Source organism: Brassica napus, chromosome C7 (genome assembly GCF_020379485.1).
Source record: "Brassica napus cultivar Da-Ae chromosome C7, Da-Ae, whole genome shotgun sequence".
Taxonomy (NCBI): Eukaryota; Viridiplantae; Streptophyta; class Magnoliopsida; order Brassicales; family Brassicaceae; genus Brassica; species Brassica napus.
In genome coordinates, this window is record NC_063450.1 from 23,328,943 (window position 1) to 23,401,031 (window position 72,089).

The following is a 72,089-nucleotide window of genomic DNA, read 5'->3' on the forward strand; positions in this document are numbered from 1 at the left end:
AAAGACTTCAGCCAAGTTCATGAAGAAGGTGGCCGATGTCTTGACCAGAGGAGGAATAGCTGGATGTAGCTCAGCGGACTTCGTCTTCGCGAACACATCAGTACCCCAGCCCCCACCTCAGCCCACTGATCTTGGTTTCCCACTCACTGATAGACAGCTCCAGCGAAAATGGAGGAACCCACCCACTCAGCCTTCCACCTCTGGAAACAAGTCTCCATCCCTAGCCTCTTCAGAAAGTGAGGCCGAGATTGAAGAGGTTCAGAGCCAACAATGGTATGGAGACTACAACTCAGGACATGGAGGTTACTACACCACGTTCCCACCGGACGACGACGATGCTGGGGCATCTGCTCCCACTCACTATCCTTGAAGGTACTTCTCTACTTTCTCTTGTATATACCATTTCGTTTTTGCATATTAGTTTTCTCTTTTTGGGTATCTCTCTCTCCTTGACAACACAGAGACTGTGTCATTTAAGTTTGGGGGAGGTACCAAGTATTTGATCATGTTTGCTTTGATGTTGTTTCATTGAGTCATGCATTGCATACCTATTTGCATAAAAAAAAAATTTTGAAAAAATTTGAAAAACACAAAAAAAAAATCATTTAGTTTGCATCATTTGCATTTCTAGGAGAGTCTAGAGCATATAGGTTGCATTTACTTGCATTGGGAGCAATGATTTGAAATGCCTTGTAAAGAACATTACTTTGCACCTGAGTAGCTTATGCACCTCTCAAAAAGACTTGTATGCTTCGAGCCTTGAAAACTCTTCCTGAAACTTGTTGATTGCTGAAACTCAACCTTTGAAGCCAACTACAACCTTGTTTGAACTGAACGAACTTAATGCTTCTTGCTTATGGTCCCTTGTGTACTGAGTCATGGATATACACACTTGAGTTGTCACATCCTTTATGCCAATCTTTTTGACAAACTCGAGTGGTGCACCATTCCCAAAACCTTTCCCTCCTTTTGAGCTTTCATTATTTGATGAGTGAGGCATTTTTTGGAAAGCCTTACATGTGCATAATGTTGAGAGTATCGGGAACGACAATGCTTGGTCTTCATTCTTGCTAGATTAGGCACTCTATTGTCTAGCTATAGGTGGGGGTGAGTGTTGTGACTATGGTTTGGAAGCATGAAAAGTTCGAAGGAAAAGAATAGACTCTTTGTGTTTAAATGGATAATCTTATTGGAATTAATAGATAAACGTCTAGCTCGAGTTTATGAAAAGTCTTGGCCCCCGAAAAAAAAAGAATATAAAAGAGAAAAAGAAAAAAAAATATATATAAAAAAAAAAAGAAAAAGAAAGAAAGAAAAGGGGGCTAGCAAAGTTGTTTAGAGCTAAGATTTGTTTAGAAGTTGAGAAAATCCTTTATAGATTTCAAAGAAAAAGAGTTTTATGTGCAAAGTGTTCTTGGGATCTTTTGGTGAGAGATAGGAGTTGGGTTTGACATTGGGAAGTGATTGTGTAACTTGTATGTTTGGGAAAAGGGTAGAACAATGGAGATTGAGCATTGTATGCATGAGTTGGTCCCTTTCTTAGATATATTATGTGCAATGTCAAGGCTACTTGATTTGAGAGTAAACCACTTTAAAAGATCATGGATTTTGAACCTCTTGACCCACTTGAATAAAAGCCTTCCCTTACTCAACCAAATGATTTGGACCAATTGACCATTTGCAAGAATTCACTTAATGTTTTATGCTTAATGAATGTGAGAGTTGGTTGATTTGAATGTGTGGATGCTTGATGATGAGTATAATGGCAAAAGAAGTTGAGATAGGCCTAGAGAAGCTAGAGTGTAATAAGAGAGTGTGCTCATGGTGGATTAGATGTTGAATTGAGTGCTATTTGTATTTCTTTTGGCTATGAGCTCCCACCTTCAAACCTCTCTCCCTATGAGTTCTAGAAAGTTCACTTGTGGACAAGTAAAAGAACAAGTTTGGGGGAGTACCTTCTCTGTGTAGGTTAAGCACCGAAGAAACGGCTGATGGTTCGAAACATGATCGTTGGATGATGTCATGCGGGAATGTGGGAGACGCAGACTTCTTGGTTTGTAGCCGTTGTATGTTGTGTTTGCCTTTATTTGGACAGATTCATGGAGGTGAAGAAGATATGGTGGTGGGTCAGTGTTTTATAACTTTGTAGTTTTATTTTTGTAAAGTTATTATGTTATACATCACATATTTTTGATTGAAGCCGCTGATTGTTTTATTTGAAATTGCTCACTAAGTTTATTGCCTTTTCTAGTATTGATATGGCAAATATTTTGATTTTGAGTGGGTGATTGGAAGTTTGCCGTTCTGTAATTTATGTTGAAAATGTGAGGTGATTGGAATATATATATTTTTAGTGGTGTGTGTTTTACAGATGAGGGAAATGGACTTCATTACCGTAAATATAATAAGTCTTTCTTTAAGCGAAGGAGATGTAAATATGGTAAATAGATATTCTGATACTTTGGCAAAAAGAATAAATATATATTCTCATAATTATACTGATCTGGTCCACTCTTTTGGTACGTAATATTTGTCGTATATTGCGCACGTCAAAGGTGTATGAATATTGTAAGTTTGACTAAGGATTTTGACATTAATATCTCTAGCAAGGAACACGATTTGAGTAGTAACCATTCCAGGCTACTTATAAATAGCAAACACTCGGAAGTGGAGCCATTTATAATTGTTAATACCAAGTGATCGCTTTAAAAGATGATAATCATTACGTAATCCAAAAAAAGTCTTAACCAATATGTAAATTGTTTGCAGGGGAAAAGGAAAACCAAACACTGAAATAGTGAGTAAAAGGGTAGCTAAGTCTTGCTCAAAAGAAAAAGGGAAACTGAAACAGCAACGAAGACCTCTGAGATAAGTGGTGGAAGCTCTAATTGTCATGTTTTGGACGATTTGCTTTCTTTGGTTCTTCACTGTGACATGTACTTTTATTCTCCTCGCCTGCACGATCTCCATCTGCTTCGGACGTTAGAGCAACATGGTTTTCGACTGAGGCTGTTCCCGCTGGCAGAACTGCTGGAGAGATAATTTTTGTGACAGTTATAGTACGTGTCTTCCCTGTTAAGTTGTGGTCTGATACCTTGACACTGAATTTATGTGTTTTGACCAATGGTGTTGATTAAAACCAAACACTGAAATAGTGAGTTAAAGGGTAGCTAAGTCTTGCTCAAAAGAAAAAGGGAAACAGAAACTGCAACGAAGGCCTGAGACCTCTGAGATAAGTGGTGGAAGCTCTAATTGTCATGTTTTGGACGATTTTCTTTCTTTGGTTCTTCACTGTGACATATACTTTTATTCCCCTCGCCTGCACGATCTCCATCTGCTTCGGACGTTAGAGCAGCATGGTTTTCGACTGAGGCTGCTCCAGCTGGCAGAACTGCTGGAGAGAGAATCTTTGTGACAGTTATAGTATGTGTCATCCCTGTTAAGTTGTGCTCCGATACCTTGACACTGAATTTATGTGTTTGACCAATGGTGTTGATTAAAGCTTCAGGGACATGTATCTGATGGTCAGCTCCAAGGTTTTGATTAGCCTAACATTCGAGGGGAAAGAATGTGAGATTAAATAAATTGGGGTGATATATAGTGCGATGGCTAGTTACCTCAAAGTAGTTGTCAACTACTTCTGCTGCATGTTTTCCAGTCAACCCACGACCACCATCACCAAGTAGGATGAAAACAACTTGCTCGTTATTGTCGTACACAGAGATCTTCGCACGATACATGTTATTAAGAGAAATAAAACGTCAATTCCAGCCAAGGTTTAAGTGAGTATTGAGGATAGAGCTCGAATACCGGCTACGTTATCATTGCCACATTTATCTCACATCAAAGAAGTAGGACCTTTGATGGCCTTAGTATGGCAGCCACTGCAGGCAATATAATACCAAGCAGAGTCACGTACAACATCATCAATGGTGGATATGCACTCAAAAAAGCTACCTGCAGTTGTGTTAAAGCAAGTGATCAAAATAACTAAGCATTTCGTTATGACTGAAAAACATAGAGTAGCATTTTTTGTTGTCTGAGAAATATGGAGCTTTGATTTTACCTTCGCCTGCTTGATGTAGGCGTATATTTCCGCAATAGTCATTGTCTCAGCCTTAGTTACCACCTCCGCATTAACCAGCTCCTGAATCTCTGGTTTAGAACCCATCCTGTGAAAATTTAAAACTTTACTTTGTGAGACACTCCGAAGAAGGGCTACGTCTAAGTATCATTTGAATCTGACAAACGTATAACTGTTGACAAAACATAGACTAACCAGTTGAAGTAATCAATGGTTGGTTGGACATCATAGTAACTAGTCGAAGTAATCAACTTCTTGAGAGGAGGAGGATTTCGAGATTGAATGGAAGCCACTGAAGACGAAATGGTTTATAAAGAAGGAGAAATATAGGGAGATGAAACGAATTCATTAAGAGGATAGTGAAGAAGATTGATTGATAGCAGTTAAGGGTCAGTAATGGAGTTTTGAGGATGAGGAAACGGAAAAGACGAAGAAGAAAGTCGATCGACGCTGGGTATTAGGGTTTTATTTTGTGATAATGACTGGGCCACAAATGATGGAGGGTCCAATAGAGAAATTGTGAATTTTAAGCCCGATGGAAACAAAATGACACGGCGGTAGAAAGCAATTTTATTGGTTGATTTTTTAAACCAACGTGGATTTTTTAAACCAACGTGGAAACTCTCTATGCGTAGTTTATTTTCCTTTTGGTATAGTATATATAGATTGTTCAAAGATGTATGAAAAGACTTATTAAAAGAGAGGAGAGGACCATTAACATGTCATTTCAGTTTTCAGCCCACAAAGCCAGCCATGAGACACCCTTCTTCTAATATGAATTAAATTATTACAAAACTCCAAAATTACAATTTAATTTGGTGGGTCCAATTGCCGTTTCAATCTTTGTAAATCTGTCTATTGACTTGCTCCAAATAAGACACGATTCACAGCCTTTTTGTTTGTTGAGTTTCAGTTTTTTTGTTCGTATTCAGACAACGTAGACATGTAAGAAAAACATATCTCTCTATCTCTATCTCTCTCTTACATTTCTCTTGGCCGTAGTTTGTAATGTAGTAGATCTTATGGTTCATTCAATCAGTCGCAATAGCCAAGTGGGAACAGCATCTAGGGTTCTTTTTTTGTGTTTGTATTCGATACATTAATCAACTTGTAAGTTTAGTCTAAGAATGTCCACATTGCGATTCATTGGTATAATTTCAGTCTTTTATCTATTCTATTAAAACAGCAGCATGACCAATTAATAAAAGTAGGGTCCAACTAATTTTAAGAAACTGATTATTTTATAACTGCATCAATAATATTCATTTTTATTTAAAACAACTTACCGTAACTCCTTATATCTATTCTATTAAAACAGCAGCATGACCAATTAATAAAAGTAGGGTCCAACTAATTTTAAGAAACTGATTATTTTATAACTGCATCAATAATATTCATTTTTATTTAAAACACCTTACCGTAACTCCTTATATAACTCATAAGAATCAAACGAAAATGGTGTGCCCATTTCTCTCAACTACATTGATTAACCGACGTGTAAGATGTGAATAATTATACCATTTTTGTTGTTTCCAAATGTGGTTATGCCTATTTATATTACCTCAAATATAACCATCTTATATATTATGCACAATGTAATACCCTTTATAATCCCTAATATAAACGTTTAATATTTGACCTAACATCAGTTAATATAATATGTTCAAAAATATATAAATATTTAAATGTTTTTAAAATCTATTCTATTAAATTATGAATATGACCTATTAATAAAGGTTTAATCCAATTATTATTTTCTCCATATAACCTACTTAAAAAATAAATTAAATATTTTATAACTGCATTTTAAATAAAGCAAAATAAACAAATTATACAACACATAATTTGTAACTTCCATCCCAAAATTCTCGGTACCCACATATATATCACCGACAATTTTGTTTTTTGAAAAAATATATCACTAACAGTCTGACAGTTATATATATATATATATATATATATTAACAAATATTATTTTTTTTTTGGTTTATAGCTAACGTGAATTGTATATTACTGACAGTTATATATATATATAATAACAAATATCCTTCTTTTTTGAATTTATATCAAATGTGAATTGTTAACCTATATAATCTATTCTATTAAAACAACAGCATGACCAATTAATAAAAGTAGGGTCCAACTAATTTTAAGAAACTAATTATTTTATAACTGCATCAATAATATTCATTTTTATTTAAAACAACTTACCGTAACTCCTTATATAACTCATAAGAATCAAACGAAAATGGTGGGCTCATTTCTCTCAACTACATTGATTAACCGACGTGTAAGATGTGAATAATTATATCATTTTTTTTGTTTCCAAATGTGGTTATGCCTATTTATATTACCTCAAATATAACCATCTTATATATTATGCATAATGTAATACCCTTTATAATCCCTAATATAAACGTTTAATATTTGACCTAACATCAGTTAATATAATATGTTCAAAAATATATAAATATTTAAATGTTTCTAAAATCTATTCTATTAAATTATGAATATGACCTATTAATAAAGGTATAATCCAATTATTATTTTCTCCATATAACCTACTTAAAAAATAAATTAAATATTTTATAACTGCATTTTAAATAAATCAAAATAAACAAATTATACAACACATAATTTGTAACTTCCATCCCAAAATTCTCGGTACCCACATATATATCACCGACAATTTTGTTTTTTGAAAAAATATATCACTGACAGTCTGACAGTTATATATATATATATATATTAACAAATATTATTTTTTTTTGGTTTATATTAAACGTGAATTGTATATTACTGACAGTTATATATATATATATATATATATATAATAACAAATATCCTTCTTTTTTGAATTTATATCAAATGTGAATTGTTAACCTATATAATCTTAGATTAAAATTAACTTTGATATATTTTAAAAAATCATTTTTACACCACAATAACATAATTTACATCTCAACCCAAGAAGTTATGATTTATTCATCGAGACATTAATTTATTCAAATTCTGAATGTTTTACGGAATAGGTTTTAACGGGTTTAAACATATATAATCTTAGATTAAAATGATGTTAAAATAGGTTTTAACAGGCTTTAAATAAACTTTTAATAGAAATAAATATTCGTTTAAACTCATTTATTTTAACAGATTGCAAATAGGTTTTTCTGTTAAAAATCATTTATTAAATGTGAATTTACTAAAAATTAGTGAAGACTATAGTAACCATTTACGTAAATATATTTATCTGAATATATTAAATTCATGATTTTTGGTGTGGGTTGGGTTTGATATTAGTTTTCGGATATAACATTTTAAGAATCTTTCGAGTATATATGCCATGTCTAATAAAACATGAGACTTTAATTTTCAGGTCGATTCCAAATCGATTTTTTTTTGTACGATTATTCTTGACTAATTATGTTAGGTAACTACGAAAAAATATAATATGTCACAAATTTTAGGAATAAAATAAAAAAATAATTTCTGAAATGCATAAAGCACAAGTGTATAGTTATGCAACTTGACATACTTAGTATAGTTACCAACAATTAAATTAAATTAATATTAATTAAAAAAAAAACATAGAAATTAAAAATTTTTAAAAATATTTTAAAAAATTAAACAAAAAATATACCCGCCCTTTTAAGGGCGGGTCAATATCTAGTTAATTAATTAATGTGTTTGTATGGGTACATTTTTGGAGATACAACAGATTCATGAATTATGATCATATAAAAGATTTGATACATCTCTTAACGACACAGTGATCGTTGTACTTCCTTAAAACAGTTTTGTTTTAATTTAAAAAAAACTTCTAAACTTAAGAAGCCTTTTTAAGTTTTACCATAGTAGTTTTGAACGCTTGAAATATGATATTTTTGAAAATGTTCTTTTGTAAATATTCCTAGGCTCTTCAAATATGCGTTTCGTAAGTAACATACATTTTATCCACTGTCCAGTAACTGTCTGTAACAGAAGAAGCGGCAAAACGAAGGTTGAACACTTGAATGTGATATAACTTATAAGTTACAAAGGCAGTGCCCCTCTAAGTTTCTTCGTGGGGACCAAACTTTCAGCTAAACAACAACATCCTACTATGTGACTCCTATATCTTTTAGTTGTGTATTGTCTTTTTATGAACTAGACCTTCTTATCGTTTATAACAACAACAATAAAACAAGATTTCTCCTATCGTTGAAAGTTTCTTTAATGTATAACCCTTACTTTATTAATTAACCTGTTTTATGTAGCACCTCTATAGTTTACAAAAAAAAAAAAAATGTAGCACCTCTATATATCGTAATAGAGCACTTCCAAACAAAAAAAACATCTTTGAAATTTCTACCAATACTTTATTAACTTGTTTTGTAGTAGCTTAGATAATCATATTATAGCCACTTCCAAACAAAAAAAACGTCTTTGAAATTATCCATCTTACCAAAATGTTAAGCGCCACGAGTAGTAACATTTCTTATGTACCACAGATGTAAATCAATATTGGCTCGTTGATAATGACAGATTGTTGTTAGAAAGGGTTAGACAAAATGAATCTTAAGAAAAAAAATCCAGTTCTTAATGGAATTTGGTATGTTTGGTTTGGCTTCATTGCACTGAAATTGGTATCAGATCAGTTTTTCCCTTTGTTCCACAAGACTTTGTAAGTGCAACGGTGGTGATGTATTAATGGTTAAAGAAAATCGGCTCAGTTATGATTGTGAGTTACATTCGTTCGTTGATCAGTTTCGGTTTAAGAGATACTATATGTACAAACTATAGTATCTTCTAACAATAAAAATGACTTGTCACATTATTATTACCAGATAATATATACATCAGCTCTATCCAGACAAGAAAGTCACATTATTGGTTTTCCCAGAAAGCACAATTAAGTGCAAAAAACAAAACTTCTGTCGTTGCAGAAGAAAAAAACACTTACAAAAACTTCAGCTTCTTTAAAATAAAAAGCTAAAGTGAGATATAACAGGAATATTCAGTAATTCACACCTAATGGTGAGTTCATAGCAGAAGCAGCAAGGGAAGCTCTCTTAACGAATCTTCCTTTCATTCGAGGTCTTTTCTCTGCATTCAGTTTACGTACTTCGTACCTTATCTTCTTCGAAAACAATCTCGTCCTCCTCTTCTCCCTGTACCTCGAGACTCTAGCTTCTCTTCCTCCATCCCCAAACCCACTCGAGGGTAAACATCCACCAACGTGATGCTTCTGCTGACTTTCTCTAACATTCCCCCCCTTAAAACACACAAATTCAACTTTAGTTTGTTAGGATTAACTTGGACCTGAGTTAAATATATAAATATAGCTATTAGCGAAACTCACTTTAGATTAATAAATAATGAGTTTATATAACATACCATGGAAACAAATGGCCAACTGCTGATGTCTATGTCACGTTCTGGTGGCTCTCCTGATGTCCACGGTGGACCTTGGCCTCCCCAAGTTGATATCACCGAGTCATAGTTTAATCTCAGCATCAGAACATTCTTTTTCTCTTCCTCCTTCACCTTTACACATTCACCACTACCTTCAATATTCTTTATTACTTCTTCGTATGTGTTGTGTGACTCGTAATCAAAGCTCAGCTCAAACGGCGCCGTTGCATCTCGGTCATCATCGCATATTCCAATGTTCATATCTTTTGTTTCCTCCTCTTTTTCTATTTTAAACATTTCTGTTTTAGATAACCCTAGTTCCTCCATGGCATAAGACTCTGTGTCTAGCCCACGACCGAGTAGACTCTCCACGTCAGCAGCGTACTCTTCGAGCTCCATGTCGGTCGGGAAAAAACCATTTAAACAACTCTCGGCGTTGTCTTCGTCCTCCTGATCATCCATCATTACACCACTTCTCATAATTGGAAACTCGATCTTGGCCTCAGCGACATCGTGTAAGAGTTGCTCAGCCACCGTTGGATCAAGAACCGGCACTTGACAGATAAGCTGTTCTTCGAGCTCACAGCTCTCGGTCTGGTCCTCAACGCTAATCTCGGGGACCAAATCATGAAATATCGACAAATTATTCTTCTTACCAGAGCCACGTGGAGTACGAGGTTTACGACTGACCCCGTGATGCCACGTTGCAGCCTCATGCGGAGGAGAAGAAGGTGAGTGGTTGTGGTTGTGGTTGCTATGCTTTGAGGCAGACTTCAAAAGAACTCTCTCGTGCCGGCGAGCGAGAAGATTGGCTGAGTGGACCAAAGTGTCGCAAGATTGGCATAGGAAAGCATCGTCGGCGGCGCAGTACCACCGTGCCCGCCTCTTCACGCAGCTGTCGCAGGCCCTCGCTCTCTTAGCACCAACAGCACTCGCCAAACTTTTCATCTTTTCACAAGATCGAAAAAACAGCATCAACAGCGAGAGAGCACGAGGGGTTTGATTGGGAGCTTAACTTCAGTAGTTGAATATTTTCTCAAATGATTACTCTCTACAAAAAGTTATACTCCCGTGAAGTGCGCTCTACTTTGTCAGTTGATTTTTAAGTAATGAAAAAATTTATGTACTTTTTTGGGTGTTTATTGTAAGAGATCATATATCTCTGTTGATATTCTCACAATATTTCATTTACTCTGTTTTAGGAATGTCTGTTTAGAGTTAACCAAGTCTCTCTTGTATAAATACGTTCCCTTGTACTTTGTCAATAATATAACAAATACATTCCTTACATGGTATCAAAGCTATACCGATAATCCTAAATTTTTTATTTTTTTTCTCTAGCCGCCATCCTCGTCCCCACCTTTCTCTTCCTCTTCTTTCTCCATGACTATGGCTACTCCAGCAGAACGGATCGATGACACTCAACCTCTTCTTAACGTTAACATGGTCAATGTTAACAAAATAACCTCCACAAACTACATGACTTGGAGCCTTCAAGTTCATGCTCTCCTCGACGGGTACGACCTCGCCGGTTACGTCGACGGATCCAAACCAGCGCCTCCTTAGACTATCACCGTCGACAACGAAACCACCATCAACCCTGACTTCACCAAATGGAGACGATAAGATCGGCTCATTTACAATGGTCTCATCGGTACTCTGTCTCCCACCATCCAGGCGCTTGTCACCAACACCAAAACCTCTCAAGAAGTCTGGAAATCTCTCACTGCAACGTACGCTACACCAAGCCGAGGTCACATTCAGCAACTGCGTCTACAACTCAAGCACTACACCAAGGGAGATAAGACTATCAACGAGTACATGAGGGGCCTCACCAGTCGATTTGATCAGCTCGCGTTGCTAGGGAAACCGTTAGATCATGAAGACAAAATTGAATACGTGATTGACGGTCTCCCAGAAGAGTACAAATCAGTAACTGAACAAGTTGAAGGCAGAGACGTAAGCCCTTCTATCGTTGAGATCCACGAGAAGCTCATCAACAAGGAAGCGAAACTACTCGCGTCCTCCACACCTGCTGTGAACCCGATCCCGATGACTGCAAACATGGCCACATCCCGGCCTAAACAACACCAACAGAGAGGAAACAACTCGAACTGGAACAACAACCCGAGACCAAACCAGTTCAACTCGCAGAAGCAGGAGTACAAGACGTCAAAAGGATATCAAGGACGCTGTCAAATCTGCAGTGTCTTCGGTCATAGCGCTCGCCAGTGCCCTCAGATGCCTCAGCAATTCACTAATGTCAGTTCCTCACCATTCAGACCGTGGCAGCCCAGAGCCAATCTCGCTGTCTCAGCTCAGCACCCGTCAACTGTGTGGCTCATGGACTCTGGCGCAACACATCACTTAACAAGTGATCTTCAAAACATGTCTCTCCATCAACCATATCATGGTGATGACTCGGTCTTGATTGGTGATGGTTCTAGACTACCCATCACACACACTGGTTCCCTCTCACTTCCCTCAAACTCTCGAAACTTAACATTGAGCAATGTTTTGTGTGTGCCAAATATTCAGAAAAATCTTATTTCGGTTTATCGTTTATGTAATGCTAACAAAGTATCTGTTGAATTTTTTCCTGCTCACTTTCAGGTGAAGGATCTCAGCTCGGGGGTCCCGTTAATCCAAGGCAAGACCAAGGATGAGCTCTATGAGTGGCCAGCCAGAACCTCTACCCTTCAAGCTTTCTTCACAACCTCTACACCAAAAACTATCTTGTCTGATTGGCACTATCGCCTAGGACATCCATCTGCTTCTATTCTTAACGCTGTTGTTTCAAATTTTTCTTTACCTTTCTCTCAATCTGTAACCCAAGCCACTTTGTGCTCAGATTGTGCCATCAATAAAACTCACAAACTTCCTTTTCATCAAAACACTATACACTCAACTCACCCCCTACAATACATCTACACAGACCTATGGTCCTCTCCAATTACTTCTGTCGACAATTATAAGTACTATCTTGTACTTGTGAACCACTTCAGTTGCTACACCTGGCTCTACCCCCTAAAACTAAAGTCTCAAGTGAAAGATACGTTCAAGGCATTCAAGCTTCTCGTTGAGAACCAATTCTCCACAAAAATCGGCAGCTTATACTCTGATAATGGAGGAGAGTTTGTGGCTCTTCGTCATATACTCGCCGAAGCCGGCATCTCACACCTCACATCCCCACCCCATACCCCTGAACACAACGGCATCTCGGAACGGAAGCACCATCATGTCGTTGAAACCGGCCTCACCTTGCTCACTCACACCTCCATTCCCAAATCATACTGGACCTATGCATTCTCAGCTGCAACCTATCTTATAAATCGCCTACCAACTGCTGTCCTTGACATGGTCTCTCCCTTCTACAAGCTTTTTGGATCACGACCGAATTACTTGAAGCTGAAGGTATATGGCTGTCTCTGTTTCCCATGGTTAAGACCATATACATCTCACAAACTTGAGGACATGTCTACACCGTGTGCGTTCATTGGATACTCCACTTCACAAAGCGCCTACCTTTGTCTCCAAATTGCAACTGGTCGCATATACGTCTCGCGCCATGTTAAGTTTGATGAAACCGTCTTCCCCTTCCAGACCAAAACCACCACTAAAGCAACTTCTTCATCGACCACACCAACCCCGACTTACCCATCCTCACCGGCCACAACAATTCCTATCTCACCACAACCACCACCTACAAACCAAACCCCTCCTCAGCCACCACTCGTAGAGCAAACGGGCACCTCGAGCTCAGAACGTCACTCGTCAGCGCAGGTAAATTCCACAACACCTTTGTTCAGTGCTACTAACGATACGAGTGTGAATGCAGAGACATCAACAAACTCACTTTCTCCTGAGAGTCACAATAATCCTGAGGCCACATCGTCAACATCAGCGACACCTACGTCAAACAACACTCCACCAGTTCCGGCTCCATCGTCGACCTCAACGATACCGTCTCAAGACTCTGCAACTTCAACACCACTGCCACCCCCAGTTGAAAATCAACACTCGATGATCACTCGTCGTAAGAACCAGATCTCAAAACCGAACCCCAAATACAACTATGCAGCAGCTCTATTTTCAACATATCCTGCAGAACCTCACACGATCACTCAAGCGCTCAAAGACAACCGATGGAGAGCGTCAATGTCAACTGAAATGGACGCTTTCGCAAGGAATGACACGTTTGAGCTTGTTCCAAGAAAACCAGAGTACAATGTTGTGGGATGCAGGTGGTTACACAAAAACAAGTTCAATGCCGATGGAACACACCGCTGCTGCAAATCGAGACTGGTCGCGAAAGGCTACAATCAGGAGTATGGGCGCGACTACGTTGAAACCTTCTGCCCAGTAATCAAGTCGACTACTCTGCGACTGGTTCTTGACATAGCCGTGAGCAATGTGGCCAATAAAACAACTCAACGTCAACAACGCGTTTCTTCAGGGCACTCTAACAGAAGAAGTGTATATGGATCAGCCTCCGGGCTTCAAGAATACAGACACTCCAGACCATGTGTGTCGCCTCCGCAAAGCTGTTTATGGGCTCAAGCAAGCCCCAAGGGCTTCGTTTGTGGAGTTATGGACTTTTCTTCTCAGTCTTGGCTTTCAAAACTCGCTCGCTGACACGTCTTTCTTCATCGTGCACGAAGGAAATCTCCACATCTACCTCCTTATTTATGTAGATGATATTCTAGTGACCGGGAACACTGTGAACGGGATCCAGCGAATTCTCACTCTCCTTGCTGAACGCTTCTCTATCAAGGACCCGGAGGACTTAAATTATTTCTTGGGTATAGAAGCTCATCGAACTCCCAAGGGCCTTCATCTTTATCAAAGAAAGTACATCCTTGACCTTTTGCACCGGCATGATATGACAAATGCGAAGCCGGTGACTTCTCCGATGGCTTCCTCTCTAAAACTTCATCTCCGATCCGGTGTCTTGCTCTCAGACCCTACAAAGTATCGGCGACTGGTTGCTAGCCTGCAATATATTCAGTTCACTCGCCTTGACATTGCATTTTCTGTAAATAAACTCTCACAGTTTATGCACATGCCAACAGAAGATCATTGGCAGGCTGCAAAACGGATACTTCGCTACTTAGCTGGTACACCAACTCATGGGATCTTCTTCTCAGCTACAAATAAACTCGTCCTTAAGGCCTACTCGGATGCTGACTGGGCTGGTGACTCTGATGATTATATCTCCACCAACTCATACATCATCTATCTTGGCCAAAATCCGATCTCCTGGTCATCAAAGAAACAAAATGGTGTTGCAAGGTCCTCAACTGAAGCAGAATATAGAGTTGTCGCCAATGCAACAGCAGAAATAAACTGGATATGCAACATCCTTACTGAACTTGGTGTCTCATTACCCATCTCTCTGGTCATTCTCTGTGACAATGTTGGAGCCACGTTTCTGTGTGCAAACCCCGTCTTTCACTCACGCATGAAACACATCGCAATCGACTACCATTTTTTTCGGAACCAAGTTCAACAAGGAGCTCTGGTCGTTGCTCATGTTCATACTCGGGATCAACTGGCGGACGCATTAACTAAGCCACTCTGCAGGGCACGATTCTTGGAATTAAGGAACAAGATTGAAGTGCTTCCACCAGCTCCATCTTCAGGGGGCGTGTAAGAGATATCATATATCTCTGTTAATATTCTCACAATATTTATTTTACTCTGTTTTAGGAATGTCTGTTTAGAGTTAACCTAGGGAATGACTAGTAACCATGGATAGGAATGATTAGGAAAAGAATGAATATGAATAAAATTTTGGGAATGATGAGGAATGAGGATTCCTTATCAAAATTAACAAGGAACAAATTTGCATTATAATTCTCTACAAAAAAAGGAATGAGAAGGAATGAAGCGGAAAAAATATTTCTCATGAATGTTAACATTTTTGAGGAACGTTAAGGAATGTAGTGTTCCTCTTCATTCCCTTGGTTACCATTCAAATCCCTAGTCTATCTTGTATAAATACGTTCTCTTGTACCTTGTCAATAATATAACAAATACATTCCTTACATTTATGTCTTCAAATGAGACCCATCTAAATGCCTTATCTAGATTTTGATTGGTTGAGTTCTGAATATGATCCTTGTAATAGTGTTTTCATGGGTCAGCTTCTTTATCCAATGGATTTCTTGTGTGTCCTACTTGTTGCCTTATTTTTTTTCTTCTCTATTCTCTATTCCTTGCACAACCCTGAATGCATTTTTGGAATAAAATCTTCTTGAATGCTTAGTTCCTTTGCATTCCAAAAAATGTTCACCGGTTACAACGTAAAAATTGAAAGGTACTCCATTTTATTGTATGACATTCCATATCATTCCCCAAAAAGTTTTAACTTTCATATGTGAAAAGTCATTCCAAATCAAAGACGTGGAATGCTGATTATGTTCTTTAAATTCCATAAATAATAATTTCTACCATTCCATATATTCCTTTATATGTAGATTTTTGTGGTTTTTTGTTATTTATTTCTTTTTGTGTATATGTCTCTCTTATTTCTGCCGGTTTGTTTATATATTCAAACAAAAAATGAAAAATTTAAGTAGGGAACACTTAGAAAAGACTAATATGAAAATTAGACTTTTGCCGGGTTGTTTATATATTCAAACAAAAAATGAAAAATTTAAGTAGAGAACACTTAGAAAAGACTAATATGAAAATTAGACACTTCTTTGGAACACTTGCAAATTATAACTTTTTCATTAGGAAGAAAACAAAAAAAAAATATTTGCTATCTAACAAAAACTAATAACCATGTTTGGTTAGTAAAAAATAACTAGTTAAAGAGGCCAAATTCAAGATTAGTCACTAGCTTTAAGCACTAGTAAACTGATTTTACAGGGTTAATTTACAAATCTTTATATGTTGTTTCTTGCAAAACATATAAAATGGAGTTGTTAACATAGAAGTATACTTTTGGAAATATGTGTGGTATTTTTTTGACTCTTTGGGTATAACATCATCCCAAACAATTTACACTGAATTAGCCACGATCATGGCTACCAATTTTCTGTGACTAAGTATTTTAGATACGATCTACTCACTACTTAGCCACAGAAGAAAAAATCAAAATAGATAAAAAAAATCTTGGCCAGTCGATAAAAATGTTATTATTTACAAATATACAGCAATTTGACGGGATGAGTTAGCTCACTTGGTAAGAACCCTGTTGGCCAATTGTCATGCTCACGGGTTCGACGCCAGGCGGAGGCGAACTGCCCATTCTGTCACCAAATGCGGTACTGGGTGTTGGGCCTTGTCCCCAGCCCAGGTACAGCCCTCCCGGGTGAAGTGGACCGCTGCCTAACCGGGTCCAGGGGAATGATCCACGTAAGTGGGAAACCCCTGGATTACAAAAAAAAAAAAATATATACAGCAATTTAAGTGTTCGTACTAGACGAATATGGCTACAAGACTACTAGTGGCCTTGAATATCGCAAGACAGCCACGAAGCGTCAATTGTCCAATCATTCAACATGTTTACAAATGACCACGTATAATTCGTGGCTTTTATGTGACGAACCTATCATCGATAGATGCGTAAGTTAACGTAAGTAATACTCAAGTTGAATAGGAGTCTTGAAATAGCCATAGTTACACTGTGTTGCTACTTGTTGCCTTGGTTTTTCATTAAAGCCAACAAGTAATACTATAACTCTCTAAAAGTTGTACGAGTAAAATCTCATTTAACCGTAATATATTTTCCAAGAGCAATTGATGTAGAGTTTGAATATATATTGAATATATTTTTGGATTTTGAATTGAAAAGATTCATGGAAAACTATTATGTATGAAAATGTTGCGTAGAACATGTAAACTAGAGCTGATGATTCTTAGAAGAATTCTTGAAACCATACAGTCAGAGGATTTAAAGCATTTGGAATTGCATAAGGCGTATATAACTTGGGCCGACAATTCCATGTAACATATTTCTCATCGTTTCTCCGGCCATACAAGCCGTCGTCTGTACTATTCCATTCACTACAAGAAAAAATATTAATTACAAAGGCAGTTTTCCTTGTTATTTCGTCGTAATAGGAGAGTTACAACAAATTAACACAAATTAACAAGGATGTGTGTTTTGTTGTAAAACGCTCGTCGTAATGGAAGATTCGTCGTAACATAACAATAACGACCGAATTCGTCGTAAAAGCAAAGGAGACATATTCGTCGTAATATCGTAGTTATGATTCATCGTAAAAGATTCATACATTTTCCTCATAATGTCGTATTTAAGTGGTTGTACATTTTACAAAGAATTGACAAATAAGTCGTTGTAAAGTACTCGTAAATTTTTACGACGAATTTACAAGTCTTTCATGCAAAGTCCTTGTAAATATTACAAAGACTTTACAAGTACTTCCTTCTAGAGTCCTTGTAAATATTACGAGAAATTAACATCTCATTGATGTATTTAATTTATTTATAAAATTGAAAATATTTAAATTATAAAACAGAAATATTCTAAAATAAAATATTTTAAAATATGAAAATTATATATATAAATTTCATAAATAATATTTAATTTATAATACAAAATGAAAAAAGTATTAAAAACAAAAAAGTTAATGGAAGACGTCGTCGTCGAAGTAGTTGTTGGGGTGGCTCTTTTTCAGAGAGTCTCATACTTGATCTGAAGTAGATGATCGGGCCGAAGAAGATGTCCCAACACCGTCGACAAACGTCTCGGAATAAGTGAGTGGTCGTTTCTTAAAAGTCATCTAATTGTTTTAAAAAAAATTAATCAGTTTAAATACCGCAACATAATCTTTGAATATAGTTATGTTACCTAAACTGAGAGCATCATTATCGGGGTTGTTTAGGGGGTTTCTTAAATTAATTGTGATTTAAAAAAAAAAGAAAATTACCTTTTAGTAGAAGAACCGTCGCTTAATTAAGGGGAGGAAGAGACAGTCTCTTATGGGACACTCGTCCTTCTCTCTCTCATCTCTCCTCTGTTCTTCTTGGCCGGTGTGAATCATCGCCGGTATCATCAATCCTCAATTTCGTTTTACTATCTCTGTACTGAGCTTGCGTTCCTTTTGGTATAGATTTGAAACGCAAGAGAAGTTGATCATCGTCGGAACCATTCACCACAAGCCCAAACCAGACCATGTGAGTTGATTTCGTCTCTCCTTCCTCTGTAATTCTCAGATTTTGAATGATGAATCTGATTCTCTTCTGCAGCGATTAATTCTCAGATTTTGAATGATGAGATCTAACCAAAAGATCTCTTCTTTCTTCGTTATAATTAAGGCCCACATGCTACGTCTTGGTAACGCTTCTCTAGCTTCAGCTTCCCACTCCGGTCAGATTCAGCGAGGTGGAGCTTGTAACTCCCGACGGATATCCAGAAGATGGCCTCGTATGTTTTCAACAACAACTACTTGAAGAACGGACTCGCTGACGAGGCTTGTAGTTTCAACAACACCGCTCCTCTCACTTCCATCAATCCCAGTAAGTAAAGGTCTTTTTTTGGTTAAAATTTGAGACTTTGGAATCATCATTCAGTGTGTGTGTGTGTTTTCAGGTCAAGGAACTTGTAGATACCATTCAAGGTACGGCGTTTGAGTGATGTTTCATACTGCTTTGTAAATCAATAGGAATTTTCCTTTGTGTTGATTTGAATTCTTTGAAGTTTCCTTTTTTTTATTATGTTCATCGATTTCTTTAGAATGAGCAAATGTTGTTTTTAGTATGAGTGAAGTTAGTAACATGTTTGGTTCTTGGATTGTTTGATAAGATGATGAACATGATTGAAAGTATTTGGCTTTTACTTGTGTGTGCTGCTTTGTCTCAGATAATTCACATACTTGTTTTATTTGTTCTGTATTCTTGCGTAACTAACCAATATACTTTGTAAACACTCATGGATGTTGCAGTAAGAGAGTGAGCAATGGTCGAGTTGTGGATGACAACTTCAATGGGTGCAGGACAAGCAGATATGAGTCGTGGCTGACGGGTTTCCAGCAGCTGTATCTTGTTGGTCTTTTCACAAACTCAGAACCAAGAAGAGGTCAATTGGTAAGTGACAAACACATCTTGATGAGACCAAAGAAGCTTTCTTAATATTCATATTTTTTTTTGACAAGCATGAACTAGATAGGTGTTGTTTCATGGTAGAGCTTATCAATGTAGGTTGTTAAGGGATCCTAAAAGGGTTTTTGGGATAATGATGCTTTAAACTAAGTCTCTTAACTAAGTCTCTTAAACTCACTTTTCCTACTTAAAAGTATTAAAGAATAACTAAGAGCCTCTAAAATGGGTATATGGGATAATGATGCTCTAACCACCTAAACTAATTACCTAGAACTACCTAATCTAATATTTCAAAAAGAAAAAAGAAACATACCTTGAGAGGAGGAGGGGGACAGTGGGTAGAGAGGAATGGACGAGTCATTTTTCATTCATGTTGCGAGTTTATAAAAGGAAACTTCATTCCTCGTAAAGTCCTCGTAATTTTACGAGGAATCTGTCATGCATGCGTTTTAAGTTACGACGAAATTACTAGGCCCACGTTTTTAGTGTTACGAGGAATTTACCAGATCCGCGGTTTTAGAGTTACAACGAATTTACAAGGAAAACATTACAACGGATGTACAAGAAAAGCATTACAATGAATTTACAAGAAAATCATTACAACGAATTTACAAGGACACGTGTATTACGAGAAATCTACCAGGCAAATGTTTTTCTTTGCGACGAATTTACTAGGACTATATATGAATCCCTGAAAATCAAATCCTTAAACCCCAAAATCCCTTAACTATAACATCATATCCCTTTTACCCATCCTCCCCTTATCCCATTTTCCCTTATAACTTTAATTAGATTCCAAAACTAAACAAATGGGTTTGATTTCTAAATGGAACATATACAAACAAGATGAGTCTAAACAGGGTCCACCCAATTTAACATCATTTGAGTAAAGGCCTTCAAGGTTCATGTTCAATAAATCCGTCATTAGTGAGTTGCATAGACCACCTCCAGCATTTCCCTATTTTTGTTTCTATAATAAAGAAGTTTTTTTCCAATGTATTTCCTTATTTTTTCCTCTAAAAATAATATTCTTAAAATATTTTTATTTTATTTTATAGTGAACAGTTTTCATTTATAAAGTTGAAATTAACCTACTCATTATAACTTTTGAAATTTTTAATAAAATTACAATATATTTAAACTAAACATTTTACTACAAAAAAACATTATATGAAAATAATAAAACAAGGTAGACATTATCTAACCATCAACAATGCTATGTTTTTCATAAATAATCAACTAATGCATTTTGAAGTGAGAAATGTTTAGTTTAAATATCTTTAGTGGGGATGACAAAAAAAAAATATCTTTAGTGGGAGGAGTTATCTGATCAGAATAAATGGGATGGTCAATTATTTGGGGTTTTGCTAATTTAAAAATAAATTACACAAACTTTGTAAGCTCAAGAATTGTGAGCTTGTTCGTTCTGAGCCAAGAGTGTGTTACACATGGTGATGAGTGTGTAACATAGTACGTTAAGTTTGTTACGGCATGATGACGTGTCACAAACTTATGGAAGTAGAAGATATTGCTTTGGCGCGAAGCAAAGAAGATCTTCTGTTGGCGATATTTTAGGAAGTAGAATATTGTCTTTCACGGGTACTTAACGAGGGAACCTAGAAGTGTTTTAGGTTAAGCGTTAAGAGAGCAAAAAGCTAGAGCAAGATGTTTGTTCTTCTCGGCTACAGAAATCGAGTGAAAGGTTTTCAGCTTGGGTTTCTGTAATTTAGAGATTAGAAATTGGTCCGTCGCTAGTCGTGTGTGACTGAGCATAAACCGGATTAAACAGATATAGGAGGATTGTTTAAAAGATTTCTAATATACAAGAAAGTGTTCTTGAAAGACTTGTGTACGGTTCATATTTGTGTGTCTCTGAACTTTCATTTGGTATCAGAGCAGGAAACCTCTGTGGTATCAAGTACTACTAACAAGTTGAGATCCTGCAGATTTCATGGACACCATGAAGGAACTCTTACACATTCATAAGCCTATCATGCTGGACAGTACCAACTTTGGTCACTGGAAAGTGAGGATGCAACACATCATCAGAGGAGTTGATGAAGATGCTTGGACGTCTGTAGAAGATGGTTGGAGTGCTCCTATCGTTCTCTTGGAAGATAAGTCTGTTGGTCCAAAGCCTAAAGACCAGTGGACTGATGGTGAGAAGAAAGCGTCTAAGTTCAACTCTAAAGCTTTAACTGTCATATTCTCGTCAGTAGATGTTGAGCAGTTCAAGATCATACAAGGATGTGAATCTGCCAAGCAAGTGTGGGATACGCTCATAAATCACTTTGAAGGAAATACCAGTGTGAGAAGGACACGCCTTGATCACCTAGCCTCCAAGTTTGAGAATCTGAGAATGAGTGATGATGAGCCGATTGATGGATTCATATGCAAGATCAGTGAATTGGCAAGTGAAGGGTTTGTTCTTGGCAAGAAGTATGAAGAAAAGGATTTGGTGAAGAAGCTGCTAAGGTGCTTACCACCACAGTTTGAAGCTTATAAAGCTGTTCTCACACTTGCTGTTGACACAGATGAGATGAATTTTGATCAACTCTCAGGCATTCTGAAGGTGCATGATCTTGAGAAAACCAACCGACAATCTACTAACCAGAAGAGCATTGCCTTCACAGCTGAGTTTAAGGATGATGGTCGAGTCACTAAGATTGAAGAGAATCTGAGTTTAATGGCTCGAAACTTCAACAAGTTTGTCAAGCGTATGGAGAAAGGTGGTGGTAGATCCAATGGACGCTACCAAAAGAATGATGTTGAAAGGGGCAGCTCTCAGCAGTCAAAGCAGGATTCTAGCAAGAACACAAAGAAGTGTCATTAGTGTGAAGGTTACGGCCACTTCAGAAGCGAGTGTCCCCTTGCTAAGAGAAAAGAGCAAAAATGTATTGAGTGTAAAGGCATTGGGCATACACGCAGTGAGTGTCCTAGCATTCTCAAGAAAGAGAAGTCTCTCATGTGCTTCAGTGACACTGAATCTGAAAACGACAGTGACGAAGGTGAGCTGCACCTAAACTTCATGGCTCTAATTGGTCAAGAAAGTGGAAAAGATTCTAATGGTTACAGCGAGGATGATGATGATCTTGAGCAAGATCTTGAAACTGAGTACAAGACTCTATTTGACAAGTTCTATGATCTCAGTCATGAGAATCTCGAGCTTCTCAAGGAGAAAGCAATGCTGAAAGCTCAGATTAACATACTGGAACTTGATCAGCCTTCCACCAAGACAAAAGCTTACTCAATTGACCGAGAGTCGGATCAAGAAGTTCTTGCACTTAAGAGAGCGATGACAGAGCAAGAACGAGTTCGTAAGGAAGCTGAAGCACACGTACAAAGGTTGAGCGATATCTTAGCCGTAGAGACTGATCGAAGTAGGCTACTCGAAAGTCAACTAACTGAAAATCACAAGAAGGTTCGCATGCTCTCAGCTGGTACTGCAACTATTGATCACATACTTACATTGGGACAGTGTCCGAGTCTCAACATCGGCTTGGGATATAAAGGATCTACCTCAAAGGCTACTGAAACGAAGTTTGTGAGGGAAGCTCCTAATGAAGAAAAGAAACCTGAAGAGAAAGGGGTCCCTGCTGAAAGAAACGAGAATGTCCTCCCTAAACCAAGAAGACGTGGAAACGGATGTCATTTCTGTGGGAAACGAGGACACAACGCTAGGTTCTGTTACTTTCGAAGACGTCAGTATGAGAGAGCATGGAGGTTGAACCTGTGTTTCACCGAACCAACTGCTTACGGTTGCGTGTGGATAGTCAAACGTGATCTATATCCAAACTACAAAGAGAACACTCACTCTGAACTAAACACCGTTACTGTTAAATCACACACTGAAGCAGAACATGATCTTGTTTGCAACTTTGTGCGAGTACAAATAGACACAGAGATCGTTAGTAATGTTGATTATACCTCTGCTGAAGAAGCATCACAATCTCAACTTCCCTGGTATTTTGATAGTTGGTGCTCAAAGCATATGACTTGAAATGAAGATTATCTTGAGAAGCTCGAACTCATCAGAGGTGGAAAAGTTACTTTTGGAGATGGAGGACAAGGCAAAATTCGTGCAATTGGAATAACCTCCAGACCTGATGTGCCTAAACTCTCAAACGTTTACTTTGTTGAGGGTCTCAAGGCGAATCTGATCAGTGTGAGTCAACTATGTGATGAAGGATTAGAGGTTATCTTTAACAGCAAGGAATGTCACGCCGTTGATGCAACAAACAATGTGGTGCTGAGAGGTATTCGTTCAGGGAACAACTGCTATCTTTGGAGACCTTCAATCGTGTGTTTTACGGCTACTGAATCCAAACTTGATCTCTGGCACAAGAAACTAGGTCACATGAACACCAATGGGCTTAGCAGACTCGTGAATGCTGAAGTAGTAAGAGGTGTCCCTGATTTGGAGAAACAGACAGAGACAGTATGTGGAGCATGCTGCCAAGGAAAGTAAGTCAAGGTACAACACAAACAAATTTCAGAGATCAGATCTACACGGATATTGGAACTGGTTCACATGGAACTTATGGGTCCTATAACACCTGAAAGCGTTGCTGGTAAGCGATATATTTTTGTATTGGTTGATGATTTTTCCAGGTACACTTGGGTGGACTTCTTACGCAACAAGTCTGATGCTCTTGAGAGTTTCAGAATCCATGCTCTTCAACTCAAAAATGATAAGGGAGGAATCATTCAGATTAAGAGCGATCATGGGGGTGAGTTTCAGAATGAGCAGTTTGATAAGTTCTGTCACAGTCAAGGTATCCGTCATCAGTATGCCGCTCCGAGAACTCCTCAACAAAATGGGGTAGCGGAAAGAAAAAATAGAACATTGCAAGAAATGGCTAGAGCAATGTTGTGTGGAAACAGTGTTCCATCTGGCTTTTGGGCGGAAGCAATCAACACTGCGTGCTATGTGATAAATCGGGTCTATGTCAAGCCAAAGACCAAGACTACTCCTTATGAGATTTTCAAGGGTAAAACACCGAATCTGAGCCACATGCATGTGTTTGGATGCTTGTGCTACATTTTGAATGATAAAGAACATCTGGGAAAGTTTGAAGCAAGAAGTGACATAGGGATGTTCCTAGGATACTCAGTGAACAGTTCAGCCTACCGTGTGTTTAATCAGCGTACCAAGTTTGTTGGTGACAATGTTAACGTCGTCTTTGATGATAGCATTGGTTTCTATGAGGCTCGAGTAACACAGACAATAGACGGTGTAACACCAAGTTCTTCAAGACAAGCTGAAAATGAAGCTGAAAATGAAGTGAAGGATGAGTCTGAAGAAGACGACGAACCTGAGATGACCAAGGTCGATCTTGATCAAGGAAAAGTACACAAAAAGCACTCCTCGTCAGATGTGATTGGCAGACTGTATGATGAATGAGTTACAAGAAAGAAACAAATCACCTTCAAAGAGATGGTCAAGTTGGCGTGTTTCATGGTGAAAATGAATGAAGTGGAATGCTTTGTGTCACTTATTGAGCCCAAGAACATTCAGGAAGCATTAGATGATGAATTCTGGACTGAATCGATGCACCCGGAACTTCAGCAGTTTGAATGACTCCAAGTGTGGGTATTGGTACCAAGACCAAAGAACGTAAACATCATTGGAACGAAGTGGATTCACAAGAACAAGACTGATGAGGAAGGGAACGTCATTCGAAACAAGTTACGATTAGTTGGACAGGGATACTCTTAGATTGAAGGAGTAGACTTTGATGAAACCTTCGCTCCAGTTGCGAGACTTGAATCAATACGACTACTGTTTGGTATGGCTTGCAACCTGAGAATCAAACTCTATCAGATGGATGTCAAGAGTGCCTTTCTAAACGGTGTATTACAAGAAAAAGTCTACGTAACACAACCAAAAGGGTTTGAGGATCCACATTTTCCGGATCACGTCTACAAACTCAAGAAAGATCTTTATGGATTGAAACAAGCTCCACGAGCTTGGTATGATCGTCTGACGGAGTTCCTGGTACAAGCTGGTTTTCAAAGAGGTGGTGTGGACAAGACTCTGTTCATCGGAAAAGATGAAAATGATATGCTGATCATTCAAGTTTACGTGGATGATATCATTTTCGGAGGAACGTTTAAGCAAATGGTTGATGACTTCGTGAAGACTATGACAAAGGAGTTTGAAATGAGTATGGTTGGCGAACTGAGCTATTTCCTCGGACTTCAAATCAAACAACTAACCGATGGAATCACAGTGTCACAGAGTACCTATGCCAAAAATCTCATCAAACGATTTGGAATGCAGACAAGTAAGACTGCTAGAACGCCTATGAGCACAACAACCAAAATTTCCAGAGATAGCGATGGGAAACCAGTTGATTAGAAACTCTACCGAGCCATGATTGGAAGTCTTCTTTACCTCACGGCAAGTCGTCCGGATCTATGCCTCAGTGTGGGGATTTGTGCTCGCTATCAAGCTAAACCGAAGGAATCTCACATGAATGCGGTAAAACGTATTATCAAATATGTGAAAGACACCCTTGACTTTGGTCTTCATTATACATTTGAGACTAATGTGAATCTTGCAGCTTTTTGTGATGCTGATTGGGCAGGTTGCTTAGATGACAGACATAGCACATCGGGTGGTTGTTTTTTCTTAGGAAACAACATGGTCTCGTGGCATAGCAAGAAACAAAACTGTCTCTCTTTCCACAGCAGAAGCTGAGTACATTGCATTAGGAAGCTGTTGCACTCAACTCCTTTGGATGCGACAAATGCTTGTTGACTACGGTATCAGCTCTCATGCTTGTTCATTGTGATAACATGAGTGCTATAAATCTCTCTAAAAATCCAGTTCAGCATTCACGTACTAAACACGTGGATATAAGACATCACTTTGTGAGAGAGTTGGTGGAAATGAGGATTGTGATTTTAGAGCATGTCCCAACAGAGAAACAACTTGCGGATCTCTTTACCAAACCACTGGATTACAACACCTTTCTGGGTCTTAGAAAGGCGTTGGGAATCATGGAACTCTGATTAAGTCCTGAAGAAGGGGGAAGAGTCACTGTAAAAATGTTGGACTCTATGCTTCGATGCTACCCCCTCACTAACACCTTGAGTCAACAAGTTCTACTGTGTAAGTTCTGTCACCTGACTCTTGTTATCTCGCTTTTTTGATTCACTGGTGAAGGGCACTCATCTTGAACTGAGATGTTATCCCATTTCACGTTTGAGCCATTGATCACTGCCTGGATTGAATGAGGAAACACATAAGGGGATGAGTGTTACATAAGAGGAAATGTGGGTCACGCAAAAGTGTCAAAGGTAAGGCTCATATGTAACGTCATGAAAGAGGTATGTGACTCAAAATAAAAAATAAAAAAAGGGAAGGCCCAGAATGATTGTGGGAACCGAAATTTGCATTGTCGATTTCCGTTTAAATTAGGAAACTAGGAAAACCCTAATTTCCCAGAGGTCCCGGAGATCTGTTAATACCACACGCAAAGCAATCAGAACACGAGATATCAACGACAAAGTACAAAAATCGTAAAAAGAGAGCAAAATAAATCTTATTCTGAATCCGTGTTTGAGCGTTACAACAAGGTATAAGCCTGGGCTCGAGATCTGTCGGCGAGATTCCTTGTTCTAGCAACCCTAAGACGGCTAAACCTAATTGAGTCGCAGCTCGAAATAACAAAAACAGAAATATGCCTAAATCGCTCTAAGTGCTAAGTTTGCTCCGAAAAAAGTCTCTCTCAATGTCTCTCGCCTAGGACTCCTTATATACTGGCTCCTAGGTCGGTTTTCGCTTTTCCTCTTCTGCCCTTAAGCCGTCATAGCATAAAAATGGAGATATTCCATTTTTTCCGATCTTCGTAATTATCTTCAAAATTTCGTATTTATCCGCGGAAACTTGACATTTATCTTTCCTTACGAACCAAGCGTAAACCGTCATGCGGCTTACGGGTTGTTGGTTAAGAAATCGTAAGTTGGGCCTCGAGTCATGTCCTAGGTCCCTTTGGGCCGTCTTCTGACTCGAAGCGTTTATTACGGCTTCTTTCGATAAAGAACGAATTTTCTGGGGTTTTTACCGTAAAGTTTTATCGATGACTTAGAATGGCGAGAAACATGAAATGGATTCGCTATGGTCTTCGGGAAATAGCATCGAAGGGTAGACGAGAATGCATGGACTAATGTTGTATCGACGTCTTGGAAGAGCTCGGTCGCTACGTAGCGACCGAGCGGAACGGACGCTCGGCCGCTACGTAGCGACTGAGCTTGGCCCGAGCTCGGTCGTTACGTAGCGACCGGACAGCGTGCATGTGCAGTAGTTGCGTAATGACCGAGCTTGGTTCGTCCATGTTCTGATCGTCATACTCGGACCTATCCGTAGCTGGTCTGGGTATGTTTCGAATGGCTTATGTTTGATCTAAATAGAATTCGAACGAAGCTTTATCTCGGGAACATACGTTGCGACGTTTTCTTGACCGAGCATGATTTGTTGCGGAAAAACATACTTGTATTCTGCGGGGATCTGGACGTTAACTTCGTCGTAACCGTTTTCGACCCCAATAACGGACTTTCAGAAATTGATTCCGTTGTGACCGATTTTGACCCCAACAATGATAGATACTCGTTTTGGAGCTGGGTGTTACCCCACTCTGTCTCTGATTTCGATCACTATCTTGACTGGGAAGGTATGTTACCAATCTCTTGGGATACATGTTTCGGAGCAGGGTGTTACCCCACTTTGTCTCTGGATTCCATCTCTTTCCTGGAATTAGAATTGTGTATTAATTGCCTGTTGATAAAACGTGAAGTTCTGTGAGTTGGAGAGACAGACACACAAGAAGCCTAACGTGTGTTTCCAGACCATACAGCTGAGTGCGAAAACAGAGTTGGGTTGACTGAATGAACACAGCAGAATCTCGTTTGTGACAGCTACTCGGCTGAGAAATAGCTACAGACTTGGGTTGACTCATTGATTTCAATAAAAAACGGTTTTGGTAGCTAGATGTGTGGTGAAATCTTTCTTCAGTGACTATACCCCCGAGATGCAGGCATCATACCCATCAATGTCTATGTGTATAAGGCTGGCTATCATCACAATTCTCATAACTTTCGTACTCTCATACGAATGTAAGTGAAGTTTATGCTCCTGGTTACATGCATGAGTTACACATAAGTTCTATTGCATCACACACAGTGTATTATTTGCGATTATTTTATTTGAGTCGAGTTACTTTATTTGGGGCTAATGTTTTAAATTGAGTGAAATTAGGTCATCGGTTGTGTCACTCTAAAAAAACAGTTTCCGACACATCTCACTCCCAAATCGAAACATGCAACCCACCCGAAGAAGCTCCCGATTGTATGAGAGAGGAACATCTACTTCGGCTCCCTCCGCCGCTGGTCCTTCCGGATCTTCCCGCAAACGAATCCGGAAGCAACGGCGAGAGATCACTCCACCGCCATCTTCTCCGCCTGCTGCATATACGTCTTCCTCATCTACCGACGACGAGCTTGAAGCCTTTCAACCCAAAGAGCCGCGTTATCAAGCAAGCCGTGCTATCTTCCAAGCACGAAATCAAGAGAACCCCAAGATTCTTCGTTCCAACATCACTCTGTTCTCGAGTCGCTTCGTCACGAGCAATTCGGCTGAGAGGTATGAAAAATTGGCTCCACGTGAGTTTGTGATTCAACAGAGGTTAGATGTGAATGATGAGAACTTGTTTGATGTGAAACGGGTGGTAGTTAGGTCGGGTTTGATCTACACTCTGATTGATAGTGATTTGTTTCACCCTAATGTGGTGAAAGAGTTTATTGCCAATTTGGGTGCTGCTGAGGATAGAGGAAATGGTGTTGTTGTGTTTCTTCGTGGGTCTATGGTTGATTTCTCGCCTAGCCTGATTAATGCTCTGTATCTGGTTCCGGGATTTGAAGAAGATCATGACTACTTGGCCGCAGACATTGATCGAGTGTGCTCGTTTTTTACGGATAATCGTGTGCAGCGGTGGGAAGCCATGAGCTCCAAGTATCTGACCCCGACGAATCAAGTCCTTTACAAGCTAGTGTGCTCAAATTGGATTCCCACCACCAACTACACGTCAATGAACCAGGAACGACTCAAGTTTCTCTACATGCTTCATCATCACAGAAGTTTTGACTTTGGTCAGATGGTCTACGATCAAATCATCATCTTTGCAGCTAACATCAACACTGACAGGTCTCGGAGGATCATTTTCCCTACATTGATTCAGCAAGTTATTGACTATCAACGTACAGTGCTGTCATTTGAAGATGATGAAGAGTATACCGGGTATCCGAAGCTGGTTGTCAAAGACAAAAAGGCAGGCAGAGGGCAAGGGGCTGACTCAAGGTCCGTGGATCTTCTGGCTGACATTGAGCGAACCATAGCTGATCTTAAAAGCATTCGGATTCACTTGAGGAGTAAGGGTGTAGTACTTGTTGAACCTTTTTTTTTCTTGAATTCTATGAGTTTCTGACCTTATGTTTTTATCTTAATGTGCATCTACTCAGGGGGAGAATATCCACAGTATCCTCGTCAAACCCCACAGGGTGAGGAGGAAGATGAAGTGGAACTGGATAGTGAAGAGAGTGAGAGTTTCTAATGAGTGAATCTATTGTTTCTTACTCTATGCACTTTGTATTGAACCTAGATGTTGTAGTCTGCATCGTACTATTGTTTTTGCTTCTGTTTGCTTGTGTGATTTGAAACTCTTAATTTCTTAAGTGTGTGGTGTTTCCGCTCTCTCGTATCTTGTGGTATGATGGTAGACTAATCCTTATGCTTGATATGGAAGATTGTCTTGTGTGTTGAGCTTTGTTGCAACAGGTTGAGTAGGTTGTCACATTCAGATAAAAAGGGGGAGAATGTAAGCTCAAGAATTGTGAGCTTGTTCATTCTGAGCCAAGAGTGTGTTACACATGGTGATGAGTGTGTAACATAGTACGTTAAGTTTGTTACGGCATGATGACGTGTCACAAACTTATGGAAGTAGAAGATATTGCTTTGGCGCGAAGCAAAGAAGATCTTCTGTTGGCGATGTTTTAGGAAGTAGAATATTGTCTTTCACGGGTACTTAACGAGGGAACCTAGAAGTGTTTTAGGTTAAGCGTTAAGAGAGAAAAAAGCTAGAGCAAGAGGTTTGTTCTTGTCGGCTACAGAAATCGAGTGAAAGGTTTTCATCTTGGGTTTCTGTAATTTAGAGATTAGAAATTGGTCTGTCGCTAGTCGTGTGTGATTGAGCATAAACCGGATTAAACAGATCTAGGAGGATTGTTTAAAATCTGGAGGATTGTTTAAAAGATTTCTAATATACAAGAAAGTGTTCTTGAAGACTTGTGTACGGTTCATATTTGTGTGTCTCTGAACTTTCAAACTTAATATTTTTGTCCGGCCAATAATCAGTCTCTAGTGATCGAATCACAAAAAGACTGCCAAGTTCGGGGACCAAACCAGAGAAGGGTTTCCCGTTCAATCCTCAACTCTCGGTTGTGACTCAGTTTAATGACAAAGGTTTGTGTTACAACTTCTAGGCATTGTTGAGAAAAGAGATTTTTATTTCTTTTCAATAGATAATTTACATTCTATAAAATCTTTACACACTTACTAACGAGGAACTGACAAACACATCTTAATCATGTTTTTTACTAAATACTAGTGGTTTGTCCGCACTTCGCGCGGGTGTTATTATATATTTGTATGTTGCGTTTGTTTCAGGAAAAATATTTTCAGCGTAAGAATTCCTCAAATCTGTTTTTTTTAAAAAAAAAATCTGGATGCTGGTTGAGAGTTGCTCGGAAATTCTTTCAAACCTCTAGTGTTAAGTCAACCAGACGGCCCCATGTTATCATCATCTCTTAACCATTACTAAAAAATTGAGGAATTCCTAGGCAGAAAATATCAGATGCGTAGGATCGTTTATAATCTTCACGCCTAGGAATTTGGATGTGTTTGTTGTGAGAGAGTAGGTGTTAACATACTCTTATGTGGTTCAGTTTCAGTAGTTTGTTTAATATCTATGTCCGTGGAGTTTACCTGTTTTACTCATCTTGTAATTATTATTGGGTTTTGGCATTAGCTACTCGTCGCCTGTTCTCACCGAGAACATTAAATTTTATTATACTGGCCTGAACACAACATCATTCGGTAAATTAAAAACATTACATTATGCCATATAATTTGAAACGGGACCAATCTCTAAACCTTTCTCATTAATTTCATAATAAAAATGTGACCGTTTTCACCCAATAAAGTTCTAAGTAGTCATGTATCTGCCAATCTAGATCTCTTCATCAATTTATAAGAGCATCAACCTATTTACGGAACCATGTATTTCATATATCATAGCATATGTACACATTAAGATATTTTTCGTCCATATCGCTAATTATCCTAAACCAAACCCTATAACTCAATCTATAGACCAATATTTTAGTGATAAATCCTTAAACTAACCTATTAAGATTTATATGATGACTTATTAAGGTGTCACGGACTAGAATTTTGAATTAGTATGATACATGATTTTGGAAATATAATTAGTTTAGATATTATGCTAAAGTTGACTAAACTCACGTGATTAATATTTTTAAAAAGGAATATACTTTTCTAGATACTAAAATGTTTATCACTTATCTATATTGCTAAAAACGATTATGCCTTTGTAGATACTAAAACCGGATCCAAAAAAATAAAAAATTATTCACCTCATGCATGTGATACATTTATTCTCCAAAAAAATTGTATCATCTAACGTTATGGTTGTTATACAATAACGTTATACACCATACCTTATGTTCAATAATGGACCTATAACATTTAGATATCAATTATTAAAACGAGTTAGCATATATTATACAACATATTATACCATTTCATTTAACATTATATAGTTTTAAATATTTACAAAACCAAATTTGATAAAAAAAAACTTTAGCAAACGCTCTGTTAAAAATAAAATTATATATTACTTTAATTAAATTTGTATAAGGAGTATTTATAATAGAATTTGTTATTAAAGATAAGTTTAAAAGCTATTGAAAATTCTAAAAATATATCCTATTAAACTATCCAAAAATCTATAACAAAACTTAAATCTCACCAACACAACAAATTTTACTCTTATAAAATGTAGATAAAATATAATAAGAGAGAGTAAACATGGGCAATTGGGTCTTCGGATCCGGGTGCTTCGGTCCTAGACATTTGAACATAATAACTAGGTATTTGAAATTTTTTTTTTTTTCGGATTAGGTTCGGTTCCTTTCAGGTGTGGCTTGGTTTGGGTTCATAATTCAAATATCTGTAAAAAATAATAATTTTTGGAAACATAACAGGTCTAAATTGGTTCAGGTATTTAGGACCCAAAAAGACTCGAAGTACCCGAAAACATTGAAAAAAATACATAAGCCACAAAAAATACTCGAAAAGCCAAACAAATACCTTAAAATATTCAATTACCCAAAAGATTCAAAATTTTACCCGTAATCTAACCGAAGAAAATAAAAATAGCCAAAATTTTACCGACCCAAAATTTAATTTTAAAATTTTTTAATTTTACCCTGAACCCCAAACTATAACCAAAAACCTTATTTGTAATGCCAAAACATATCCGAAATATCCAAAAATAGATAACATACACAAAATATTTCTGGTACTTTACATATCTGATCTGGTCTCGGATAGGATCCGAACTCAAACAAAGACCCGCATGTCCAAAAAAATAATGGATAGGTATTTTGCCATGGACTCAGACCTCAACTGCATCTGTATTTTGGGTCGGTTTTGGTTTGATTTTTCTGCTTCGGTAAAATGCCCAGGCCTAAGAAAAAGTTACATAATAATGTATATACAAATCTCAAATAAACTAATCCATAAATTATATAATTTTTTTAAAAAACTATTCTTCGATATAATAGAATCTTGTAATATAATAATGTACAACAGTCTCAAAATATTAATTCATTTCTAACTTTGTTTATAATTCAAAAAACCCGCGCTTAAAAAGCGCGGGTCAAAATCTAGTTAACATTTTAAGACAACCAAAAACTTGTTTAAAACAGGAAGGTAATGTATTACCGCCTACTAATTTATGGTTGATGTTAGTTGCAACCACAACCTCGGGTTCTTCGTCTCTACTCAGCAAATTCTCATCAAGGAGCTTAGCTAAGCCGTCAAACACTTAGGCACATCAGAGCTCCTGAGAAAACATTGTGGTAAAGTTTAAGACATGTTGACAACCCAACCTTATGTATGCTTAATAAATAAATATAAGTAGTCATATATCAATGATTAGGGTGATCATCATGCTTTGTGTACTCAGACTCTCTTCATTGTAAGTTGTTCAATTCCCCCTAATTTTTCTAACAACATCTGTTGAAAAATATATTTGAAATGCTAGCAACTATGAATTCAAATAAATATATGTAGCAGCTTTTAAATTTGGAATAAGAAGCTACCTTGTAAAGCAGTCGCCTGAGAAAATACGATCTTTCAGCTAACGGATTTCTAATAATCTGTAATGTGATGTCTAATTTGTAAAGTAAATGACGAAAACAAAATGTTTTCATTCCTTTCTGAGTTAGTTGCTGACGTGGCGCGCGTCCTCTGAAGAAAAGCTGCTCCTTTATTATTATATATATATATATATAGATTGCTGAATTTTCATTGATTACTAGCCAGGAGTCTCGTTCATGGAGGTTCTGTGGTAATATGATATGATCTGCAGAATATGAGAGCGCATCTTACTTCTTTCTTGGTAGCCACATTTGCGTCTCACAGAACAAAATAGAAAAAGCTTGGACTAGACTCAACAGTTGCTTTAGTTCCAGAGATTAGCAGAAGCACTTTAATGCATTAGTAAAGACGATTAATATGTTTTTCTGGTAAAGTATATTAAGTTTACACAGAGCCGGTCCTAGTTATTATATGGCTAGAAGCCAATTTAAAAAATGTGGCTGAAGTCCCTCGAACCCGCAACCTGTAACAGGTTACAACAACCACCCAACCGCTGGGCTACTAAGAACTTTCTGTTCAAATGTGGCCGTTTAGGATGATAATATTTTGTGGCTGGAAGCACAAGCTTCATTGGCTTCCCTCCAAGACCGGCTCTGAGTTTACACAAAAGTCCAAATTTTGCTGTCTTATTGTTACTAGTGGCAGAGGTTTGGGGTCGTGAACGTTGGTGTTGCTCTATCTTAATGTGTTCATCTGATGCTTTGTTTGTGAAGTTTGTATTTTTTGTGGTCATTAATTTTCTAAAATTTGTATTATAATAGGGTTGTGGTGTACTAATGAACTGTGCTACTTCTTTTTTTGTGGTTGATGTTATGTATTTGTTGTATTGGCAGAGTAGTTTACATGGTGTGATTTATTTGATGTGGTGTTGTTTTCACATAATGATTATGCGGTTGATGGTGTCATCTTCTCTTAGTTTGGTATCTTCATTTATCATCATTTTTTTTGTTTCAAATGTGGTGCATTTGTGGTATTTGGTTGCGTACAATGAGTTTTGTCCTCCTTTAGTAACACTAGGAGCATAGCCCCCGCGCAAGCACGGGGCCGGGTACCTTATTGATGAGTTGTATAATTTTGTGTACGATGAGACAACTTCTGAGTCACATATCATGATTACGTTGATATAAGAATGACCGGCGAATTCAAATATGTTGATATTTTCATATCTTATCTTCGTAATGATTTGATCGACCATTAGCGTTATTAGCGATTTCATATTCAAAAGTTGAGGTTTATGAAGTTGGTTAGTATTTACTTAAGTACTTGTTAGTATATAGATAAAATTGTGTAATGAAAAAGATATAGAATTTGGATTTAAAATTTTAACAATTTATACGAACAATAAATTAATTTTTGTTCTTATATTACCCAAAATTAATTTCAAAAATATAGAATTGTAAGAAACTCTTTTTTAAATAAATTTAGAAAATTATATAGTTACAAAATTATTTATTTTTTTGAATTTTTACTCGACTTTAAAAAAAAAATGATTTGTGGTGGAAAAAATCTAAAATAGGTGGATCAACAAATTGAATTTGGTATAGTTTTATAGCCCAATATAATAATTAAGTAAAAATTAAATTTTAAAATGTTTGGGCTTCAAAAGAACTGAGCCTTGGATATAAAGTTTTGTCTGATTCTGAGTAAATTGTTAGGTCGTCAACTCCTATTTTTTTCGTTGTCGGGAAAGTCGATACAATTTCTTCGCTTGCTGTCGGTATTTAAGGTTTTATGTTTGTGAGATTGAAAAATGAAAATAGTTTTTAAGCGTGATTGATGAGAGATTTGCTTACATCAACCTTCCATCCTCACAGACAATTCTGGTCCTTAGCTTTTATTTATTGTTATTACATAACAAACCCGGATAATGGATGGTTGGATTCTGGTGGTGACAGTATGATCTGTGGTAGCATGATAGGATCCGTCTTGGTTGTAGTTGTAAGCAGTTAGGTTTTAATAACTACTTGTTTTGTTCCATTATATTTTGGTTTAACATTTGTTCTTAGTTTAAATGATTTTATTTTATGTATAGGATGTTATTTTTTGTTAATTTTTACCAAGATTGCATCAGGTGTGAAAATAGTTTATTACAAAGGGATCAAATCATATAAAGCTATTTCTCCTAGGATTAAAACAATAAGAAGAATCAAAGGGACTTGCACATCCCAAGATAAAACACTTTATTACGGTATTTATGCATACCTCTGAATCTCTCTCTTTAGTCTAGCAATCAATCATCTAAGTAGTATGATCCTGCAAGCTTTTGCTCTCTGTCCTTGGTGGACTCTAACTTGTTGATCCTTGGCCTGAAGTTACCAGCGTCCGGATGAATATTGTTTTCCCAGTACCGTTCTCCCCAAGCATAACAATAATCTGAGATGCTGTGAACTCTCCTTCCATTACATCCAGCTTGAAGTTTCCAAGTTTCTTACACATGTTAGGGTACTTGTATCTTGCATAGGACTTGACTTTCCCTTCGCTCTCTTGTGTTTTATCAGAAACCTTTACAAAAAACAACACTAACAGTTAAGTCACAAACTCTCTTGACAAGAACCCATTAGTAAAGCCTTACCTTAAAGGTCAGAGACTCGTCTCTGAAACGAAAGTTTTCAGTGGGGACAAAACCGGCTAAGAACACATTGATTCCTTCTCGAACAGAGAAGGGGAGAGTCACGACACCATAAGCTGTCGGCTTTCCGTACAGACAGCAAACGATATCCGAAAGTAGTCAAGTACACTGAGGTCATGCTCCACCACAATCACGTAGCCGCAAAGAACAACCTCGTATTGTATTCAAGAACCAAAGAGATGATAGAACCAAACTTGTCATGTTTTAGGAGCGAACATATAACTTCAGCAGCTCTGAGCCTTTGCCTCACATCTAAGAAATTAGAAGGTTTATTAAACACATATATATCTGGCTTCTTGAGGCAAACTGCAGCAATCGAAAAACGTTGTAGCTCTCCACCAGATACTTGGGTTGCTTCACGGTCCAAGAGGTGGTTCAAATCCATAGCATCACAAATCTCTGACATCATTCCTCTTTCTTCTAGCTTCTCAAGAACCATCCCAAGCGTACCTTTAGCAATTTTTTCATAGCATCCACATGTTGTGGCTTCATAGCACTATAGCAGTCTGCACATAAGGAGATGCATCAAACTTGCTTAAAGGACTGCTTCCTTAGAAACAAATATTATCTAAGATTTATGAGGCCTTTAATATTTTTAGTTTAATCTTACATAATTTTTTTGACAATTTGGAGTCTATGTGACTTATGTATAATAGCTATTTAAAAAAAATTAGAGGTTAAAACAAATGTTATTTAAAACTTAGAGGTCAAGTCAAATATTTCATCTGACTGTGCCCAGAACCGGACCTAATTGGCTTCTACTCTCTACCATACCTTTAGTTTCTCTGATCCACGGAAGTGAGCCAAATTTCATGCCAATCAGGAGGATTCTGCACAATATGTAGCAGAAAGTATAAGTTATATCATATAACTTATATGATATAAGAGACATGTTCTATGCCCAAGAAGAAATGTTTAATTTACATTGTATCTGCCAAGGTTTGGTTTGATTTTTCCAGCCAAGATTTGGAGAGCTGTAGATTTCCCAATACAATTTGTTCCAACCAAACCTAGGACTTTTCCCGGTCTTGGCACTGGAACCCTACAAAATCAAGATATATATATTTCAGAGCCTTAAAAAACAAACGGTTAAACAGATTCCACAAGGCATTAGCTAACCTATGTAGTTTAAAACCATTGGAATTATAGCAGTGGATTGTATCTTTCTCCAAGTCTTTTGGAAGGTTGATGATCTGAATAGCTTGAAATGGGGATTTCTGTGATTTCACATCAGAAAATCTCACTTAGTTAGTGTAAGGGTGACACATGCATCGTAAGAATATATATAGACTACGTACGTACCTTCAAGAGATACCACATCCTATACAAAGCTCCTCAGACAAGAAAGCAGTGTTGGAAGTAGGAGTCACCTCAATACAAAGTTTCCCTAGTGAGATGCACACAACAGGTCATTTTATGCACAATCAAGTTTCATACTGAAGTCAGGAACGGCATGAAAGGAGCCTTTGCCCGATAATGAGACGAAGAAACATACCAGTCTTGAAGACAGGACAGCTCTTCCTGCACTCTTGGCGGCATTAATCTAATAGATTTTTTATCGAGCTACTTAAAAGTGTTACAAAACCTCCTTTTCGAGTTTGAGGGCCATGAAAGCTTCTTGAGGTACATCAACTCTACCTATGGCTTTTATTCTCTTCTTATCTGCCGCATGTTTTACACCATTCGCATCAAATTTTCATAGAAAAATAGAAGTAAAAAGCCATTTATCCCTTCGGCTTACTTTACAACACTGGTGACATTGTGATTAACACATTAGTTGCAGGCTTGCAGCGGAGAGATGCGGGAGATCTGTTTAGTTTTTTTGCTGCAGCGAGTGCAAGACATATAGTACCAGCCATTTTGGTTTTTTGGCTCAAGGACTCAACAATCCGAGCCTTGCAAATAAAATAAGCTTCCCGTGTGTTCACCAAGAGAAGAGATGTACCATTAAAAATTTATAATTCAAAGGTGAAACAGATTTAAACTTTGTTGGAAGCCTATTAGGAAGCTGGTCGTTGAAGTTGGAGAGAAAGTTGTTGAGATCTCCAATCGAGCTCCTTTCTTTTGCGTCCACGACCTCCTTTCTTCTCGAGCTCGGGTTTTTGGGTCTCACCTTCTATCCCATTCGAGCAAAGCACGCTAACTCAATTAAGAAAAAATCATGTTCTTTAACCACCAACAAAAAAAGGCAAAAAAGAGATTTACTTTTGAGTAGAGTTGGGTCTGAGTCAAAAGCTCATCCAGTTTAGTAAACTGTATCATTCAGATCAGGAGCTTCACCGGATGCAGGCAGTGAAAAGTAATACCCATTTACATAGCAAAATAAATAGAAGAAAACGCCGTGAAACTCTTAACAATCTAGAACACGTGAAACCTGGAACAAACCTCTTCACTGAGAACGGAAGTCAGATCGGCAGAAACATCTTCCTCCGTTTCCCCGTCGCTGCCCATTACAGAAGCCATAAGAATCGAAAATGAAAATCGAAAAGAACTCCAGCCCCGATGAAGGGTTCCAGTGTTTGACTTAAGGTATAAATCGAAAATGAACCATTAATAATGAACACATCAAAGATTGCGAGATGAAGAGGTAGAGGAAGATTCACTGCTCCATGAAAACTGACAGGGTTACTTTCCAATTTACAGAAGAGACTTGAAGCAATTGAAACCTTAAAATTATATTGAAAAGATAAAAAAAAACGGAAAAGGCTTTAGAGGTTTTTCTTGTTAATTATTGGGCCACAGATATTCTACAAATGAAACAACATAAGAACCCATTTCATAAATAATACACACGAAAACTAAATCATAAAACACGAACACATTTTTTTTTGTGGGACCCATAAGTGCTGAGGTGGATAGCTTTAGGAGAGAGACTAAACTGTCTCATTATAATATAGATTTGTTTCTGAGAATTTTATAATAGTGGTAAGACCTTGAGCTTTTCTAGTTATTGGAGCAATTCATGAGTTTCTTTTACTGTAATGTGTTGCACTAATAATTTGTTTTTCAACTAATATGTATTTTTATTTTCCTGTTTTCATCTAAAGTGATCATCCCAGTCGCAGGTTTTTTCCTTTTGCTGATTTTTTTTTATTTGCTGCATTTGTATCTTAGTTTCTTCATAAATTATCTTTATAGAGGAAACAACATGGCTGCTGACTCATTAGCAAAGAATGCACTGTCTGTTGCTTATCCTACTGTTTAAGTTTAGTGCAATGGCTGTTCTCAATTTCCTATCATTCATGTATCCTATGTAGTTTATTTAGCATTTTTTTTTGAATATATATATATATATATTGGATCATTTAGAAAAATAGAAATGAATTAACTAATAAATTAGATCTTTTAATTGTATCTCAGTCATAAACAATTTAAAATTATTAAATTGGTAATTTTTAAAATAAGATGATCAGCAATATTTGCTATAGAAAAAAACTTCCATAAAATATTTTAAACGACTAAAAATGCAAATATCCATCGGTTTAGATTCTTCTTTGGGGATAATCTCACCTTAGGTGGCTTAGATTTATCATATCACCCACGCACATGATTATCAGCCGGACTGGTGTTCAGTGTTCTTGCATTCAAAGTTACGTGTATACCAGCTTTCGTAGTGCCTATTGATTGGTGCTCTGTAGCTTCATGAAACCTTTGTCCCCAAATGTAACATCTCAAATTAGCAAGAGACCATAAAATTCATCTTGTTTTGAATATTCTTTTTTTTTTTTTTGTAACATCTTGTTTTGAATATTCATCTTCTCAAACTCGTGAATGCAACATATTCCATTATCAGGAAGCATTAAAGCATCAGCCTGTTAAAAAGTAAGATGACATTAATTAAAAGCAAACTATAGAAACACATTATTAAAAGAGGTCAGTGTTGTTCATCACAATCTACAAAGTCTAGGTTACGTGGAAGTTTCAATGCGAGGAATTTTTCATGAATTCAAAAATTACAATGCATAACTCACCAGTGTAGAACGGCACACTTGATGTCTTGATGACCAAAACCGGTTGGTGCCATGCTGTCAACTAACTTATTGAAGTAAATAGTAGCCAGAAGTGCTCCTCATCTGTTGTTTACTCTTCCCTCCACCATGGTTTACCAAAAACCGATTTAATTTTTTTTTTTTTTTTTTTATATATATATAACCATTTGTCTCCGGATTACAACACTAATGCTCAGATCACAAACCGATCTGCTTACCAAAAAAAAGATATTAGCTACTGGCTATCGAACAAGCGGCGCCAAGTAGAGAGAAAAGTAATAGTGGAAGGGAGGTTCCTCTGCTCTCTGGAGAGTATGTCCATCTTTATTCGAAGTAGCTGCTTGATCTCCAATATCAGGGAGGCTGAAGGACGAGAAACCTGAGAATGCAACCTTGAGTTCCTTTCCTTCCAAACCAAGTAGACACAGGCTTGAAAGGCAAGTTTCAGAATAAGATTGACATTGTTGTCGCGAGTTGGGCCTTTGATCCATCTTAGTAACTCCATGATCAAGGTAGGAGGAGAAAGATGGAGGGTAGAGTAAAAGAAGGACCAAACTTCCTTGCTGTACCCGCAGTCAAAGAAGATATGTTGTCGAGACTCATCAGCTGTGCCACAAAGAGGACATATAGGAGAAACCAAAACGCCCCATTGTCTCATCCTGTCCCTAGTTGATAATCTGTCCAGAGCTACTAATCATGAAATAAATGCATGCTTTGGAATCCTTCCCTTGAACCAGATTGATTTGTGCCAGTTCACTTCAGGTTCCTGTCCATACAAATGATTCCACATGAGGGACGATGAGAAACCTTCGACAGGGGCGTTGTCGCCAACTTTCCATAGGAAGCGATCATCTGCTTCTGATGATATTACTTCCCGATGGTCGGGGAGGCAGTTCTTCAGAAAGCATATAGTCGGATTTCTTGATCTAGATGAGCTTATCCACCAACGATTGTCTACCAGCGCATCTCGAACCACTGCCATTGCTTGTAGGCCTGTCAATCTCGGACCTGACTCGCCTGTTAGATGAATCAAAGGACCCAAGGAAGTCCAGTTATCGTGCCAAAAATTTGCGGACATGCCAGAGCCAATCTCACACATCACAAAGGGGCGAGCCAATTGCCTTAGCTTGCAAAGCGACTTCCAGATCCAGCTGCCCGAGCGAGTAGCATCAATGTTCCAGAAGTTCTCAGCCCCGATGAGATGTGCACGAACCCATGATACCCCTAAGGAACCAGAAGAGGCAAAAAGGAGCCATATTAGTTTGAGTCCCATGATCTTGTTCCAGAGACCCAACCGCCTGAGCCCTAAGCCTCCTGATTTTGTTGCAGAACAAACGATATCCCAAGCAACCTTTGCTCCTCTAGCTCCTGTAGGAACCCCTTTCCATAAGAAGCTGTTGCACATTTGCTCCAGTGCCTTGAGGCACCTATTAGGAAGGAGGAAGATAGAGGCCCAAAAAGATATAGTAGCATAGATCACTGACTTTAGTAATTGCAATCTTCCTGCAAAGGAGAGATGCTTTATTGTCCAAGAAGAGAACCGAGAATGGATTTTATCCAGGAGGGGTTGATAATCTTGCCTTCTCAGTTTCTTAGTAGTCAGCGGCACCCCTAGGTACCGAATGGGGAAGGAACCTTGAGAGATACCATGAGCGGCTGCAGAGGTTCTGTTCCTAGAAGCATCGCCTCCATCAAAGAACACTGCAGTCTTGCTTCTATTAATTCCCAGTCCCGAGCATTTGTTAAAGTCTTCAAGAATAGCCAATAAGCCTTGCAGAGATTGGTCAGTACCATCAAAGAATAGGAGAACATCATCTGCGAAACTTATGTGGGTAATGAGAGGTGCATCGCCAAGAGGGTGAAGGCCAAAGACATGATTCATAGCGCCTTTGTCTAACATCTTGGAGAGAATATCCATGGCTAAAACAAATAGAAGGGAAGAGATAGGGTCCCCTTGCCTCAAACCCTTTTTGCCATGAAAACAATCTAGAAGCTCACCATTAAACGCAATGCTGAAGAAAGTTGTAGTGATGCATTCTTTGATCCAGTTAATGAATATCTCCGGTAGATCAAAAGCTGAAAGAATGTTGAGCATGAAATCCCAGTTGAGGTTGTCATAAGCCTTAACCAAATCAATTTGAAGACAACCCCGAGTAGCAGGTCCTCTCTTATGAAACCCTGTGACTAACTCAGAAGCTAGAAGAACATTTTCACATAGTAATCGGCCTTTAATAAAGCCAACCTGATTCAACTGAACAACCTCTGGACCAAATAACTGAAGACGTTGCTTTAAGAGTCTAGCCACCACCTTGTAGATTGTAGAGCAACAGGAGACTGGCCTGAACTTGGACAGCTCGTCAGCGCCTGTGATCTTTGGTAACAACGCTACCGTGGTTGCATTGAACTTTCCTAGCAGTCTCCCAGAGGTGAAGAATTCCTTTACAGCTTGGATAGAGTCCTCACCAACCACCTCCCATGCCTCGATAAAGAATTCAGCTGGAAAACCGTCTGGCCCAGGAGCTTTACACTTAGGCATTTTGAAAAATGCAGCCTTAATTTCATCATCTGTGGGGATCCATGTAAGATCAGTTGCCAAATTCAAGGAGCACCTGAAGGGGTGAAGTTCCCGAATCCGGTTGACTGTCATAGGCTCAATACCCCTACTTTCCGAGCCCAGCAAATTCTTGAAATATGCCACTGCCATTCCTTTAATCTGCTGCTGATTATAAATTCTCAGACCAGAAGCATCCCTGATGTAACGAATGGCGTTCCAAGACTGATTGGCCAGAACAACGCGATGAAAGAACTTTGTGTTTGAGTCTCCTTCTCGCAACCACCTAATTCTAGATTTGAGCTTAAAGAAATTCTCCTGAGCAGAAGCAAAGAAAGTCCAGACATCCCTTGCTGCTGACTCTTTAGCCACTAAAGCCTCGGTTGGAGCATTAAGCAGAGCAGCTTGTACTCTTCCCAGATCCTCCAAAGCTGTTTTAGTTCTATGTTGTATGTTTCCAAACCCATCCCTGTTAATCTTCTTACAGCAGTCCTTTGCTTTCTTTAGCCTTTGACCGAGAGTGAAAAGCTTTGAGCCTATTCCCACTGACTCTCCCCAAGCTGCCCGGAGTCGAGGCAGAAATTCAGAGTGGGTGGAGACAAAGGAGAAATACTTAAAGCTCTTCTTTCCAGAGTGGGGAACCGGAGAAAGAGAGATAAGACATGGAGAATGGTCAGAGTCTCCTGGGGGGTCAAAGGTAGCCAAAGACTCAGGGAACTGGGAATTCCATTCTGAGTTTACTACTGCCCTGTCAAGCTTTCTCAGAATGGGGTCTTCTGGTCTACAGTTGGTCCACGTATAGTAGGTGCCTCTGCTGCTTAGGTCCGTGAGGTCATTAGTTTGCAAAAATGAACGCAGATCATCCATGCCTCTGATAGGAGTATCGTAAGCCTGAATGGAGTAATGCTCACCAGCGTTGAGGATCTGATTAAAGTCTCCTATTACCAGCCAAGCAGAGCTGGAGAGAGGAGTAGATGATTTAAGGTCAGATAGCTCTCTCCACAAGTCCTTCCTCTGACCCTCTGTATTGAATTACTTGTATGCAGAGTAAGAATTTTAGAATTCACATAAGAGAACAAAATTGAGACACTGCGGAACAATAATCATCTTCTTTCCTAAAGGTAATTTGATCTAAGCCTCACCGTAAACTGATGCTGATCATGTTCATGAGAATCATTTTGGCAGTTCCTCATCTCGGAAGTTCCTGCTACCGTCATCAATCTGAATTTTTTTTTTTTTAAAACACTGAGATTGGGTCAAGACATAACTTTAAGTTTTGAGTTGACAATCACTATAGTTGGAAAACATGCACTGGTTTTCAACAAAGCCAGGCCGATACGAAAGATATCGAGCTTCCATGGCCTTCAGATCTTTGACACTTTCATGTTCACCATGAGCCTTCTAGATTTAACATGGAGAACCTATCAACTTTGACGATCGAACCGTCACGTAAATATGGGCGGTAGTGATTGAATCCATGATTCACCGAATTCTGAATAGGCAGTCAGAAGAGTTAACTCAAACTTCTTCTTAAAGATAGAAAAGACAGAGATGGAATATATCATGCGTGATATTTCTTGATGTTAAGCGAATCCCAAAAGCTGAGGAGGCAACCAACATTGAATTGAGAAGTTCTACCAAGTCGGAGAGCTTCAAAGGTTGAGTGGGGAGGGCTGACTGCGCAACAACAACATCAGAGGAAGACATTCAAGATATTTTCGAAGGAGGCTTCTAGGTTTTGGCGAGAAGATAACTAAGAGAGCTTGTTGGTGTAGTAGCTTGATTCCATTCTTGTAGAGCTATTTATAGGGTTTGATGATGAGAGTCAAATAGTTAACCAAAGTAAACCAATGGCTTGGAGTAAGAAGACGTGATATTATAATTGTTTCTAAGTTAATGGAATTGTTTTCCACTAGTGACGTGTGATAGTAATGGGTAGTTACTTTGTCTTCTTCTGTATTTATAGACATTCATGCATTGTGAGTAAAAGATATGAAAAGAAAATTGCAGTAAAAGTGTTTCTAAGTCTTTGGGTTCCATCATTTGAGGTGTTTCTTCGGTTTTGATATGAAGCTTCTATTGTAAAGAAAGGTAGACAGAGAGTTTGTGGGAGTGAATGGCTTTAATGAAAACTGAAGATTCATTGTATATGTTAAGAGAGAAACGTTGAACAGAGGGTAAGCAAGAGACGGAGAAAAAGAGATAGGGGAAAGTAGAAAGATGAGAGGAGAAATTTTTTTTAAGAACAACCGATGAGATAGGGGTGTTCAATCCGGATATCGGTTCGGTTTCAGTTCGGTTTTTTTGGTTTTTTGGTATTTCGGTTAGTAAAATATAACTACCATTCTAAATCCATATGTACTTCGGTTCAGTTCGGTTTATATACCGTCGATTTTCGGTTTATTCGGTTTTATACCAAAAAACATAATTCTTTATTTTGGGATCATATTATATGAATTTTAGAGTCTTGTTGTCAACACATTCATTTATTAAAAAATATTATAAGTTTAAATAAAAGAACAAAAATAAAAAATGTTTCTATCATCTAATAAAATAATCAAATCTATAATTAAAATCAAAGCTCAAAATTTTGATAATAAAAATAAAAAAATAAAAATAAGACAGAAGCACGAAGCACAAAAAATGACTTATTATATTCTTTCATATTTAGCGTTCATCAAAGTCATGTTTCTTCTATTAAACACGAAACTCTATTCGTTTATAGATAAAAAAAAAAATTGTGAAGAATTCCCACTAATTGTTATCATCAAATTTATAATCTTTATTTCAATTTAGACAATGCTAAATTAAAGCAAAAAGATCAAAAGAAGACTAAGAAAATAAGAAGCATGTTTGCGATGAATTGTTATTTAATTATAGTTCAAGTGTTTTACAAATTAGGACTATTTTATTACTGTAAAAAATATGGTAATAGTTATTAGAAAAAAAATTAACTTATGATTTTCATACGTTGTTATAAAATATATACATATTTACATGTTTCTATATTTTATCGGTTTATTCGGTTTTATCGGTTATATACCGAACCATATCCAAATCCTACGATTTTTTAAAAATCATATCCATTCGGTTTGTATGATATATACCAAATCCAAACCATATTATCTATTTCGGTTTGGTTCGGTTTGGTACTGTTCGGTTTTGCCATATTGAACTGTCCTAGTGATAATTGAATCGTCGAAGAAGAAAAGTCCTAATGACTTTAACCTTAAACGCAGAGTTTAACTTTCTTTGGGATACAAAACAAAACCTTATTTAATAAGAAGGGCTTGACATATTATGGGCTTCGAGATAAATCAGCCCACAAATAATAAAACGATATGAGAACACATTTCAATATCGAACAAAAGCGGGAACGTTGGCAGATGAAATGACTATGGTTCAAGTGGGACCCACCAAAAATAAATGTACCTGCTGGAGATCGTTCATATGATGCTTATGGGGCGATTTGTCCGAAGCCCACCAAACAAATGAGCATAGATCACATTTTAAAGTCCACTTGGCTAGAGAAAAAAATATTAAATATGGGACCCACAGACTTGCGTACTTGGACTAGAAGTCTCGAAACTGTGGCATTATAAATAGGACAAAACTTAGGCTGAAACTTTTAAATTCACCATGCCTTTTAAGACCAATTAAAGTGACACTTAAATTATTAATTAAAAAATATTAAATTAAATAAAAAATAGTTACAAAAAACAAAACGCTAATTTTAACGACGCTAACGCTTCCAGCTAAACCCTAAACCCTAAATCTTAAATTCTAAACCCTATACTCTAAATTCTAAACCCAAATCATAAACTCTAAACCCTAATCCTAGACCCTAAACCCAAATTATATACCCTAAACCCAAAAACTAGACTATAAACCTAAACTCTGTACCCTAAACCCAAGTTGTAGACCCTAAACCCAAACCGTAAATCTTAAACCCAAATTATATACCCTAAACCCAAAACCTTAACCATAAGTCAAACGGTAAATCCTAAATCCAAACCGTAAATCCTAAACCCAAAACCTATACCCTAAACTCAAATCCTAGACCTAAAACCCAAACAGTAAACCCTAAACCCAAACCTCAAACTTAGATGCTATAGGGTTTGGGTTAAGGTTTACAGTTTGGGTTTAGGGTCTAAGACTTGAGTTTAGGGTATAGGATTTAGGTTTATAGTCTATTTTTTGGGTTTAAGGTATATAATTTGGGTTTAGGGTCTAGGATTAGGGTTTAGGGTATAGGGTTTGGGTTTAGGGATTTGAATTTGGGTTTAAATTTAGGGTATAAGGTTTAGAATTTAAGATTTAGGGTTTAAGGTTTCGCTGGAAGCGTTAACGTCGTTAAAATTAACGTTTTTATTTTTTGTAACTATTTTTTTATTTAATTTAATATTTTTTAATTAATAATCTATGTGTCACTTTGATTAGTCCTAAAGGGTGGGGTTAATTTGAAAGTTCACCGTAGGGGATGAACCTAAGTTTTGTTCTTATAAATACTAGATCTTTGAACCACGCTATGGTTTGTGTTTGTATATTTTTTTGTTTTTTTATGTATTGGTTTATATTTTTTATTATTTTATTGATCTCAAATATTTTTTGTTTCAAATTTCTTATTTAGATTAGTTACCGTTTTTAAATTTTATACTTTTGAATATTTAGTTATACTCTTAAAATAGTATTTTCTTAGTTATTATTTTAATGTAGTATTGCATATTTAGATACAAAAGAAAATAGTACGTGTAAAAATTAAATAATGGAGACATATTTTCCTTGTCTGGTTTTCTTCATCCCATGTTAAAATCCACCTAACTTTGATGTAGGTTTTTGTCATGTTCCAATATACGTATAAAGTTTTTTTGTTGGTAAAAATTTACGTATAAAGTTGTTTCATTCTTTTTTTTTGAAGCTTCGAATAACTTTTATTGACTTACCAAAATAAAATCTTGAGTGATTTTAAGGTGAAAACTAACCTTTCTGTTAAACAGTTATTACTTTTTTGCATCGTTAAATAGTTATATTAAACATTGCATATGGTTATTTGATATACCAAAATGTATTATTTATAACTGAGACCATGAGAAACAGAATAGATGTTGAATGCATTACTTGTAACCTTTGGCATCATTTTTGCTACATGCGCTCAGTGAAATATACGTAAATTATGAAAAATATTAAAATTTACATGAATATTTTACATTTTAGGAAAATCAAATTAATATTCTTATAATTTTTTTTTCTTATAATTCTTTAGCATATGAATAACAAATTGAGCAAAAAGAAACAATTTAAAGGCGAAGACCACATGCCTGGGATCACTGGGTAAAAAACCCAAACCGAACCGATCCAAACCAAACCAACCGAAGTTAAACCGATCCAAACCAAACCGTGCTCTTTACATAACCCAATTGGTTCATGTTTTACTCAACCCGAATGGTTTGGTTTGGTTTGGATTCAAACCGAACCAAACCGAACCAAACCAATAATCAAATATATTTTTATCTATAAATATATATATATATATATATATATATATATATATGTGTGTGTGTGTTAACATATTGTAAATTTTAGTTAAAGTTTCGTTTTTCATTTTTTCTTAACTTCCATATATTTTAAAAAAAATTCAAATATGATTCAAATAATCCTAATACCTAAAGATTGTACTGAAAACAAAACCTAAAAACTATAAACATCTAAATCGTAGCCATCTCGTTTCGTTCATCTTCTCCAATTTTCATTCTCTATAAATTATGTAACAAAGTTATTATAGGATCAATAAAAACAAAAAGGTAGATGCAAATAGTATTTTAGTTAATAGGTTTTGGAATGCATACAAGTCTTTGTTACGCTAATTAGATTACAAATAGTCCGCTCTTTGCTTATTATGTATTATTTCCTTCGACGTGGTTAAAAGTTTTGTCATTGAGCTTTAAATTGTTTTTTGTTTCATAGATTTTTAAAGAAAACCAAACTAAATCTAAACCAAACCGAACTAAACTAAACCCAAACCGAACCCAAACCAAAACTACTTTGGTTTTAATTGGGTTGAGTTTTATAAAACCCAAATTAACCAAACCGAACCCAAACCGAACCCGAAACTAAACCGATATGCCCACCCCTACTGGGTTGTAACATATATAGAAAGACGTGCTTGTAAAGGGTTTGGACCGTTTTCCACATTCAGATAATTTTATTTTCTTGATTTCTAATGAATTTCCAATCTCCCATATATGCAAAGTAGCAAAGGTGTCCCGGATTTTTTTTTTTTTTTTTTTTTTTTTGGTAATCCAGGCTTCCCCGCTTCGCGGGTCATTCCCTGGGTCCGGTCAGGCAGCGGACCGGCTTCACCCGGGAGGGTATGTTCTGAGCCCGAAGGCCCAGTACCCGCTTCGTGACATGGATGAGTAGTTCGCCTCTGGCTGGCGTCGAACCCGGAAGCATGACAATTGGCCCCCAAGACTCTAACCAGTAGAGCTGACTCATCCCGTCAGGGTGTCCCGGATTTACGTAAGTTTTATGTAAACTTGTTTAGTTGCCCCTATAATTCTCGTCTATAGCCCATTCTAATTTGAAATATCTAAACTCTAAAAATGTAAAGCCATCAAGCCAGTTTTGGTATACTTAATCAACTAGCTACATGTATATAGAAAAACTAACAAATCTTAGTTTTAATTAGTCCTTATCGTCAGTTTTTAATATTTGGTTTACCTTAATATGAGTGAAACATTCAAACAATGAACAAGGAAAACAAAAAAAAAAAATCAAATAATTAGCTATGGAAATAAACTTTTAAAAAGATGACTACGGAAGGTGATCATTAATCATCGCCGATATTTCATAGATACTAAGATACATGAAAAGAAAAGAAGGCAATATCAAAAGCTAACTCATGCCAGGCCCAGAACTATAAACTCAATATCAAAGACGGGAGATATTTTCTTAAAACTGGGGTGGGCAATTTACCCGATATCCGAAACCGCACCCGAACCCGATCCGAAAAACCCAAACCGAAATCTGAATCGAAATAGCAAAATATCCGAACGGGTATTGAATTAGGAGAGATTGGATATCCGAACAAGAACGGGTAATATCCGAATCCAAATGGATATCTGAAGATAACCGAACATATGTATAACTAACCATATATTTCTAGTTTACATCTCTTATTTTATATAAAATATTTATATTGATAGTACACATACTTTAAGTTTATATGATATACATATACAGAGAAAATGATTTGCTACTCACTTAAAATGCATGTCAAACTTTTTATTTCAAGAATTAACAAAAAGTTACATCCAAAATTTAAAAACAATAACCAAATTAATGTATTTTTTAGTTTCAAAATGTTATGTCCAAATCTGTTAACCATTCAGTCTATAAAAACTAAAAAATTAGTTAAGTGAAAGTTATATTTTTAAATACAAGAAATTTGAGAAATGAATTTTTTTTTTTTTTTCAAAATCTAAATATCTGAACCCGATCCGAAATAACCGAACCCGAACTAAAAATACCCGAACCCAACCCAAAGTACAGAAATACCCAAACGGATTCTATACCTCTATACCCGAAAATCTGAACGGGTACCCGAATTCCCATCCCTGCTTATGAATGTGAGTTCGTCAACAAGTAAAATGTAGAGGTCAATTTCGTTAAAAACTAAAATGTAGAGGTTTACTTTGGAAATATTTCTAAATTCCCACGGTTGAATGAGAATCTGATACAAGAAGAGAAGAAGAAGTGTTTCTCATGAAAGCCCAGAAACGCCCGAGGTTCGAATCGGACTCGTCGTTGATCACAGTCTGGTAGATCAAACAATCTCTCTCTCTACCCAAGGTACTACGTTTCAGTTGATTTAGATTAAGTTTGCTGAGTTGCATTATGATTTTGATGATGATTAATGAGTTTCGATCTATCCTTCTAGGTTCTGCACATGTTAGATGAAAATATTATCTTAAGGCCTCTTATGTGAACTGAATAATGCGTTGCTTTGCTTTTGTTTCGGAATCCACTCGTTGGAGCTGCCTCTCGGTTCGTGTTCGTCCGTGGTGGGTTTAGGTGCCTACGGTGAGAACATTTTGGGATCTAGCATAGAGGTGGCTCTTCTCTTGTTGTTGTTTGTTCGACATAATTGGTTGTTTGTGGTTACACCATCGTCAGCTTAGAGCAGATAACTTTATTATTTATATTTGGGAGAGTAAACAGGTACATTTGCTCAATTAACCACAACATTCTGCTGCTTAGGTATGCTCCCCTCCAGTTTATTGTAAGAAAGATTCAGCGTATGCAGAGAAGATATCGCTGCCAAGCTCTGAGGAATGGCACCAGAAAACCTGTTTCTTGATAGATCAAGCGTCTCCAGGTGACCAAGTTTTGAAATATTCCCGGGAATGCTTCCTGCGACGGAGTTTCTTGATAAATTCAGGATTCGAAGGTAAGTGAGGTCCAAGATCTCCACTGGGATTTCTCCGTGTATGCTGTTTCCGGAAAGATTTATGCTATCGCGTATCTCTTGGTATTCATAGTACTCGTCGACGCTTTTACCTTGCACAATGGCTGTGAGATTGCAGATGCATTTTGGAACCGAGCCAGATAATTTGTTTTCTGAGAGATCCAGAATGTGTAGACTCGGGGCGCTGCAGAGATCATCTGGGATTTGACCATCAAAGGAGTTACTTTGCAAACGAAGCATGGACAGAGAAGACAGCTTACTTAGCCACCACGGAAGTTTCCCAGTCAGCTTGTTTCCTCCGAGATGACTGTGTGTAATGCCAGAGCAGTTCTGGAAAGTGTCTGGGATTTTACCTTCCAATGCATTCTGGTTCAGAAGCAAGACGCTGAGACGAGGTAACACACAGAGAGACTCCGGTATTTGGCCTGATATGCTGTTCTCAGATGCGTCGATTTCCTAAAGCTCGGATGAAGGACGCCAGCATTTTGGGAAACTACCGGAGAAACGGTTGTTTCTTAGATTGAGGGTTTCCAGTCCGGTGAGTTCACATAGAGACGATGGGATTTCTCCGGTGAAGCTGTTATGAAAGAGTTTTATGTTTTTCAATCGTGGCATCATGACATGGATGTCAGGTGGAAGAGAACCCGAGAAGTTGTTCTGGTAAAGATGAAGCTCTGTTGCGTATGTTGTCCAGCGAGGGAAAGGGCCTTGGAAGTTGTTGGAGCTCAAATCAAAGGCTGCTAAATTCGGGAACACGAGATTTTGAGGTAATGTACCTTTGATTCTGTTGTTTTCTAGATACAGTTCAGTTACAGCAGAAGCTATTCTGGAGAACCAGCTGTGGGGTATTTTATCCGCAATCCCACTGTTCGAGTGTGACGGAGTTGAGTTTGTTTTGTACTTGAAGCCACATTGGAAACTATATATATAAAAATCGTAACTATATATATAAAAATTAGTAAAATATTGTTTTATTCTCATATTCAAAGATATTTTAACATTTCACAAATTTAGAAATTTTTTTAAAAATTAAACTTTTCGCTTCATAAATTTATATTATTGAGTAAATAAATAAATATTTAGTTTTTGTTTAATTTTTAAAATAAACTATATAGTTTAAAATTTGTTTTCGTTGGTTTAAGGTGGTAAAGATCAATCATTGTTAGATAATATGATTTGTTTTATTTTAAAACAAATATTTATAATTTTAAAAGTTAACATCGACAAATAGTTAAATATTTAACATATGGAGGTATTGTATTACAACATTAAATTATATCTATTTAATTTGTACTATCTATAAATCCAATGGATCATCTATTCTTTAAATCCAATTATTGATAGCCCAATAAAAATTTCTGGTAGGCCCAAAATTTAAATGATAAGATTAAAGATTAAATGTAACATAACTTTCTATGAATAAGTCCATTAGGTCTATTTTTAAAATATATAGGATCTTGGATTCTTGATCAATGGTTAATGAACAACCAAAATCTAAATTATTCCACCAAATTAGCATATCCAATATATAAGTGAATAAAACATAAAATGTCTCAATAATAATTTAAAAAAAAACATATAATATAAGAGATTTTGTTTAATTATTTTAGGAGATAATTAAAGGTTTCATATTTAAATAAACACAATTTTCATATCTTATCATTTTTTATTATTACTCATAAATTTCTTTTATTTTAAGACTTTAAACTAATTATGTTTTGTGTAAATGTTGCAAATGCTATAAGTTTATATTGGGTATATAAAACAAATTTTCATCCATATAAAAGTGAATAATATATTATATTACTTTTCTACAAAATCTGTATATTTTTAAAATATAATTTTGCTTACTTGAATATCCAAAAGACATTAAAAAAAAAAACAATTCTACTTATGTAGAAACATTTAAAACTGCAATCAATCGTAAATTTTGATTATAAAAAATGGAAACATGGTCAAACTCTAGTTTTATTTAAATTGTGCCACTGTTTTGTTATATATGTAGCATGTAATTTAGCTTTTATAACCGAGTGTGTTTCGATTTCTGTTTTAGTTGTTGTTTTTAGATGAAGAAGAAGAAACCTTTTACATGGACATTTTTACAAAAAAAAAAAGATATCAAAAAATTCTTGCAGGAAAATGCGAGAAGATCCTCTGGTGGTCAATAAAAACAAAACTATTTCTAGACTGAAATTTTTTTCACTTAAACTAAAGCGTCTTTCAGACAATAGAGAAATACTCCCTTTGTTCTTTATAGATCTATTTTTTAGAAAAAAAATTTGTTTTAAAAAGATACATTTTTTACATTTTCAAGACATTAATTAATGAAAATTTGTACTTTTCAGAAAATACAATTGTGTTTAATAAAATTTTATTGGTTAAAAGTTATTGAAAATAGCTAATTAAGGAAAACAATGTATTGGAAGATACAATTTTAAATGTTTTCTTAATAAGTGTGAAAAAACTATAACATGGATCTTTTAGGAACGGAAGGAGTAGTAAACAGACAGACAAATCAAAAGCCGAAAGAAGTCAACATCTTAGTGTTTAATGAAACCTGCGGAGACTTGAAGCAAGCAAGCAATTAAATTCTACTATAATTCATGCGTCAGAACCTGGGAAAAACAAACGTAAACTCGATTTCTGTGTCACGTAAAGTGCAGAAGAACTCTTACTTCGACGCTGATGTGTGTCCTTTTAAACCAACAATCTCCTCTAGCTGTCTCCAGGTTTCTCTTCGTATCCTCTGCTTTTTCTGATCTTGAATTTTGCGCAAATATTGTTGGAAAAAATCTGGATTCGTGTCAGACAAAACCTTAAGAACGTCCACTAACGCTTTTCTCCGCAGAAACACTATTCTGCTGTTCTGTGTCACCAAATTACTGACATGTTCCTTGAGCATAAAGCGCGTTCCGCTACCTACACACAAAAGCAGTAAGTTAATGAAACAATTCAAGACTAACCACCTCTAACTAATTTTCACTTGAAAAGTAAGAACTGCTCAGTTGCAATTTATTATATTTACAGTAATGCCTACATGTTACTCGAACTATATACTCATATATAAGTGTTCAGGTTTGTATGATTCACAGATTCTTGCACTAATGTGCTTGACCAGTTATTTCAACTGTATCTAATTATTCTCTCATCTTGCTTGTGATCATGGTTAGAGCCTAAAATCTCAAATAGTTTATGACTATTCTTTCATTAATTGGTGTCCGGTTTTTTGACAGAAACTATAGGTAGGATTGACATTTAACCAGTTTTTATAAATTAGTAATAAATTTAAGAAAAAAGGTATATTCAATACCTTCTTTTGGTTTGGCTGCTTGGCAGGCGGGGGCCGTTTCTCTCTGTTCTCTGCTAGTGGCGGTGCACCGTGCTTCTTGTGGGACATCAAGATTGGTTTCTGTTGGAACTCGTTTTTGACAAAGTGGTGTGGACCATTTTTTTTATGGGTTTTTCGACGGAGACGTCTGTTGGAAAGACCGGAATTTGGATACGATGTAATCGTCACCGTGAATACTATGAGTTAGTGTATTTGTTGGTCAAAATCGGAGTTGTTTTGAATGAAAAATGAAGGTCTAAAGTGAATGACATGAAAAGCTTATAAAGCTATTATATGGTTAAATATAAATTTTAACAAATGTTTCACTTTAGATATTTGAGTTTGAATTTAGATTCGATAAGTTGATTAGATTTAAATGTCAATAAACTTGTTTTAAATCTTATTCATAAAATATTTTGGTATTTGGATAAATATAAAATATAAACTCAATTAAAGTATATTGTTGGCTTTTGATGTGGTCAATGCAACTTTATGACTTGATATGCTAACGTTTCTGAATCGTAGTCATGGGAATCAATTTCCTTTATTGCTATTAATGACTATGTACGTTAGTGTTCCACAAGGATCGAAGTGTTTCGTTTGTCTTATAAATTGAAAAGAAACATTGCAGTAATCTCAATTCCTTGGACTAAGCAAAAGCTTACAATCCTTCATATTTTTTTCTTAGATTTTTTCTTTTGAGTCTGAGAGTACACACAAAACCAGTTTCGCCAGGCTTCTGATAGAGTGACGCAAATCAGAAGAATTTTTGCAGTTGTATCTTGGGACTCATTATGTTATCGAACCGTCACACTACGGGACGTATTTTGAGTTAAGGAAAGAGATAATATCTCGCATCTGCAGCTGTAGCATCATTTTCTTAATCTTTGGTATAATTATATCAATCTTATTCTTTACAATATCCAGTTCTCCGTAGATTATATAATACGTTTCTATCAGTCTTAACTCAAAATATCCGTTTATTGCTTTGCATTAACCGGACTGATTATTGTAAAGTTTTTTTTATAAGAACAGGTTGATCGATATTTAGTAAAAGGTGCTGGAATCAGATCGGCTTTAATACTTATCGGTGTCAGCGTGAAATTTTTATTCCTCGCTCACGTTTTTATTTTGCAGGAACTGCTGAATTATTATTTTTTAAATAGTTTTTCCTGCATATCCCTGACGTTTGTTTTGCAGGGTTTATCAGTTATAGCTTAATTCATTTGTTAGACAATATTAGCTATCGATTTTATTGGCTCGTATTTGATAGCATAATTGTTTATTGGTTTCTGATTCGCTATTAGTCAATAGACTGCTGCAATTTTGTCATTTTCTTGTGTCGTAAACTGAAACAAAATTTCTTTGCTTTGTGTTATTTGTTAAAGGTTTGACTTGTCTGTTTTGTCATATTTGATTAACCGGATTAAAATATTTGACTTGATTTCTTACAATCATTCAAACGTTTTTGTACAAGATTGCATGAGTTTTTTGAATTAAAAATATTGCTGCTCATAATTATGATTAGAATAAAGCATTATTTGTCCATTTTATATTAATGCATTGACTTATTTGCTTTAATTATCGAGAATGACTTAACGTTTTGATTTCTTGTTTCAGATTTTTTGGAACAACTTAATTTGATTATTAAGTGTTTGATCATGAGAAAAGAAAATTGATACAAAAAAAAAACAACAACAACATTTCGATCTTCGAGAGATCAAATATTGTATGGATGGAAATTAATTTTGGTGAGTCGACGCCCAAAATTAGATTTGGGAGAGATCTGCCACATATAAATCATTTTCCATTGGAAATAAAATGTTTGATGATATTGATCAAAATATTTATATTTCATCAATGCTTAAATGCAAGTTATTATTAAAAAGATTGACCATGCAAAAACAATGAAAATTTTCAGACCTATGTGACTGAAACTGACATGTGTATTGTAGTTTCTAAAGTCAATATGGTTGAAAATAATATGGTTGAGAATAATCACATAAAATGCTATTTTTATGACATAAAAAATAATATCTTGTAACGATATGTATATTTGATAAAAAGAAAAATATGTGTGTTTGAAAAATCCAAAACATACAAGTTGGATTTATTAATCAACTTGAGAGAACTATGAAAATAGTTATATGTAAAATGTGAATTTCTAAGATTAAAATACATTTTAAAGAAAATTATAATAATTTTCGAAAATTGTTTTTTCTTCATTTAAATCTAAAGGAGTTGTTGATTAACTTTCTAAACTCTTAAAAGATGTTAAATGTAAATATGCATGTTTTTAAGCTATCTCAAAAAATGTGGGGGAAGCTTTGCTTACCATATAAAGTCGCTCGCAAGAGGCCAAATGAACTTAGAGATAGTTATCAAAACATGATTTTTTTTCTTAGAAGGAAAAAAAAAACTAGTCATACACTGAGTTTTGTGTATAATGGTTAATTGTATTTTGAAAAAAAAAATGGCAAAAATTATTAGACAAAATCTCAAGAGATTATGTTCACTGTGATGACAACCTAGGATCCTTTTATTAAATGTGTGTCATGAGATCAAATTGTAAAATCATCAAGAGGAATGAGTTTAAAGCCTATGAACTAAGATGAGGTTTGGCGGTAACTCTACCTAACTGACTGGAGATCCTAAGAAATAGGTTCAAAGAGACAACTAAGTCAAACTAAATCTGCCCAAAGCACTGTCAGAGTTCGGTCTATACTCAGTTCCCAGGATGACTAAACCAGTTCCCAGGATGACTAAACAGTGCTACATGTAAGTAATAGAGGATAAGCATTTGCTTTTAGTAATTTGTCCATAGCTTTGACATATGAATGGAGTAGTACATGATATTCCTCTAAACAAAGCAATGGCAAATCACCTTGTGAGTGTGAAATGGGGCCGTTTCTAGGAGAATGAAGGGAAGGCTATATTCTCCAAGTTCACTCATGATTACCAAGAATGTTCACGGCCAAAATGAACACAATAGAGAAATTTGTTTTGTGAGAGAATGAAGCTGTGTTTTGGCTATTGTCTAGGTTTACACCAAAGTCCGGGAGGTTCAAGACATCATGCCCACCTCCTGGCCGAGTAAATCCGATAGTTATTAACAATGACTGGTTCAAGGCTGAAAAATTGCTACCAACTCATCATGCAGTGGATTTTTCGCCCGTACTCTCAAAAGTCAATTTTTTTTCTTCTTTTTTCATGTGTATAGAATCATTTCTATTCATGTGGGGGATTGTTGGAACTCGTTTTTGACAAAGTGGTGTGGACCATTTTACGATGGGTTTTTCGACGGAGACGTCTGTCGGAAAGACCGGAATTTGGATACGATGTAATCGTCACCATGAACACTATGAGTTAGTGTATTTTGTTGGTCAAAATCGGAGTTGTTTTGAATGAGAAATGGAGGTCTAAAGTGAATGACATGAAAAACTTATAAAGCTATTATATGGTTAAATATAAAATTTAACAAATGTTTCACTTTAGATATTTGAGTTTGAATTTAGATTTGATAAGTTGATTAGACTTAAATGTCAATAAACTTGTTTTAAATCTTATTCATAAAATATTTTGGTATTTGGTTAAATATAAAATATAAACTCAATTAAATTATATTGTTGGCTTTTGATGTGGTCAATGCAACTTTATGACTTGATATACTAACGTTTCTGAATCGTAGTCATGGGAATCAATTTCCTTTATTGCTATTAATGACTATGTACGTTAGTGCTCCAAAAGGATCGAAGTGTTTCGTGTGTCTTATAAATAGAAAAGAAACATTGCAGTAATCTCAATTCCTTGGACTAAGCAAAAGCTTACAATCCTTCATATTTTTTTCTTAGATTTTTTCTTTTGAGTCTGAGAGTACACACAAAACTAGTTTCGCTAGGTTTCTGATAGAGTGACGCAAATCAGAAGATTTTTTGCAGTTGTATCTTGGGACTCATTACGTTATCGAACCGTCGCACTACGGGACGTATTTTGAGTTAAGGAAAGAGATAATATCTCGCTTCTGCAGTTGTATCATCCTTTTCATAATCTTTGGTATAATTTTATCAATTTTATTCTTTACAATATCCAGTTCTCCGTAGATTATATAATACGGTTCTATCAGTGGATCTGTTCTATGGGCTCGTACCTCTGTATCCTTGAACTAATAGAATCGTATTATATAATCTACGGAGAACTGAATATTGTAAAGAATAAGATTGATAAAGTTATACCAAAGATTAAGAAAAGGATGATACAACTGCAGAGACGAGATATTATCTCTTTCCTTAACTCAAAATACGTCCCGTAATGCGACGGTTCGATAACGTAATGAGTCCCAAGATACAACTGCAAAAAATCTTCTGATTTGCGTCACTGTATCAGAAACATGGTGAAACTAGTTTTGTGTGTACTCTCAGACTCAAAAGAAAAAATCTAAGAAAAAAATATGAAGGATTGTAAGCTTTTGTTTAGTCCAAGGAATTGAGATTACTGCAATGTTTCTTTTCTATTTATAAGACAAACGAAACACTTCGATTCTTATGGAGCACTAACGTACATAGTCATTAATAGCAATAAAGGAAATTGATTCCCATGACTACGATTCAGAAACGTTAGTATATCAAGTCATAAAGTTGCATTGACCACATCAAAAGCCAATAATATACTTTAATTGAGTTTATATTTTATATTTAATCAAATACCAAAATATTTTATGAATAAGATTTAAAACAAGTTTATTGACATTTAAGTCTAATCAACTTATCAAATCTAAATTCAAACTCAAATATCTAAAGTGAAACATTTGTTAAATTTTATATTTAACCATATAATAGTTTTATAAGCTTTTCATGTCATTCACTTTAGACCTCTATTTCTCATTCAAAACAACTCCGATTTTGACCAACAAATACACTAACTCATAGTGTTCATGGTGACGATTACATCGTATCCAAATTCTGGTCTTTCCGACAGACGTCTCCGTCGAAAAACTCATCGAAAAAATGGTCCACACCACTTTGTCAAAAACGAGTTCCAACAGTTTCCTCTGCTGTTTCACAGACTCTTGGTTGGTTATTACATCCCGAAGACACCAGCAGGACCAACAATGTCTTCTCTTGTCCTTTGCATGAATGTAACTTCCGGTATCAGGATGGCTTTAGACATTTGTTGGTCCTGCTGGTGTCTTCGGGATGTAATAACCAAATAGTTGATGACTAGGAGCGAACTCCACAGCTCAGAATAAACCAAGCAAAGCAAAGCAGAAGATCGAACCAGAGAAGTAACAAAGAGGACTCGAGACCAACATGCAAAGCAATCAACCCAAATCCCAAACAGAACACGGATCCAAAAAGAGAGAACCACAGAAAGAGAAACCGGCTCCGGTGCTGAGAAAGCCGGCTCAGATCGAGATCAGAAGAATCTAGAGAGAAGGAGGAGAAAAGAAGAGAGAGCAAAAGGATCTTCTTTTTTTCTTCGTCCCTGGCGTCTCGAAAGAACGCTGTGCTTTTGTAACCGAAGATTTAAGGCTCAGCCTCCACTATCAGGCCATTAATTGATTGATGTAAAATGATGGCATTCAAGCAAACCAATCATCGCTTTCTCATCCATCCACCTTGATAACCAAATTCATACATTATATATGTGAACCCAATGTAGCGATCAATGCAAATCATATTCCAATCTCGAGAAAACTCAGATCTCAAAACTTTAGACAGATCTCATCTGCAACCTGCTCATATCACTCTAAAACCTGTCAGGTAGGTCACGCCAAGAGTGCCTCCACCAACCGAGAGAAAAAAATTCAGAGTTCCTCCTGCAAATCAACTCTACGGAATCAAAGGCGGGGGAAAGGCGGAGGCAAAGCCGTAGGCAAAGGCTGACTATATGGAGAGACGGTTTAAAGAAAGAAGACCAGCGAATAGTAACTTACCAATCTCCACAAGAAACTATAAAATTGGCGTAGTCTATGACGCTTGATTGGTTCCGTAAGCCGATGTTACTCTTAGGTTCCGGTCCTTCAGGGATTTATTTATTCTTCTCAATCCAGAAATTAATGTCATATGATCTCTTTATATGTTTTATGTCATATAACTCGAAAATATCTACCCAGCCAGTTACTATATCATATAACTCAAAAATGCAGACTAAAATTTTTTATCCTCAATTGATGATAAATAGTAAAACGATTTCTAAAGAAGAAGAACAAAACGACATAGTATTTTATTTTTATCAACCTAAATGAAACCGACTATCTACCTGTCATAAACCAAATTAACGTTTAAACAACACAATTTACAGTTTTAGGAGAATTAGTTTAAAATCGATAGTTTATGTATGTAATTCAAAAAATAGAATTGTTCATGTGGTTTTTGCCATGATTTAAAAGTTTGTGTGTTAAATAGCCGGAAACAACTAGTTCATAGGAGAATAAATTATTTTTCCGTTGTTCACGTGACTTTTAACATAGCTTAAAAGTTCTACAACTAGTTGAGAGGAGAATGAACCATTTTTCCCACGTATGTCACCTACAATCACACAGTCTAACAATTCAAATACTCTTTAACAATTGATACTACTTTGAGATATGAATGTTATAATTGATTTCACTACTTTATTTACACATCCTATAGCTCTATAACTCACGCCTATTAACCAATTTTTTTAACATAGTGGACGATTATATATGAGTTTTTTACGTTTGTAATAACATATACTATGCACGTATATGTAACGTACATCATTGTTCATATAGGTGATAGACTATTATATTGAGAATATACCTTAAAAAAATAATATTTTTTAGATTCTTTATTTTATGAAATATTCCTTTTTAAACTAATAAACTTAATTTAACCAATTTCAACATATATCTTTTAACCAATATTTCCGAGATTTGTATATATTTGCATTCATTCAAAATCAAAACAATATCAGTTATCTACTTTCAATTTACTGATAATAAAAATTTCAAAAATATAATATCTTTAACAATTTATTAATAATAATAAATTTCATCGAAACATGGTACCTGAAAAATTATTGTGATCATTTCCATTTAAATAAAATTCCGAAATCATTAATTCATAAGTTTAATTAATTGAATTAACTTATAAACGTAGTTCCAATTATACAGAGTACAATTTTACCGTCAAAGAATAACCTAGAGAATGTCTAGAATTTTGTACATTATTAAGTTAGAAAAGAAAAGTTAGTCGGCATTTGCGCCAAAAATATCTATATGGATCATCTAGCTAAATTCAAAAACTTATTAAATCTTGCCAAATATGTCTTTAGTAGATAGTTTTTTTTTTTGTTTTAGCACAATTATGTTCACAGTCAGTTAAAAATACAGCCCAACATTATTTTGTCCTTAAGATTATATGTTTTAATTAAAGTTTTGCAAGTGTTAAATTAATGAAGATATAAAATAAATTACGATATGTATAAAATTAGAAAAAAAACATAGCAAATCCTAAGCTACTAAAATGTGTTTTATTTAAAATAGATGTATTAATATAAACAAACATATTAAATGATATGATTTATAAAAAAAATCACATGAAAATGGTAAGTTTTGTAAGAGATAATTGAATCATATAGACTAATAGAGGAAAACCAACAATAGAAAATATCACTTATAGCAACTACTCTTAGTAGAGGTAGACTATCGAGTGTAATCATTTTACCTTCTTGTGACTCTTTTTTCTTCCACAAACTAAAGAATCTGTCGTTTGTTCAAACAGAGAGATACACAGCTCTTGTTTCTTCGCTAGGAAGATCTTCGTGAAGTGAATTGTTCTATCTTCTTAGACTTCTCAGCAGATCAGGTATGCACATTTCTTTAGCTTTTTCCATCGATGCCACACTGAAATAAGTTTTCAAATTCTTCATAAAATCCTTTGAAACCAACCCCACATACTCATGATCGCCTTTTTGCCATAACAAACACATAATACAACATAATGAGGCTTATGGACATTGACTCCATCGATTGGTTTCTTTTCATAGTCTCATTTGCTCCCAATCGATTGATTCCACTTCTGCGTACGTTTAATGCAGAAAGCTCTTATAATTTCTCAAGAAGCAGACCCAGGCTTTGGTTTTTGTCAAGCCAAAGAAACTACTAGACCATTTAGAAACCCCGTTCTTGTTAATGAACTGGTTGTCGCTAAGAATACTTGTCATTTTGACCCTTTTTACTCTGTTTGTTTTACTAACATGATAGACTCAACTATGAGATAACATATCTTTCTCTTCGACATTCACGTCACGTACTTTCCACCCAAACACTTGTGATCCCTTGTGTTTTCTCCATCTTCTCATTTCTGCAACACCTGACGTCTGCGACTCTTCTCTAATCCTCTGCCCATCTCATCAACATCTCTGACCAACGTCCTACCCATGTTCAAATCCTGAAATTTCCCGACATACTTGAGTGGTGCTCAAGTAAGCCGATTCTCTCAGTTCATCGACTCTTAATTGTGATCCATAATGCATGCTCAGCGAAAACAGCAAAATCAAATATGTTCATTTATCTCTGCATAATTGGCTGTTTTATCCCAACCTGGATATTCATACTTAAAACTGTCCCAGCTTGTGACACTTATAACATTCCACCTTAGTCACTTCCTCCGTATCTTCCTTCTCTCCTTTGATATTTTTTTCTCCTTCGAGTCTTCTTTGACCTTCAACTTTCACAACATGCTCTTCTTGAACATACTTATGAATGTTCCGCTCGTGAACCAGCAAAGAACTTTGCAACTCCTCTCTACCGAGGGATCTTTGATGTCCTTTGCTTCTTCAATGGCACATACTACATATCTCTAGAATCAAAGATTGAAAGTATCTCAATATAAAGAACCAACTCTTCTTTATTAATGCTTAAGAAAACTAACTCAAAAACTTAAGCTCTCAAACTCTCAATCTCTAATCCACCCATTATGTCACACTTTGACATATCCTTTATATGGAGATTATATTTTTCTAATCCTATTTAACAAACATATCTAGATAACTCCTAAATATATTATGAATCTCAATCTTAATAGGATTAGGTATTTTACTTGCTCCTCAAGTTTCCTTGATCTTCAAGCTTATCTCAACATTCTCCCCCTTAAGCTTGAAATCATTCTTCTCCAAATCTTGCATTCCAATCAAATCTTTCATCTCCTTGAACTTGATTCTTCCAAGAGCTTTAGTCAAAATGTCCGCCTTTTGTTGATCACCGGAAGCATGCTCCACAATGATTTTCCCTTGCTCAACACACTCTCTAATGAAATGATACCTTGAATGAATGTGTTTGCTTCTGCCGTGAAACACACTGATTGTCGATTCTGATCACTGCCTTCTCGACTGCTTGTTCCATGACCTCGCTTAATAGCTCTTGCAACCATATAGCCTGTTTGGCCGCCTCCGTACCGGCCAAAAAGTAACCAAATAGTTTAAATTGTACATGTTTGGAGCTTAGTAGATGGTTGATCGGGGGACATTGTTGTTTTTTCTCTGTTATTCTGTCATAAATATTAGTATAATTTAAGCATGTAACCAAAATAGTATTAAAAATTATTAAAAACATCATTTGGAACTCACCTTTTTTCTTTTTATATTTTTAGTTTCACATGAAAAGTTCAGTTATACTTCTTGATAGCTTTTTCTACAAATTAAAAAATATATAATTATAAAATAAACCATAATTTGTGATAAATAACTCTAATGCAAGTTCACTTTGTAAAATTTATGGAGTTTTTATAGTCTCATAGAATATTAGAACCCTATATTAAATTTTGATGTTTATTTGAAGTTCAAAAGTTTCTAAAATTTTTACAAGAACTTAAAAAAAAGAAAACGGAATAAAAAAATTAATAGGAGATGCAGCTGTTCCTACTAAAGTCAATCACAATGAAACACGGAATATGCACAATCGAAAATAGCAGGGTGTCGAACTGGTGTTGTAAGCCAAAGTAATAAGTTCCCTGACCACACGACTTGAGTGGAATTATTAGAATCTGGTGCCCCTAAAATCTTCATATTCTATGGCGGCTTTACCCCAGGGCCGATCTGCACTGAGCCATAAGGTACCAAGTATGACCTCCCTGATAACTTTCCTTAAATCTAGTGGAATGTGATGATGAGACATCCACTTCTCGGTTCTGTGATTGGTCGGAAGTCAATTCCAACCCAATGATATGATAGTACATCTGTTTTTGAAAATAAGATTTTTTTGAGATTTCACCTTTATTAAGAATATAATAAATATTTACTGTTTAATATATTAGTTATTTTTCTATACACGTTCCAATTACTATTCACCAATTAAATCTAATAAATTCAAATATTTGTAATTAATGTTTCTCAAAAATATAACACTTCGACTCCTACTCTCGTTTCTAGCAACGATTGTCACGGGCGCTTATTACTGGATACACTTATGCACGTACCGTAATACCGCTGCACCGCGCCGCAGGTAATTATCTCACTATTTTCGTTTTCATTTTCTTCAATCGACGATCGATCGCCACCAACCGGTAGATTCCTCCGCTCCGATCAGATCCGATGTCGCTGCTAAACCAGCTCTTCAACCGTGGAGTCTTCGGCGCCAAATGGTTCCTCCTCCTTCTTCTTCTTCTTCTTCGCTTTAGCCTTATACCGTGATCTCGTTTACGATTCGGATTTTGAAGCTAAGATTCTTCAAAATTCCGTTGATCGATCCGATCAATTGCTCTGTTCTTCAACGAATTTTATGTTCTTGGCAGCAAAACATCCTTAAACTTCGCGATAGCTCGGATGAAACTGCTGCAAAACAAGAGAGACATGCATCTCAAACACATGAAGCAGGAGATTGCTCAGTTCTTACAAGCAGGACAAGAACCAATCGCTCGAATCAGGGTCTCCTTCCTTATCTCTCCCCATCTTATCATCACATTCACATCGTGTAATGTTGTTTTTTTTCTTACAATCGATATGAGATATCAGGTGGAGCATGTGATCAGAGAAATGAACCTATGGGCGGCTTATGAGATCTTGGAGCTGTTCTGCGAGTTTGTGCTTGCTCGTGTTCCAATTCTTGAAAGTCAAAAGTGAGTCTTCGGAGTTTTAATCTGTTATTTGAGTTTTACAAAGTGATTCTTATGTGTGTTGTTTGGGATTGTAATGGAATTAGGGAATGTCCGAGAGAGTTGAGAGAAGCTATTGCTAGCATTATCTTTGCTGCTCCGAGGTGCTCTGAAGTGCCTGATCTTCTTCAGCTTAAGAATCTTTTCGGTACCAAATATGGGAAAGAGTTTATCATGGTTTCTTCTGAGCTCCGTCCTGATTCTGGTGTCAATCGTACAGTTAATTATACTAGCTTCTTTCTTATTCATGTTTGAATTGCGTTCTTGAATGAAGTGATTCTTAACTAGTTGGATTGTTTTGCTTTTTATGAGCAGATCATTGAAAAGCTTTCTCCTGCAAGTCCGTCCGGAGAGACAAGGCTCAAGGTTTTGAAGGAAATTGCCAAGGAGTACAGTTTGAATTGGGACTCTTCTGCCACTGAAGCCGAGTTCATGAAGAGCCACGAAGACTTACTGGTACCTCTTTCTGAACTCAGTTTTGAAAGAATGCTAGTTGCTAACATGCACCAAGTTTATTGAGGGGGAGAAAAATGATTTCCCCAATATAGAAATAATATGACATTGAATTGGAAACTTTTATAATCTAAATTTGTTGTTCATCTATCATTGCTTTGTCTTGTAGACACTAGATAGTACTCTCTCTTGTTCCATTAAGATAGATGTTTTAGAAAAGAAATTGTTTTAGAAAGATAAATATTTTATTGAAAATTGAGAATTGTAGAAAATAATACATTTATAATGGTGATTTAATGTGCTTTTTAATATGTGTGAATACACTAGAAAATCTATTTTTAAAGAACAGAGATGGTAGTATTCAATAGGCAAAAGGAGCAATAAATATATTTCTGCGTAACAATAGAATCAGAATCTTTCGATGTCTAGCGGTTACCGTGAATGTTGAGTTTGGTTCAAATGAATTCTCTTTATAAAGTTGATGGTTTGGGTGAAATGACATTTGTAGGGTGGAGCTAAGCAAATACATCGTCAAGATAGTGTCTCTGAATCTAGACCGTCCCAACAGGGCCACACTCAGTCTTTGGTTTCTAGGGAACCTGAGGTTCTGCCTGCAGAGGCCACGCAGAGACTCCAGAAGCTTCAAGCTCAAAACCCAGTGAGCAAAAACATGTCATCATCACCTAAGCTGCATGTAGCTACTCAAGCGCCTCCTGATACAAGACGGGATCAGAGTGATATAATGGAGAGAGCTCAGGCTGCTATAGCCAGCGCTGATCATGCGACAGCCGCAGCCCGTGCTGCAGCGCAACTAGTGAATGTCTCTTATTGGGCTGCACCCGCTGTAGCAGCAGAAGGGAAGCCTTCAAACTTAATGTAGTTGCCACGTCATGATTTGCGACAGAAGGGTTAACGATGTTTCCTTAGGTTTGGAAATGAGTATATGCTAAAGAGTAACAGTAAAAACATGCTATGAATTGTGTGACCTTGTGAACTGGTTTCATAAGTTTAACTGTGGTACAAAAAAAAAAGTTTAACTGTGGTAATCCTAATGAAAATCGGTGATTTAAGTTATTTTAAGCTATACCGCTTGTATTTAAATTAAACTAATTTGAATATTTCCAAAACATTGGTTTGATAAATACAAAAATATAATGTCAAATCATTCTAATTGGCTTTATTTACTTTTCCCTAGTAAATTCCCACACCAAATAACATAGATTCAGTTATGATTACTCATTGATACATAGAAAAATATATTATGATAGTGGGAACATGGGGCAAAATGTGAGATAATTGATGTTTCTCAATATGTATTTTAATTGTTTATCATGTTTAACATGAACCAATAATAATAACAGTAGTCTTGATTAACATTTTTTTACTGTTCCTTTCAAGCTGAAGTCTTTTTATAAGTCGAGCAAAACAACTTTCATTTTCCTTGTTTTAAATTTGTTGCTCAAATAGTTTGGTTACCTTCGTAGATAATGACACTAGTAGTTCCACCATCAGCCCTTACATAAAGGCCACTAAAACATTTGCTTTAGGCCAAAATACTTTAAAAAGTTTTGATTGCCACAATTATTAAATGGGAATATACACTAGATGGCAGATTTTTTTTCAAAATTTGCCGATTGTTAGGTAATATGTATACAAAATAGACACAACTCGGATGGCAAGCTGCGTTTTGTCTTCTCTTCCAAATTTCTGATGTTTTTTCTCGATGACATGTAATATTTTTTTATAAACCATTTCCAAATATGACATACTATTTATGTTTGATGTAACACCATTTGATACAAACTCATCCCTCTAATAGCAATTTTACCACATTCTCTTTTGCAAGTTGTACCCCACATATGTCGTTCAGCTAAATAAATCTTATAGATTAGTTGTTGCGTGAGGTGGTAATGTAACCTAACACGTTTTTCCTCTTTGTTTTTATTTTCGCCCCGTACCAACATATATAGATTGAGTTATCTTCCAAGAAACTCTCGCCATCGACGCGGTGTTCGAGAGTTGCAAAAAATGCGTTGCGAAAGGCGTTGATATCGGTCAAAGAGTGGCCGATTTCTCAGACCGTGTTCATTCCTACTGATAATTTTCGAATAACGGGAATTACACGGTTAATAGGAGAGTGTAGGTGTTGTTTTTGTCGTGAGGTGTTGCTTTTATTTACGACCTTTATAATTTTGTATGTTGCATATGGTGTGATCCTCTTCAATTTAATATATGCTAGATTTTGATCCGCGCTTTCAAAACGCGAACATTTTCTGCTGATAATTTTGATAATATATATATGAATTTATAACCTATTATCAAAAAAAAAAGTTGTTTTGAGTTTCGACCAGTGCTTTCATATCATGCCTAGATCTGTTGTCGAACGAAAATCCCCGACGATTCGTATATAATCCGTATATAGCATATGTTAACATATATAATTTGTGTATATTATAAATTTTCTGAATTTATATAAAGGTTTGTATAAATATACATATATAACAATCAAAATAATGTCTTGAATGTTTTATTGTCAAAAAAAAGAATCAAAATAATATAATTTGTTTATTTAGACCTGTCTTCCATTAATTTAAAATGATCTTTTAATGTCTTAAACCTGTATATAGTTTTTAATGATAAAAATATGTTTGACAATATTTTTCTTCAAATATAATTTTGTTCTCACAAATTCTCCAAAATTTTCTGGATGTGTTTAGTTAAAGGATTTTATACAAATTAATAGATTTTTTATTGAGATTTTTTTTACATATTCTTGTATTTCTAACATATTTATAATATCAATTATACATACTAAATTTTTATTTTCAAACATTTTAAACTTAATAATTTTTATTATTTTTTAAAAAATATATATATATATAGTGTTTAGTTTAGTGTTATTAAAAACTTTAATTTGGAAAACTATATTATATAAAAAGTTATAGTGAATAAGTTTTTAAAAAATTGCTGTAAATAATTTTAAGGATAATAAATATAGTGGTACGTTTTAAAAAGGAAATAGTAAAGGAGAAAAAATTTAATTAATTTAATTGGATTTTAAGTTTTGGAATATTTTCTAAATTAATTGGTTGATATTAGTTAGTTAAGATATGCATAAATTTAGGAGTGGCATTGCCGCATTGTCTTGTAAATAACTCTAAAAATTAAGGGCAAAATCCTATTAGGTATTATAGTACAGATTAATATTTATTTTGACTTTCCTTTTCTTCTAAAACCCTAAATTAAATACAACAACTAAAGAAAGAAAACGTTTTAGAAAGTACATTTTACCAAGTCCTAATTTAACCTTTTTTTTTTTTTTTTTTTTTGTAACCGCGGGTTTCCGGCGACCGTGGTCAACCGACTATTCCCGCGAGGCCCACGGCACTCCACGTATTCTTGGGATTTAACCCTAGCCCGGGTGGCCAACGCGAATCGAACCTGCGGGGAGCGTATTGGTTCTGGGCCTCAACTACCACTAGGCCAACCGCGTTGGTTAAATTAAAGCATTTCTCGGGTAAATTTATTATTATGAATCAGTTGTAAAATTACCCTTCTATAGAAAGTCAGCTTCTTCCTTTTTACAATGTTAAAATCCTAAACATTTTATTAAATCGTGAATCTCTAAACCTGGTCCAGTAATTTGCTTGGTTTGAGTAGTTATTCCTTTGCCTTCAGAACTTTTAATACGTCTATTACATCAGTCAATTATGGAGGCAGCAAACAAGTAATCAATCATCTTGTATAGTTATTTTGCGCAAAGGAAATTTGCACACTATTTTATCGTGGAATGCCTGGTGAAGAAAGCTTATTTCTTCACCGGCCATTAGGATATATGTGTTAATTTGAAGACATATTTGTATTACAGAACAAAGTAGAGAAAGCAAAAAAACGGAAGAATATATTAGCGATTCACATCATCATGGTCGTCGTCGTGTGCGTGTAATAGAGAAAGGTCCACTTATGACTTGCCCCCTTCGTATGCACACAATCTCATCTCGTCCTTTCCAAATACAATTTTGTCTCTTTCTCATGAACGTTTTTTTGGTCTATTTCAAGTCCAGGTGGATTTCAACAATTTTTTATATCATTTTCCAACCTTTTTAAAGTATAAATCGAACCAGTTTATTTGTTCTTCTTTTTCATTGACATCATGAAAACACAACATAAGAAAATAATATAAAAATGATAATTATTGGTACATTCGGGGATCTCAATTTCCTCTAGGCGGCCTTTTGATTTTTTCAGCACATGAGAAATAAAACTAATGAAAAAATTAATTGTTATTATTCTTGTGAACATTCTCAAAGATATTTGCAGCAAAAAGTGATGGAGGACACGTAGGGCCAAAGGAACAGACAGATGGTGTGTGGTAAGCAACTGTAGTCTCTCTCCTCCTCCATGTCCTAAACCCATGTCTCCATACACTTTCCCTTCAAAACTCATTTTTCTCTTCTGATCCCTCCTTTAAATATACCCTCTCTCTACCTTGGTTCTTGCATGCATTGATCATTAACATGAATAGGGACAGAAAGAAACAGAAACTAGAGGAAGAGGAGGAGAGGAACATGGAGGTGGTGGTGGTGGAGCAAGTTGATGCATTGGCTGCAGCAGCGACGGTGGCTGCAGCTGCGGCTGTGGAAGAGGAGGAGGGGTTGTGGGGTATGTGGCTCAAGGAAGGAGACGTTGTGGTCGACGAGCTGATGACATGGAGCACCGTGTTGCCTTCATGTTGGGATGTGGAGTTTGTTGAGAAAAACTATGGAGTTTTGTTCGAAGATGTTGTGTGGGATGATGATCTTTGGAATTTGAACACTTCGACTCAGCTTCCACCTTTAGATAATAACACAAGACAAGATTGAAGTCTGGTGATTCGAGTTTTTTCAATCGGTTCGATTTTTCGGTTTTAGTATGGACCATATATCGTAATCAAAATTAATGATTTGTTTGATTTGGTATGGTTTTAAGTTTAAATCATGAACTTTTCTATACATATATCCTTATCTTGAGGATTTTTTCTTATAAAGAAAATTCAAGCTGGTTTGGAGTTTGATTTTTTTTTCTTGGTTTAAGTTTTGGGTATTCCGGTTAAGAATTTGGAACTAAGTAAACCGAATTAAGTTTGTTAATGGTTTTGGATCTATGTTTATAAACATAAATATGTTACCCTAGTGAACCGGCTGCAATCCCAACAACTCAAAATTAATTTACCTATGGCCGAAGTGGACCAAACAAATAATAAATTAATAATATCTATTTGCTCAAGATGAATCCTGGGTTTGGTTCTTAGAAACCGAGCCAAACCGTTCTAACTCGACCCCGTCTTTGTTCGGTTTAGACTTTCCATTTGCCTACCTCTCTATATGGCAAAACAAGTAACAACAAACCACAGGTATAATTTTTCTGTTGATAATGCAGCTTTTGCTTCTTCTTTTCCCGAAGAAGTTAGGCCTTCCGCTTTAATCTCTTCCTCAGCCTAGAA

The 72,089-nt window shown here is 36.1% G+C and overlaps 4 protein-coding genes and 3 long non-coding RNA genes across 9 annotated transcripts; 5 read left to right on the top strand and 2 right to left on the bottom strand.

Annotated features, from left to right (window-relative positions):
* Positions 1–8,879: 8,879 nt before the first annotated feature.
* Positions 8,880–10,709, bottom strand: LOC106367566 (zinc finger protein CONSTANS-LIKE 16-like). Its single transcript, XM_013807352.3, has 2 exons — positions 9,461–10,709; positions 8,880–9,338 (listed from the first exon to the last, which is right to left on the bottom strand). Exons 1-2 carry the CDS (start codon positions 10,451–10,453, stop codon positions 9,081–9,083), a joined length of 1,251 nt encoding a protein of 416 aa, XP_013662806.1. The 5' UTR covers positions 10,454–10,709; the 3' UTR covers positions 8,880–9,080.
* Positions 10,710–27,829: 17,120 nt separating this feature from the next.
* Positions 27,830–30,306, top strand: LOC106367564. Its single transcript, XM_013807350.3, has 2 exons — positions 27,830–29,983; positions 30,074–30,306. The coding sequence occupies exons 1-2, from the start codon at positions 28,876–28,878 to the stop codon at positions 30,163–30,165; spliced, it is 1,200 nt and encodes a 399-aa protein (XP_013662804.1). The 5' UTR covers positions 27,830–28,875; the 3' UTR covers positions 30,166–30,306.
* A 6,030-nt stretch (positions 30,307–36,336) lies between these two features.
* LOC106363369 lies at positions 36,337–39,622 on the bottom strand. 3 transcript variants are annotated; one of them, XR_007326466.1, is made up of 9 exons: positions 38,911–39,622; positions 38,447–38,821; positions 38,201–38,367; positions 38,008–38,092; positions 37,825–37,922; positions 37,630–37,747; positions 37,480–37,535; positions 36,649–37,211; positions 36,337–36,578 (listed from the first exon to the last, which is right to left on the bottom strand). It is a non-coding gene; the product is annotated as an uncharacterized LOC106363369 (long non-coding RNA). The 3 variants fall into 3 exon arrangements; XR_007326465.1 differs by having other exon boundaries at positions 38,447–38,844; positions 39,091–39,621; XR_007326464.1 differs by having other exon boundaries at positions 38,447–39,615.
* Positions 39,623–50,699: 11,077 nt separating this feature from the next.
* Positions 50,700–52,694, top strand: LOC125590220. The gene is made up of 2 exons (XR_007326467.1): positions 50,700–51,356; positions 51,505–52,694. It is a non-coding gene; the product is annotated as an uncharacterized LOC125590220 (long non-coding RNA).
* A 159-nt stretch (positions 52,695–52,853) lies between these two features.
* On the top strand, positions 52,854–55,359 carry LOC125590221. Its single transcript, XR_007326468.1, has 2 exons — positions 52,854–54,441; positions 54,561–55,359. It is a non-coding gene; the product is annotated as an uncharacterized LOC125590221 (long non-coding RNA).
* Positions 55,360–65,414: 10,055 nt separating this feature from the next.
* On the top strand, positions 65,415–67,681 carry LOC106367562 (IST1-like protein). Its single transcript, XM_013807347.3, has 6 exons — positions 65,415–65,644; positions 65,795–65,927; positions 66,015–66,118; positions 66,202–66,373; positions 66,470–66,610; positions 67,116–67,681. The coding sequence occupies exons 1-6, from the start codon at positions 65,595–65,597 to the stop codon at positions 67,485–67,487; spliced, it is 972 nt and encodes a 323-aa protein (XP_013662801.1). The 5' UTR covers positions 65,415–65,594; the 3' UTR covers positions 67,488–67,681.
* A 2,808-nt stretch (positions 67,682–70,489) lies between these two features.
* Positions 70,490–71,657, top strand: LOC106364786. The gene has a single exon (XM_013804293.3). It carries the CDS (start codon positions 71,125–71,127, stop codon positions 71,467–71,469), a length of 345 nt encoding a protein of 114 aa, XP_013659747.2. The 5' UTR covers positions 70,490–71,124; the 3' UTR covers positions 71,470–71,657.
* The last annotated feature ends 432 nt before the right edge of the window (positions 71,658–72,089 follow it).

What these genes read in the sequence shown, in the direction of transcription:
- LOC106367566 (XM_013807352.3), bottom strand. Translation starts at nt 10,453, where the DNA reads ATGCTGTTTTTTCGATCTTGTGAAAAGATGAAAAGTTTGGCGAGTGCT. An exon ending in GTTGGCCATTTGTTTCCATG is followed by an intron (nt 9,339 to 9,460) that starts GTATGTTATATA and finishes GTGTGTTTTAAG; the next exon opens with GGGGGGAATGTTAGAGAAAG.
- LOC106367564 (XM_013807350.3), top strand. Translation starts at nt 28,876, where the DNA reads ATGCAACCCACCCGAAGAAGCTCCCGATTGTATGAGAGAGGAACATCT. An exon ending in CATTCGGATTCACTTGAGGA is followed by an intron (nt 29,984 to 30,073) that starts GTAAGGGTGTAG and finishes GCATCTACTCAG; the next exon opens with GGGGAGAATATCCACAGTAT.
- LOC106367562 (XM_013807347.3), top strand. Translation starts at nt 65,595, where the DNA reads ATGTCGCTGCTAAACCAGCTCTTCAACCGTGGAGTCTTCGGCGCCAAA. An exon ending in AACCAATCGCTCGAATCAGG is followed by an intron (nt 65,928 to 66,014) that starts GTCTCCTTCCTT and finishes ATGAGATATCAG; the next exon opens with GTGGAGCATGTGATCAGAGA. An exon ending in ATTCTGGTGTCAATCGTACA is followed by an intron (nt 66,374 to 66,469) that starts GTTAATTATACT and finishes TTTTATGAGCAG; the next exon opens with ATCATTGAAAAGCTTTCTCC.
- LOC106364786 (XM_013804293.3), top strand. Translation starts at nt 71,125, where the DNA reads ATGAATAGGGACAGAAAGAAACAGAAACTAGAGGAAGAGGAGGAGAGG.